This window comes from Schistocerca piceifrons, chromosome 7 (genome assembly GCF_021461385.2).
Source record: "Schistocerca piceifrons isolate TAMUIC-IGC-003096 chromosome 7, iqSchPice1.1, whole genome shotgun sequence".
Classification (NCBI taxonomy): domain Eukaryota; kingdom Metazoa; phylum Arthropoda; class Insecta; order Orthoptera; family Acrididae; genus Schistocerca; species Schistocerca piceifrons.
Genome location: NC_060144.1, coordinates 310,502,127 through 310,574,215, shown reverse-complemented (window position 1 = coordinate 310,574,215; position 72,089 = coordinate 310,502,127). Strand labels below are relative to the sequence as shown.

The 72,089-nt window shown below is 42.9% G+C and overlaps 1 protein-coding gene across 1 annotated transcript; it reads right to left on the bottom strand.

Annotated features, from left to right (window-relative positions):
* Positions 1 to 27,223: 27,223 nt before the first annotated feature.
* LOC124805262 (leucine-rich repeat-containing protein 38-like) lies at positions 27,224 to 67,007 on the bottom strand. The gene is made up of 4 exons (XM_047265773.1): positions 66,963 to 67,007; positions 43,068 to 43,426; positions 37,870 to 39,445; positions 27,224 to 27,307 (listed from the first exon to the last, which is right to left on the bottom strand). The coding sequence occupies exons 1-3, from the start codon at positions 66,999 to 67,001 to the stop codon at positions 38,905 to 38,907; spliced, it is 939 nt and encodes a 312-aa protein (XP_047121729.1). The 5' UTR covers positions 67,002 to 67,007; the 3' UTR covers positions 27,224 to 27,307; positions 37,870 to 38,904.
* Between the last annotated feature and the right edge of the window lie 5,082 nt (positions 67,008 to 72,089).

Below are 72,089 nucleotides of genomic sequence, written 5' to 3'. Positions count from 1 at the left end.
GGTCCAAGATGTTATCTCCACGAGTCGGTTCTCTGTTTAATTGCTCGAGGTAATTTTCGGATAGTGCACTCAGTATAATGTCACTCGATGCTCTGTCCCTACCACCCGTCCTAAACATCTGAGTTTCCCAGTCTATATCTGGTAAATTGAAATCTCTACCTAAGACTATAACATGCTGAGAAAATTTATGTGAGATGTATTCCAAATTTTCTCTCAGTTGTTCTGCCACTAATGCTGCTGAGTCGGGAGGTCGGTAAAAGGAGCCAATTATTAACCTAGCTCGGTTGTTGAGTGTAACCTCCACCCATAATAATTCACAGGAACTATCCACTTCTACTTCACTACAGGATAAACTACTACTAACAGCGACGAAGACTCCACCACCGGTTGCATGCAATCTATCCTTTCTAAACACCGTCTGTACCTTTGTAAAAATTTCGGCAGAATTTATCTCTGGCTTAAGCCAGCTTTCTGTACCTATAACGATTTCAGCTTCGGTGCTTTCTATCAGCGCTTGAAGTTCTGGTACTTTACCAACGCAGCTTCGACAGTTGACAATTACAATACCGATTGCTGCTTGGTCCCCGCATGTCCTGACTTTGCCCCGCACCCGTTGAGGCTGTTGCCCTTTCTGTACTTGCCCAAGGCCATCTAACCTAAAAAACCGCCCAGCCCACGCCACACAACCCCTGCTACCCGTGTAGCCGCTTGTTGCGTGTAGTGGACTCCTGACCTATCCAACGGAACCCGAAACCCCACTACCCTATGGCGCAAGTCGAGGAATCTGCAGCCCACACGGTCGCAGAACCGTCTCAGCCTCTGATTCAGACCCTCCACTCGGCTCTGTACCAAAGGTCCGCAGTCAGTCCTGTCGACGATGCTGCAGATGGTGAGCTCTGCTTTCATTCCGCTAGCGAGACTGGCAGTCTTCACCAAATCAGATAGCCTCCGGAAGCCAGAGAGGATTTCCTCCACTCCATAGCGACACACATCATTGGTGCCGACATGAGCGACCACCTGCAGATGGGTGCACCCTGTACCCTTCATGGCATCCGGAAGGACCCTTTCCACATCTGGAATGACTCCCCCCGGTATGCACACGGAGTGCACATTGGTTTTCTTCCTCTCTCTTGCTGCCAATTCCCTAACTAAGGGGCCCCATTACGCGCCTGACGTTGGAGCTCCCAACTATCAGTGAGCCCACCCTCTGCGACCGCCCAGATCTTGCAGACTGAGGGGCAACCTCTGGAACAGGACAAGCAGCCATGTCAGGCCGAAGATCAGTATCAGCCTGAGACAGAGCCTGAAACCGGTTCGTCAGACAAACTGGAGAGGCCTCCCGTTCAGCCCTCCGGAATGTCTTTCGCCCCCTTCCACACCTTGAGACGACCTCCCACTCTACCACAGGTGAGGGATCAGCCTCAATGCGGGCAGTATCCCGGGCAACCACAATCGTAGTGCAATCGGGGGATGCGTGGGACGAGCTGGCCGTCCCCGACAAACCCCCATCCGGACCCCCACAGTGATGCCCATTGGCAACGGCCTCAAGCTGTGTGACCGAAGCCAACACTGCCTGAAGCTGGGAGCGAAGGGATGCCAACTCAGCCTGCATCCGAACACAGCAGTTGCAGTCCCTATCCATGCTAAAAACTGTTTTGCAAAGAATGTCTGAACTAATCTACAGAGAGCGCAAACAAATCGACAAAATTTAAACGGTTATTAAAATACAAGATTGCCTAGTAAATGCAGTAATGCTGCTACTTGCGCACTGCTGACACTGCTCGGCGGCGGAAGGAGACTACGCGAATTTACACTATTCAGGTACTAAAACGCGATGCTACAACTCTCAAATACTATAATACGCCCGAAATTTATGAATTAAACAATGCAAGTACCAAAAACACGCAAAGAAATTAAGAATTAAATTATGTAACAAATGAGTGAGCTAGGAGTATACGACTTGCTGCTGCAGCTGCTTATCCAACGGCGGCAGGGAAATATTAGGCGCTGGTCGCTACTTTTCAAAAATTCCTTTGCGTGATGCATATCTTCAATTACCACTCGATGAAAAATCTCAAAAAGTATATGTAGTAAATATTCATTTGGGTTTGTTTAAATATTTGCGTTTGCCTTTTGGCAGTGCTTCCACACTCGCCATTTTACAACGGTATTTGGAACAGCTGACTGGACAAGTGCCAGACTGTTCAAACTATTTGGACGATATTGTCGTAGCACCTGAAGAAGATATTGCAAATCTCGTTTCGTGTGTTGTCTGATGCAGGACTTAAGTGTAGACTGGACAAGTGTAATTTTTAATCCTCAGTTGCAGCATCATGGTGTACATCCTCTTCAGTCGCATTTGGCAGCCATACGAGATTTGACAGTTACTCGCAATGACACAGAATTTCACTCAGTCTTAGCGAAAATGAACTACTGTATTCGATTCATACCGAGTGCTGCACAAATCGCGGCTCCATTGCATCGCTTGCGTCGCAAGGATGTCCCCTTTGTTTGGACAGATTAGTGCCAAGTAGATTTTCAAAAACTTAAAGACGCATTGCTCAGTGATCATTGTTTAATTCGCTTTGATCCTGACAAACCAGATGTACTGCAAGCTGGCATTTCCTCTTACGGAATCGGTGCAGTGCTTTCTCACAGAACTGGTGATAAAGACAGGCCTATTGCTTTCGCATCAGAAGTGTTGGCCAAAGCTGAGTGTAACTATTCCCAAATTGAGAAAGAGGCTTTGGCTATTGTGTACGGTGTTACCAAATTCCTCCACTATTTGTATGGCAGAAAATTCTATTTAGTAATGGATCACAAGCATTTGCAGATCTTGTGTCATCCGAAGAAAGCGGTTCCTGTAGGACCTGGCAAAAATTCAAAGATGGGCTTTGTTGTTGTCTCAATACCAGTACGAGATTGTGTAACGTCCGACGGCTCAACATGGTAATACGGACGCACTTTCACGTCTTCCGATTGGCCCTGATACAGACTTTGACGCTTCTGCTGCAACTTGTTGTCACATCGATCCTCAGTATTCTGAATTGATTCAATCTTTTCCACTGAACTATAGGAAAATTGCACAGGCCACGGAAGCTAATTCATATTTGAACATTTTGGTAACGTACATTCGCACATCTTGGCCTCGTTCCTTGCACAGCGCAAAGAACTCTGTAGTGCACCGATACTTTGCACGTCGGCATAGCCTCGCTGTACAGACAAGAGTGACTCTTGTTCTTAATGACAATGGACAGTCACGTGTGTTGATCCCTAAAGCCTTGCAAAAAGACGTGTTGCAGTTACTTCACCAAAGCCACTGGGGATTGTTCGTACGAAACAGTTCGCGCGTCGACACTGTACTTGACAGGGTATGGACACCCAAACAGAACAGATGACGTCACAGTGTCACGCATGTGCGAAAAATCAGTGCGCTCCGCTACAAAAATTCTCTGCTTGGCCTAATTCGAAATCACCATGGCAACGTGTGCACATAGGCTTTGCAGGACCTTTTTGGAACACTCTTTGGTTGATCGTCGTTGACTCCTTTTGCTGTGCCACTGAACTCGACAAAATTCAGGTCTAATACTCCATTTTCTGCCTCGAATGTTTACCTGAAGTCATAGTGTGAGACAACGGCCCTCAGTTCATGTCAAATGAATTTGCAACATTCTGTGAACGCAATGGCATACAGCATCTAACTAGTGCACCGTTGAATCCACAGTCAAACGACAAAGCGGAACGTTTTGTCAGTGCCTTAAAGCAGCAGATGGCCAAACTTCGCTACGCACGCACCAGGGATCAAGCATGCCGGCAGCTGTGGCCGAGCGGTTCTAGGTGCTTTAGTCTGGAACCGCGCTGCTGCTAAGATCGCACGTTCGAATCCTGCCTCAAGCATGGATGTGTGTGATGCCCTTAGGTTAGTTAGGTTTAAGTATTTCTAAGTCTAGGGGACTGATGACCTCAGATGTTAAGTCCCATAGTGCTTAGAGCCATTTTGGGTGAAGCATTGCAACTGTTTCCCGCCTCCTATCGTTCGCACCCACGAGATGGACCATCACCGCCGCCACCGGACACTGCTCCACCTGCTCCACATTCCTCAGCATCCAGCGCTGAAGAAAGGCCCCAAGTATCGCTTTGCGCCGTATGATTTTGTCTTTTACAGAGTTTTTAGCGGCAGTAGGCGGTTGGCGCGAGGCGAGATCGTCCATCGACTTGACGCTTGCATATATCTTCTTTCAGGCCAGACGACTTGCAGCGGCGACATCAAAATCAACTTCGCTTTGTCATGTGCACGACGATCTTTCAATATCTTTTCCGCCAGATTCACGGATCCAGAGGACTGCGCGGCCATAGTAGCCGCCAGAGGGTGTCATCACGACACCGGGGGACGACCCCACGGAGACGGAGCCTTCGTCTCCTCTCGTCCTAACGATGGAGCTGGACCAGCCCACACCGCAGCTGCCGACGCCTTCCACATATGGTTATTGGCCTCCGAAGGTGGATGCCTACCCTTCTGGTCGTTTTCCTGGGGACGTTTCTGCCAAAGCGAAGGCCCGATGGCGGGGTACGACCGGAAGCTTGACTACCCTGCAACCACAGCTTCAGCCGCGGCCACACTAGAAGACGAGCAGTGATGTAAAGGCAGAGATGAAAGAGGATGTAGATAAAGATGAAATGGGAGATACGAAAATGCTTGAAGAGTTTGACAGAGCACTGAAAGAGTCGAATCAAGGCTCCAGGAGTAGACATCATTTCATCAGAACTACTGATAGCCTTGGGAAAGCCAGTCATGACCAAACTCTACCATCTGGTGAGCAAGATGTATGAGACAGGTGAAATACCCTCAGACTTCAAGAAGAATATAATTCCAATCCCAAAGAAAACAGCCGGCCGCGGCGGTCAAGCGGTTCTAGGCGCTTCAGTCCGGAACCGCGCGACTGCTACGGTCGCAGTTTCGAATCCTGCCTCGGGCATGGATGTGTGTGATTTCCTTACGTTAGGTTTAAGTAGTTCTAACTTCTAGGGGACTGATGACCTCAGATGTTAAGTGTCATAGTGCTCAGAGCCATTTGAACCAAAGAAAACAATTGTTGGCAGGTGTGAAAATTACCGAACTATCAGTTTAATAAGTTACGGCTCCAAAATACGAACACGAATTCTTTACAGACGAATGGAAAAACTGGTAGAAGCCGACCTCGGGAAGATTAGTTTGGATTCTGTAGAAATAGCGGAACACGTGAGGCTATACTGACCCTAAGACTTATCTTAGAAGATAGATTAAGGAAAGGAAAATCTACGTATCTTGCATTTGTAGACTTAGTGAAAGGTTCGAATACTATCTTTCAAATTCTCAAGGTGGCAAGGGTCAGATACAGGGAGCGCAAGGATATTTACAATTTGCACAGAAACCAGATAGCAGTTATAGGAGTCGAGGGGCATGAAAGGGAAGCGTGGTCGGGAAGGGAGTGAGACAGTGTTGTAGCCTATTCTCGATGTTATTCAATCTATATTTTGGGCTACAAGTAAAGGAAACAAAAGAAAAATTTGGAGTAGGAATTAAAATCAATGGAGCAGAAGTAAAAACTTTGAGGTTCGCCGATGACATTATAATTGTATCAGAGACACCAAAGGACTTGGGAGAGCAGTTGAACGGAATGGATAGTGTCTTGAAAGGAGGATATAAGATAAAGATCACCAAAAGCAAAACGATAATGATGGAATGTAGTCGAATTAAATCGGGTGATGCTGAGGGAATTAGGTTAGGAAATGAGATACTTAAAGTAGTAGATGAGTTTTGCTATTTGGGGAGCAAAATAAGTGATAATGGTCGACGTAGAGAGCATATGAAATGTAGACTGGCAATGACAAGGAAAGCCTTTCTGAAGAAGAGAAGTTTGTTAACATCGAATATAGAATTAAGTGTCAGGAAGTCTTTTCTGAGAATATTTTTACGGACTGTAGCAATGTATGGATGTGAAACATGGACGGTAAATAGTTTAGACAAGAAAAGAATAGAAGCTTTCGAAATGTGATGCTCCAGAAGAATGCTGAATATTAGATGGGTAGATCACGTTACTAATGAGGAGATACTGAATAGAAGTGGACAGTAGAGGAATTCCTATTACAGTTTGACTAGAAGAAGGGATCGGTTGGTAGGACATGTTCGGAGGCATCAAGGGATCACCAATTTAGCACTGGAGGACAGTGTGGAGGGTAAAAATCGTAGGAGACCGAGAGATGACTACACTACGCAGATTCGAAAGGATGTAGGTTGCAGTACGTGCTTGGAGATGAAGAAGCTTGTACAGGATAGAGTAGCAAGCAGAGCTGCATAAAACTAGTCTCTGGACTGAAGACCACAACCACAACAACAACAGTGACTTATGAACTGTATTATTTGCTTGTATGAAAATCGTATATATCTCAAAGGACATTGATAATTTTCCTGACGCGATTTGCTTGCGACCCATCTTTGTAAATTTGCAAAGTTAAGTATTGTCAATTTAATTTACTGTAATAAATTCAAGTAATAAGATTTTATTGTATTGTTGTCTGGTTATCGGAGAAAGCACTTTCTTAGGCACCCTATCTTGGACGAGTGGGCAGGATACGACAATTTTACTTCAGTTGCGAATTTAATATAAAGACAAGTTGTATTCAGGCTAGTTCTGCTTCCAATCAAATTATGTTCTGTTTAGTTATTGTTTAGCATTTGAGTTTAAGTTGAGTAAGAGTTTATTGGTAATTGCGTATACGTATAGTTTTCGTAATAGTAGACTTTTATAGAGTGTGTGGTAAATTTGGGATAAATTTAATAGAGTAACACTTAATGGGGAACATATGTCGACCTTTTCTGACAGGATAGTTCGTTGGTTATTTTTGAAACAGGTAGTCAGATAGTGTCGCATTTCACGAAAGCAAAAAAATAAGCTGGACTAATTTTACTAGTGTCGTACTTCTTTTTCATGCAATTCGTTTCATATTTTCTGTTCACTTTGTGAAATTTTATGTCATGTGACGACTATCGATTACTTTATCACATAAAGAATTCGCATAAAAGTACAAGTCATGTGTTGATTTCATTTATTGTTGTGTATATGGGTGCATGATAGTGCTGTTTTGTTTGGTCATGGTAGCAATTTTGTTTTTCCAAGAAACAGTATTTCATCGTGTTTCGTACAACAGAAGAAAATATGGAAGATCGTCGTAGCACAAGACTACAGAGGATGTTACAAAATAACGAGTCCGTACAGGATGAGATAAACCACCTCGAGCAATTTGCTACTACCAATAGTTTACGTGAGACCACAGGAAATTGCGCTGATCCACGGTTATTAACCAACTTAGAGAACAATAATGAAAGAGAACAAACGGTGGTAGTGAACATGCAAATTCTGAAGCTGAGTCGGTCGGAGCTTAAGTCACCACGGTCTAGCACATGCTTACAAAAGTCAGTTTTGTGTCAATTTGTTTTGAACACGGGGCGCTCTCGGTGAGTAATAATACGGTATCACACAATGTGAACCTGGTAAGTTATCAGAATGAATTTGTCAGAGGTTTGAAAAATCACAAAATGAAATGGGAACGATCTGAAGAATTTAAGGAAGAAAATTGTAAATTACTTAGGAGAGAAATAAAAAATCCCAGAACGAAAATAGGAAATTACAGAAAGAGAACAGATTACCACATAGAGAAGACATTAAAAACGACATTCAACCGATTCTTTGCAGCTTTGATGATGGATTACGTAACCTGGAAGCTGAATGTGAAAACTTGAAAAAAATCAGCAAAATGATAAGGACGAATTGTTGCCTAAAATTAACAGTGTTATTCCGAGTGCGATAGTGACACACGTAAGCGAACAGTGCAAACAGCTTGACACAAAATTCAGTGAAATCAGCGAACGTATGGAAACCTTAACATTTAATTGTGGAGAACAAAAGGAAAAGTTAAATACCGTTAAGGAAAGGATGGATGCCGTGACCACAAAACTCGCAAATTCACCAACCAATGCAGACAGAGATACAAATGACACAGTCCAGTACAGTTATCACACACAGCATAATATGACACATTAATAAATTTTAAAGTCATCCAGGAGAAAATCAACTGGGAAAATAAGCGTTGCAGGAATACTATAAATGAAAAGGTCGAGAGTATTGAAAGAAAGCTTAACCGCGAGGACGAAATGGACGAATTTGACCGTTTACATTCACATTCAGAGAACTTTGGGTCCATACAAATTTATGGCGTTTAGGTGATTTTCCACGTGAACAGCACCAAACATCCAGATAAGGCAATGGATCGCCGACGTGATGCAATAGAGAACAATCTATTCCACGCAAAAATTTAACAAAGATTTTTTGGAACTACGTAAATTCGAAGTTTTCTGGAATTACAACCACAGAAACATTCACAGACGGAATAACTGACATGGTCCATATGGCAAACAGTTCTCGCAGTTTAGTGACAATTGTAACACAAGTAATTTCCCTATTGTGACAGAAGTAACTTCCGAAGGCCTGACTATAAGTATAATAACAGTCGTCACAGCAATTACACTAATGAGAACTGGTGTAATCACAATTACCATAACAATCAAAATAATCACAGGTAATACTCTAACTCACATTGCAATCATGAAAATTGTCATGGGCACGGTTCAGGTAGATCAAATTCTTAAAACATGTGACACAACAACAATTATGCAAACAGCAACCAAAACAGTCAAAACCAACACAGTCACAGTAATCAACGACATAATTCAACACTGGTAAATTCTGGAAGGGCAAGCCAAGTACGACAGATAGAAATTACTGTAGTCAGCTCACCAAATCCACGAGTTAATCAACAACAAGGAAGCAATACATAACAATGACTCGCACTCCGGCAGCAAACAATGCTGTGGATCACACGAAACACGCCGCTGCCGAAACTGCGACTTTTCTGCGTTTTGTAGACATTACAGACTTTTTACTGGAAGAGACTGATGACAAACAAACATTTCAGTAGGCACTATTCTTTCCGCCTTTCTTGATTCAGGTAGCCCTATTTCTGTGGTCAGTAGTGACACTGTATTCTACAAATGTATGGCAACTACAGATGTACGACAACAATGGATTGTCCGACTTTACCTATACGTAAGATTAAAATAAAAGGAGCGCAATGTGGAAAAAGTGTTGAAGGATATTAGGAGTACATTTTCTAAGCAAATACAAAGCCGTTTTGAATTTCAATGACGAGTAAGTAGGAGTGGAAGTGGAAGGTAAGTCAGTTTCATTAACATTTCAAGACTGGATCACAAACAAGAAAAAGAAATAAATTATTTGTGTTTTTTTTATAAATAATGCATCATAATTTCCATCAGAGTACTTTCGTTATGTCCCAAGCTATGCATATACTATTTATGATGAAATGGATCAGGAAATCAATACACAGAGTCTCATTTAGGAGAAAGTGGATAGAGTAAAGGAATTTACTGTAACTGACAGAAAGTATCTTCTGGACATTTTGCGCACGCATTCGACTGTTTTTACACATCGCGCGGGAACTAATACTATTGCACCACACACGAGGCAGGAAACTTTTGACAAGACTCAGGCGACCTTTGTCGAGCAACAAACTTCATTTATCGCGCAACCAATTGAGTGATTTGCTGTCACGATGCATATGCTAAACAAACTGTCCAAGAACTTCAAAATTTCGTCTAGAATCCGAATAAGAACAAATAATTTCTAATAAAATGAACACTGATAGTATTGTTTTAAATCACTTCTGAGTGAATGGACAGGTTATGAGCAATGTGTTGTTCACTTGAGAAATATTTTTGACTGTACACAGTTATGAGAATCAAAGACTTATAACATTTTCTACCTCTTTTGATGAAATATACAGGTTGTTACAATGAAAACTGTGTAGTCTGGAAAGAGAGTAATAGGTGTTTTCATGAAAAAAGTTATTTAGGATCTATGTGAGAGGTAGTGAAGTTGTGTTTATTGATATTAAATATTTACAATTATAGCTATGAGATGTTGTTTATGTGGAAATAAGTGGAGAATAACAGAGCAGGGAATTGTTACTTGTAGTCTGTATTGAGAAGAAGGCAGTGAATGTAATTAATATTGTAATAAAATAATGATATTTGTGTTTGTTAGGTACATGAGATGATAATTATGAGATTTATGATGCATACTGCTCTAGAATGAGGCAAGTACTATCACGATTAATGTAGAGAAAGAGTGATCGAGGAATGGTTAGAGCATAGGGTCCCTGTTCCTTGTTGCAGTCAGCTTATAGCCATGAGGATGCATTTCGTGTTTATAAACATAAAAGGTCAGTTTTATAAAAGATGTGGCTAGATTAGAATAGTGAATGAAGGTAATGTGGCTTGAGACAACGCAGTTATTTCTTTGATGTGGAGTTTATGATTATCTCTTGCAAATTATTCAGTCTTTTTCTAAATATATAGCGTCAGTTTTTTCAGCAGAACAAGACAACACGTTACAGTTATGAAAATGTTACAGTAATTCGAGAAGTGTACGTTATTGTCCCCATTTGCTCACGAAAATTCTTTTGCAAAGATTTGAGTCAGCTGTGATTGCTACTCTATGCTGTGACACTCTCTTTTAGCATATGGTACCTCATTTAACTTTTTGTGACTTATAGTTGTGCTAGCGTCTATTTTCTTGTTTATACTAATGAACAAAAGTTTTCGTCTAATTTGTATATAGCTGCGTGTACTCAAAATTTAACTTCTATTGAATTCTGTTGAACTAATCTGCCTTTTCTTTGTCTAACAGATAAACTTTACATATGTATGAAATGATTTCATAACAAGATTGTCCATCAGTATAGATGTTTGGGAAATTTTGGAAGTGAAGATGAAATTCATGACCCTTGAGGTGTGACATGAATAAACAATATTCTTAGAATGAGAAAAAATCAATAAGAGAAATGAGATGCAGGAAGTATGTGGGAGACTAATGATGTTTTTTTTGTTCTTTTTTTCAGCTTTATTATTTTTGCCATGGTATAAGATTCTTTTGTATATATTTTTCTGTAGTATGAGTGACATTTCAGTTTAACTGTCTTCTTGTATTTACATGTGATATGACATAATAACAAGCAATGGTTTAGCTTAAGGAATTTTCAGGATGAATTTGCCTCTTACATTTACGTCATTTATTGAGTTTCTTTATAATGCATATTCTCTGTAAAAAATTGTTACTGTAGGATGTGAAGCCATTAGTATAATAATTAAGTGATGTGTGGTACTGTGTGAGCTCTCATAAATCATGAAAGATATGTAAGAAGTTATGAAAGATACTTAAGGCAGAAGCAAAGAGAAAAAGGTAAGAAAGGAAGTTGTACAATATATGCACTAGCAAACAAATGGTTGCAAAGATGAATTTGAGATGAAATGATTAGGTAGGGTAATTATCAGATGAAATATGATTACACAGGGCAAATAGGGGAAATAGTCAGGTAGGGCAAATATTACAAATGGTTATGTAGGGCAATGAAGCTAAATAACGTGAATTTATAAGAATGTATAAAATATCTGACAAAAAGAAGCTGAGAGATAGGGTAAAAAATTGTATTTGTTGCAATTACAGGTAAAATGATTAAGAGGTGCAGAAACTAAGGAATAAAATAAACTAGATAACATGCTAATTACTGACCATATTAAGTACAATAACAAACTGATGTTTGACTAACTGCATAAAGTACTCTTTGATGTGAACCTTTCTTACTCCCTAATCCATGTTTACCTAGGTATATAATTGTGTTCTCTTCGTCTGTGTGTGTGACCACTATCCTCATTTGTTTATTTCTTGTGTGTGAGCACTATCTTTATGTGTCTCTTTCTATTGATTACTTTATTCACCTGTTCTTGAATGTTACAAATATTTTTTACTTATAGTTCTTAAACTCATATCCTTGCAAAACTATTTTTCTCTTTGTATTTTAATATGTTTTATATGTTCCTATATATAATGTTTAGAATTCTGTCCTCATCCAATTACTGTCTGAAATGACCATCGTACAAAATTCTACTCAGGGAAAGTGGACGATATGTAAGGTGGGCATGTCATTTGGATTTTTGTAAATTATCGATGCACACTTCAGGGAGAGCAAGTTGTGTTACTGTTAAACGATCTTTGATCTTGTTATGACATAGTCTTTGCCTCTGTGCAGTCTGTTTCTTTCTTAGTTGAAGTGTGGAGAGGATGGATTTATTCAGTAGTACTGTATTGCCTTTTGATTGTATCCATTGGATGAGAAAAGATTTATTCTAAAGGACAACAAGGAGAAATATGATGTATGTATTGAAAGATGAAAATAATACACATTTTGTATAATTTTAATTGTTTTAAAGAGAAGAAGTCTGAGGTAAGACTGCAACACTGAGCAGCTAGTTTTTTAGAATGATTTTTGTCAGCTACGTAACTTTGTGCACTTGCTCAGAGCTCAGAGAGAGACCACCTCACTTTCCTGAGTCATGAATTAACATATCAACTGATAAAGTTGTTTGGTTTTTATAGAAATTCACTGTTAATATTTTACCCTTTTTAAATCATTGTTCACTTTGTTAAACGTAGTATTGTTTAAATCAACATGAGGTTTTACTTTTTTTTTTTTACACTCTTCACTCTAAAATTCTTGTTTTGGAATATCATTTCATAGGAATACTTACGATCCCCAGGCCACCGTTTAAAGAAGGTTTATCATTATACATTTCTACATTGCACCATGTAGTTTGCAACAGTTTGAATACTGTTTGGAAGTTTTGTTCAGAAATAGAAATCTGGCTTAGCCACTGCCTGCTTGCTGTTTGCTGTTGTGATTATGAGAACTCTGAAACAATGTTGTCAAGATGTGAGGTAAGTGGAAACAGTGCATAGAGACAGATAATTGTTTTACTTCAGTTGCGCAGTTAACATAAAGACAAGTTGTTTTTAGATGAGTTACAGTTCAGTTCAAATTAGGTTCTATTTAGTCAAAGGTTAGTATAGGAGTTTAAGTTGGTTAAGATTTTGTGGGTACATAATTTTGATAATACATAGACTGTTTGTAGAGTGGGAAGTAAATTTGGGCTACATTTCATAGAGAAACACATAGTGGGGAACTTATAGAACTTCTGAAGTATTTTTAAACTATGAAAACTGTTATACAGTAGTAATGAAGAATAGGCTGAAGTTTAAGAGATTAGTCAGGAAGAATCAATATGCAAAGAAATGGGAACGGAAGTATTAATGAATGACAAGATACGCTTGAAGTTCTCTAAGGCAGTAGATTCGTCAATAAGGAATAGCTCAATAGGCAGTACAGTTGAAGAGGAATGGACAGATCTAAAAAGGACAATCACAGAAGTTGGACAGAAAAACATGGTACAAAGAAGATAACTACGAAGAAACCATGGGTAACAGCTGAAATATTCCAGCTGGTCGATGAAAGAAGAAAGTATAAAAATGTTCAGTGAGATTCATGAATACAGAAATACAAGTCGCTGAGGAATGAAATAAATAGGAAGTGCAGGAAAGCTAAGATGAAATTGCTGCATAAAAAATGTGAAGACATCGAAAAAGAAATGATTGGCGGAAGGACTCACTCAGCATGGAAGAAAGTCAAAACAATCTTCGGTGAAATTAATAGCAAGGGCGGTAACATTAAGAGTGCAACATGAATTCCACAGTTAAATGCAGAGGAGAGAGAGCGGATAGATGGAAAGAATACGTTGAAGGCCTCTGTGAGGGGGAAGATTTGTTTGATGTGATAGAAGAAAAAACAAGAGTCCGTTTAAAAGGACAGGGGATCCAGCAATAGAATTAGAATTTAAGTGAGCTTTGGAAGACTTAAGATCAAATAAGTCAGAAGGGATAGATAACATTCCATCAGAATTTCTAAAATCATTGGGGGAAGTGGCAACGAAATGATTATTCACGTTTGTGTGTAGAATTTATGAGTCTAGAGACATACCATCTGACTTTCGGAAAAATTTGCGAGAATTATCGCATAGTCAGCATAACAGCTCATGCATCCAATATACACTCCTGGAAATTGAAATAAGAACACCGTGAATTCATTGTCCCAGGAAGGGGAAACTTTATTGACACATTCCTGGGGTCAGATACATCACATGATCACACTGACAGAACCACAGGCACATAGACACAGGCAACAGAGCATGCACAATGTCGGCGCTAGTACAGTGTATATCCACCTTTCGCAGCAATGCAGGCTGCTATTCTCCCATGGAGACGATCGTAGAGATGCTGGATGTAGTCCTGTGGAACGGCTTGCCATGCCATTTCCACCTGGCGCCTCAGTTGGACCAGCGTTCGTGCTGGACGTGCAGACCGCGTGAGACCACGCTTCATCCAGTCCCAAACATGCTCAATGGGGGACAGATCCGGAGATCTTGCTGGCCAGGGTAGTTGACTTACACCTTGTAGAGCACGTTGGGTGGCACGGGATACATGCGGACGTGCATTGTCCTGTTGGAACAGCAAGTTCCCTTGCCGGTCTAGGAATGGTAGAACGATGGGTTCGATGACGGTTTGGATGTACCGTGCACTATTCAGTGTCCCCTCGACGATCACCAGTGGTGTACGGCCAGTGTAGGAGATCGCTCCCCACACCATGATGCCGGGTGTTGGCCCTGTGTGCCTCGGTCGTATGCAGTCCTGATTGTGGCGCTCACCTGCACGGCGCCAAACACGCATACGACCATCATTGGCACCAAGGCAGAAGCGACTCTCATCGCTGAAGACGACACGTCTCCATTCGTCCCTCCATTCACGCCTGTCGCGACACCACTGGAGGCGGGCTGCACGATGTTGGGGCGTGAGCGGAAGACGGCCTAACGGTGTGCGGGACCGTAGCCCAGCTTCATGGAGACGGTTGCGAATGGTCCTCGCCGATACCCCAGGAGCAACAGTGTCCCTAATTTGCTGGGAAGTGGCGACGCGGTCCCCTACGGCACTGCATAGGATCCTACGGTCTTGGCGTGCATCCGTGCGTCGCTGCGGTCCGGTCCCAGGTCGACGGGCACGTGCACCTTCCGCCGACCACTGACGACAATATCGATGTACTGTGGAGACCTCACGTCCCACATGTTGAGCAATTCGGCGGTACGTCCACCCGGCCTCCCGCATGCCCACTATACGCCCTCGCTCAAAGTCCGTCAACTGCACATACGGTTCACGTCCACGCTGTCGCGGCATGCTACCAGTGTTAAAGACTGCGATGGAGCTCCGTATGCCACGGCAAACTGGCTGACACTGACGGCGGCGGTGCACAAATGCTGCGCAGCTAGCGCCATTCGTCGGCCAACACCGCGGTTCCTGGTGTGTCCGCTGTGCCGTGCGTGTGATCATTGCTTGTACAGCCCTCTCGCAGTGTCCGGAGCAAGTATGGTGGGTCTGACACACCGGTGTCAATGTGTTCTTTTTTCCATTTCCAGGAGTGTATTTGGAGAAGTATAGCAAAGAAAATTGGGAATGTGCTAGATGACGATCAGTTTGGTTTTAGGGAAGATAGAGGCATCAGAGAGGCAATTCTGACGTTGTGGTTGATAATAGAAGCAAGACTAAAGAAAAATCGAGACACGCTCATAAGAATTTGTCGACCTGGAAAAAGCGTTTGAAAATGTCAAACAGTGCAAGACGCTTGAAATTCTGAGGAAAATGGAGGTAAGCTATAGGGAGAGAGGCGTAATACACTGTATGTACAACAGCCAAGAGGGAATAATAAGAGTTCTGGCTCTGAGCACTATGGGACTTAACATCTGTGGTCATCAGTCCAATAATAAGAGTGAACGACCAAGAACGAAGCGCTTGGATTAAAAATGATGTAAGACAAGGCTGTAGTCTTTCGTCCTTATTGTTCAATCTGTACATCGAAGGAGCAATGGTGGAGATAAAAGAAAGATTCAGGAGTGGAATTAAAATTCAAGGTGAAAGAACATCAATGATAAGATTCGCTGATAACAATGCTATCCTGAGTGAAAGTGAAAAATAATTACCTGATCAGCTGGATGGAATAAACAGTATAATGAGTACAGGGTATGGACTGAGAGTAAATCGAAGAAAGCCGGAGGTAATGAGAAGTAGCAGAAATGAGAACAGCGAGAAATTTAACATCAGGACCGATGGCCACGAAGTAGATGAAGTTAAGGAATACTACTACCTAGGCAGAAAAATAACCAATGACGGATGGAGTAAGGGCGACATGTAAAGCAGACTGGCAGTGGCAAAAAGTGCATTCTTGGACAAGAGAAGTCTACTAGTTTGAAACATATAGGCCCTAATTTGAGGAAGAAATTTCTGAGAAAGTACGTTTAGAGCACAGTATTGCATGGTAGTGAAACATGGAAAGCTGGGAAACCGGAAAAGAAGATAACCGAAGCATTTGAGATGTGGTACTACAGACGAATACTGAAAATTGGGGAGGGGGGGGATGATAAGATAAGGAATGAGAAGGTTGTGCAAATAATTGAGGACGTAGGTGCTACTAAAAAAGAAAAAAAACACTTTATATGATAGCAATATAACTCCACTTCAAATCATTGAGTACAAACTGTGCTACACCTACCCAGAAGCGACTGCTGCACGCTGTTATGGCGTTTCAAGCTGCATGGGAAACAAACATTCGCAGGCTACAGACACAGTTCTATTCTGTGGACCAAGAAGATATTCTTGCCACCAAGAGGCATTATAAAATGTATAGTGGCACCAAGGTGCATTAACATTTATCATACCATGTTCCTATTGGCTGTGAACCACTTATTGTAATATACATGAAAGGAATGTTTTCTTTACAAAAATGGTAAAAACGATATTACAGTGATAAACGGTTACACAAAATATGACGTGGCGCTATACATCGTCAAAAGCTACAATGACGAAACCTGTGCGATTTGACAAGTGATATAAAATCAAAACATAAAATAGTAGTAAAGACATATGCCTCAAAGTTAAACGTAGGTAATAAAACAAGGGAAGGGGAATGCAATATTTTCGTTGAAACTCTAACAGAACGTTTGTCAAACCCAAATTCGGTACCAGAAAGTACCCAACATATTCCACCGCGCTTACATCAGTTGTAGAACCATTTATTCTTAATTAATACACCCAGTTCTTTTTTATAAAATATAGGACATATTTTAATATAAACAAAAATCAGTTATGGGAGATACGTCCATATAAAAATACGTAAGAAATATTACTTGCTGCGACGCACCATCAAACGTTAAAATCGTAACGTCTTGTGACTCTTTACAAAGGATATAAATTCAGAGTATGAAATACAGAGTGTAGTCGTACATCTCAAACCATAAAATATAAAACACGGACGGTGGAAACTGTTTGGAGTGAGAGGGTAGGGACGAAAGGGAGAGACAGGGGAGATGTATTATATAAAATTAAGCAGAAACAGAAGTGTTTATCAGAATCACATATGGTACGATACAGAACACAAAGGGGAAAATATCAAAATCAGTATTGATTTCTGTCAAGTGGAGATCTATAGCTATCCATTACCGTTTTTTATAAAATATTTTTGTATTTGATGTTTTGGAGAACTCTGATGGTGGGTAAATTCCGAAACGCGTCATATGAGCAATAAGGTTACTCCTTCTCTGATGCCTGACTTTAACCTCTGCGATCCTCTCAGCTTGAATGTACACTCCTGGAAATGGAAAAAAGAACACATTGACACCGGTGTGTCAGACCCACCATACTTGCTCCGGACACTGCGAGAGGGCTGTACAAGCAATGATCACACGCACGGCACAGCGGACACACCAGGAACCGCGGTGTTGGCCGTCGAATGGCGCTAGCTGCGCAGCATTTGTGCACCGCCGCCGTCAGTGTCAGCCAGTTTGCCGTGGCATACGGAGCTCCATCGCAGTCTTTAACACTGGTAGCATGCCGCGACAGCGTGGACGTGAACCGTATGTGCAGTTGACGGACTTTGAGCGAGGGCGTATAGTGGGCATGCGGGAGGCCGGGTGGACGTACCGCCGAATTGCTCAACACGTGGGGCGTGAGGTCTCCACAGTACATCGATGTTGTCGCCAGTGGTCGGCGGAAGGTGCACGTGCCCGTCGACCTGGGACCGGACCGCAGCGACGCACGGATGCACGCCAAGACCGTAGGGTCCTACGCAGTGCCGTAGGGGACCGCACCGCCACTTCCCAGCAAATTAGGGACACTGTTGCTCCTGGGGTATCGGCGAGGACCATTCGCAACCGTCTCCATGAAGCTGGGCTACGGTCCCGCACACCGTTAGGCCGTCTTCCACTCACGCCCCAACATCGTGCAGCCCGCCTCCAGTGGTGTCGCGACAGGCGTGAATGGAGGGACGAATGGAGACGTGTCGTCTTCAGCGATGAGAGTCGCTTCTGCCGTGGTGCCAATGATGGTCGTATGCGTGTTTGGCGCCGTGCAGGTGAGCGCCACAATCAGGACTGCATACGACCGAGGCACACAGGGCCAACACCCGGCATCATGGTGTGGGGAGCGATCTCCTACACTGGCCGTACACCACTGGTGATCGTCGAGGGGACACTGAATAGTGCACGGTACATCCAAACCGCCATCGAACCCATCGTTCTACCATTCCTAGACCGGCAAGGGAACTTGCTGTTCCAACAGGACAGTGCACGTCCGCATGTATCCCGTGCCACCCAACGTGCTCTACAAGGTGTAAGTCAACTACCCTGGCCAGCAAGATCTCCGGATCTGTCCCCCATTGAGCATGTTTGGGACTGGATGAAGTGTCGTCTCACGCGGTCTGCACGTCCAGCACGAACGCTGGTCCAACTGAGGCGCCAGGTGGAAATGGCATGGCAAGCCGTTCCACAGGACTACATCCAGCATCTCTACGATCGTCTCCATTGGAGAATAGCAGCCTGCATTGCTGCGAAAGGTGGATATACACTGTACTAGTGCCGACATTGTGCATGCTCTGTTGCCTGTGTCTATGTGCCTGTGGTTCTGTCAGTGTGATCATGTGATGTATCTGACCCCAGGAATGTGTCAATAAAGTTTCCCCTTCCTGGGACAATGAATTCACGGTGTTCTTATTTCAATTTCCAGGAGTGTAGAACCACTAACTGATTAACATATTGCTCGTTCTACATCTCTAAAGGCTATCTTTCTTGATGGGATAACAATAAATGTCAGTGAATTACTCAGTACTGTGTTTTTCTCTGGAGAAGAATTCTGTGGAAATTATGATATTCGTAACAGAAGAGCTCTGTTAACATGTGGGAGTAGTAATTCGATGTGAATATCGTGCAAACCTGTCATATTAACCTGAATGAAGTTCTATGAAGAAGTTGAATGTACATAGAGGGACGCATCTGTTGATCCCCAAGTGAGTAGCAGAATACTCTTACATAACATTTCAAAATCGTGTTTATTTGTAGTTTTGTAGACGAGCTGATAACTGAAGCACACTAACGGAAAAACTGCTACACCAAAAGCTAATTAATGTCGAGTAATGAAATTTAGCGAATGCATTTGCCTAGGCAACACTTTCAAGTGATTCACATTGCAAGATAAGCCACAGGAAATGTGAAATTCTGGTACATGAATATCCTATTCAACAGGCAGAATGTTGAATGAAAGCATTCAAATGTGCATGCATTGTATTGTACAGGTTCCGGATCTCAGTTTGTGGGATGGAGTTCCATGCCTGTCGCACTTGGTCTGTGGATACAATGACGGTTAATCCTGATTGTAAATAATGCTGAAACTGTCGTCCGATAATGTTCCACATGTGCTCGATTGGAGACATATCTGGCGATCGAGAGGGCCAAGGCAACATGCCAACACTCTGTAGAGCATGTGGGGTTACAGCAGCGGCAAATCGGCGAGCGTTATCCTGTTGGAAAACATCCTCTGGAATGCAGTTCTTCAATGGCAACACAACAGGCCGAATCACCAGGCTGACGTACAATTTTGCAGTCAGGGTGTGTGGGATAACCAAAAGAGAGCTTCTGCTGTCGTACGAAATCGCATCGTGTACCATAATATCAGGTGTAGGTCCCGTGTGTCTAGCACGCAAATAGGTTAGTTGCAAGCCCTCACCTGGCCTCCTTCTGACAAACACACGGTCGTCACTGGCACCAAGGCAGAACCAGATTTCATCATAAAGATATAACAGACGTCTACCCTGCCCTCCAATAACCTCTCTCTTGACACTACTGAAGTCGCAAACGGCGGTGGTTTTTAGATGAGTGGGATCTACGCTACAGGGCGTCTGGTTCGGAGCTGTCGTTGAAATAACCCATTTGTAACAGTTCGTTGTGTCACTGTGGTGCAAACTGCTGCCCAGATTGATGCTGCAGATGCAGTACGATGCACCACAGCCGTACACCAGACATGATGGTCTTCCCTATCGGGAGTGCCACATGGCCGTCTGCAACCCGGTCTTCCTGCGACCGCACTTTCTAATGACCATCGTTGCCAGCAATCATGTACAGTGGCTACATTCCAGCCAAGTCTTTCTGAAACACTGCAGAAGCAAAATGCAGCTTCTCGTAGCCCTATTACACGACCTCTCTTGACAATTATCTTCATATTAACCTTAAACCACACTCACGCACCATTCATACTGCTAAAACACATTTATAACATTTTACATACACAAAAAGACATAATAACATTTTATGAAAATACTAGAACAGTTTATGAAAAACATTCTATTACTTTAGTGCACTCTAGTGGGCGCAATCGAAACTAAATCACAGTCCCCTACCCAATACTGTCCTCTATTGGCTGATACATAAACTACGTGCGCGTCCAGTCTCGCATCACCATCTGTCACTATCCAGCTGTGAGACACATCTCCCACTTAACCGCTTTCAAGGCAGGATGGGTATACGGCGCTACGCCTCACACAACGCCCAAGCTGAATAGCACATGATGGTTACTGAGAATCACCAGGTAGTTCCACGTAACTGCTAAGGGATATCCGAGCTATGTTCATAGGTGTTGCTTGAAGGTCCGTGTTCAGTGCGTCTTTGTCGCCTTACGGCATTCTTGACTAAATCAACTCAGCACGTCCAGTCTCAAAGGTAACTAACGCTCGTGACCGTTACTCCGTTTATTTAAAGCAAACCTGTATTCCGTGCTCATATTGACGCTACGACTACCATTTTTATACGACTGGTGCGAAGTACAAACAGACATCATCTTTCAGATGTAAAAACATGCCTATGACCTTTCGTTTATGTCACACAGCTGCTTTTTGTTGCTACTATTTTTTTCCGTCGTTGTATTTATTGGTAATACTAAGGAACTGTAGAAGTTGGAGTGAACTTTTAAAACCTGTAATACATTTGTGGGAAGCGTTGTTGAAAAGTGAAGTGCATCTGTAAAGGAAAGCGCGACCAGTTCAATAGTACAGTTCCAGCTTTTGGAATGCTTATTAAATGGTTCAAATGGCTCTGAGCACTATGGGACTTAACTGCTGTGGTCATCAGTCCCCTTTAACTTAGAACTACTTAAACCTAACTAACCTAAGGACATCACATACATCCACGCCCGAGGCAGGATTCAAACCTGCGACTGTAGCAGCAGCGCGGTTCCGGACCGAAGCGCCTAGAACAGCTCGGCCACAACGGTCGGCAATACTTATTAAGTAGGCGTCACTGCAGACATGGGAAGATTTAAGGGACACTATCAGCATCGTAATATTAAGCTATAGGCCACACAAAAATGTAGTAGAAGGGCTCAGGGAACTTAAATTAGTAACCCTTGGTAGAAAGACGACGGTAGTTCTCTCATGTTGGATAAATTTAGAGAAGCGGTATTCAAAGAATACTATGCGACCATTATGCTGTAAACATCACATATCTCTTGTAGGGAGCATTAGAATAATAGCTGAGAAATAGGACACTTACAGAGGTATGTAGATATTTATTTTTTTCCCCCGCTCATATTGCACATGCACATTAAACAGGGTAGATAATCATTATACAGGGTGTAAATTTTAAGTTGCCAAACCAGAATAACTCGAAAAATAAGCTTCACACGAAAAAATATGTAGAATCCAAAGTTGATTATTTTCGAGGGGAACATCTGCTGGTGCTAAAATTAGCCCGCCACCCCAGCCCCTTGGGGTTGAGATGTGCGTCAGCTTTAAAATGTCGAATGGGAACCCCCATTTTTTTATTGCAGAATCAAATTCTACATAAAAAACTACGTGCATTTTGTCTTAAACATTTTTTTTATTCTTGGTAGTTGGTGCTGTAATTCAAGAAAATCCATGTTCTCCTTTTAGCGTGAAAAACGGTTACAGATAAATGAAAAATACTTACTTACTTCGTAAATTTTGATTCGCTAAAACTAAAACTCTCCCTCTCTCCCCATGGAGTGGGATTTGAGAGAGAGGAATTATAGTTTTTCAAATGTTGACCAAAATATTAATTTTTTCCGCAGATTCGGATAAGTTTTGTTTGTTTAGTGGTCATGAGGCCACACAACTTTTAATTATCAAACAAATCAGCTGACAATCTAACTAACCAACCAAACATCCTACTTAATAACGAGTGAACTCATTAACTAAAAGACTAACTGACCCACGAACCTAATTTCTTATTAGATTCGGAGTAATCGCTCTTGTTTGTCGAGAAGTCTCACAACTGGGGTGCTTGCTTGGTTTGAGTCTTTTAGTTTCGGGTGGAAAAACGTAGAAAACGACATTCATAAATTTATTGACTTAAATCCATGGTCGCAGGATCGGCGGGGCAGGTCCTGTGAATTGGCCAGCCAGATCGCCTGACCTTACCTCGCCAGATTTTTTCTTATGGGCTTATCTAAAAGATATCGTTTATCAGGAAACGCCTACCACTCGCGAAAACATGATGCAAAGAATAACAAAAGGTTGCGCTTCAGTTACACCAGATACGTTATCAAGATGTGTGCAGGAAATGACAGTACGAGTCAATAAATGCATGGAAGCTGGAGGCATCACTTTGAACATTTGATTTCATAAAACGGGGAGATGCAAGGGATTTACGGTCAACAAGCAGGCCGAAAGTGAGAGATGAGGGGACTCACTGGAAATAAGCACCCTGAAATTCATTCACTTGTATTTGAAAATGATCAACAATGAAACGAATCAAATCGTTCCTTTTCAGGATCACCAAATTTTAAACGGGAATTGGTTCGTCTTTTCCTCAGTTAGTCTTTTAATTTGTTTACGCTGTGAGTTAATGAGTTATCTCGTTAGTAAGTAGGATGTTTAGTTAGTTAGTTAACTAGTCAAATGATTTGTTTGATAATTATAAGTTGTGTGGCCTCATGACCACGAAACAAACAAAGCTTATCTGAATCTGCTGAAAAAATTAATATTTGGGTCAACATTTGTAAAACTCTAGTTCCTCTCTCTAAAACCCCACCCTATGGGGAGAGGGGCAGAGTTTTAGTTTTAGCGAATCAAAATTTACGAAGTAAATAAGTATTTTTTATTTATCTGTAATCGTTTTCCACGCAAAAATGACAACATGGATTTTCTTGAATTACAGCGCCAACTACCAAGAATTAAAAAAAAAAAAATGTTAAAGACAAAATGTACGTAGTTTTTTATGTAGAATTTGATTCTGCAATAAAAAAAATGGGGGTTCCCATTTGAAATTTTAAAGTTGACTCCCACGCCAGCCCGAAGCGGCTGGGGTGGCAAGCTAATTTTAGCACCAGCAGATGTCCCCCTCGAAAATAATCGACTTTGATTCTACACATTTTTTCGTGTGAAGCTTATTTTTCGAATTATTCTGGTTTGTTAATTTAAAATTTACACCCTGTATATTACCCTCTATCTTTCACTGTACAGTTATTCATTTTTGAGTTCTTACTATGACAGAGTTGAAGAAACGATGCTTGTCCAGTCATTGAAAGTATGTTTCTGGTCTTTATTGGGAATTTTTTTAATTTTTTATTCACACGTCTAGATCCGTAGGACCAAATTGAGGAGCATATCTCCAAGGTCATGGAACGTGTCAGAATATGAAATTACAACATAAAAGTAATAACAGATAAAACAAAATGTTAATGATTGCGAAAAAGTCAATTAAATTTACGTCACTTTAACTCATTTGAGTAGAAACGTGCTCATAACAACAAGAGCGTTGCATTGTTATCTGATCACTGAATCCCATAGCGAACAGATCATGGTTAAGAACTCCAAAGAGCGTATTATTTTGAGTTGTGTAGTTTTTTAGCATTGAAGTCACAGACTGCAATGCGATATTTCTGTTTGTGTCTCTTTTGTTGAAGAAGGTAAGTTTATAACGGTGAGGTATTTTGGACTGTGGCAGTTCTGAAGAATCATTTCAGGGAATTTCGAGTTATGCCAGTTTTAATGAATAAACCGATGTGTTCGATTTCTGTGCTTTGGCCATTAGGAATTCGTTATTTTCTAATTTAATTGTTGTTATTCTTCCTCAGTAAACAAGATACTTTTGATTAAAATATGAACTGTATTATTTGCGATGCTGTAGTGTTGAAATTTTGGCTTCCTTTTCTATAGATCTTTTTTTTTTTTCTCTAACGTATTCATTTACCTCGGTTTTGAAGAAGATATTTTGAGTTGTCCCTTTTCAGGAATATACCCATACATGATATTTTTTGCCCCATTTCCATGTAAAATAATGATATTATCAGCGCATTCGCGTGTCATACTGCATGACAATATAGACGAAGGACATTTTGATACTCTGGAATGTATTAAAGGAAAATAACCCCACGAACCAAATTCAGGTGATGAAGTAGCAAAGGAGGAAAGTAATAAAAACTTAATGAGCTACATTGTCATAGAATTGCGTCATCCATAATTAAATCCCTTAATGAAATAGGGTCAGTTGTCACTGCTACCAGTTCTGAAGGAGACAGAAGTGACACTTGCGCCGTTGCACGTAGGTGAGAAAGTAGACAGGTTAAAGCTTATTCTACTCACTTTCTTTTGCCTGAAGGATTTTCAACATCTCATCGATATAAACATCATGCCAAAGAACTATTATGGTTCTTATTACAAAGTCGTTCTCAGTATTTGCCGAATATTTGAACTGTTCATTATGATTCACTCATTTTAGCTTTAAATAACTATTAAACTTTTGCAATGCAAAACGATACTGTCGTTTGAGTTACTCTTCTAAGTTTGTGAAATGTTTTGTTAAATATATGTTATTTCCAGAAACGTAAGAGTCTGTAGAGATGGACATCAAAAACCTATCAATCAAGACCTATCCTGCACAGTACGTGACTTAATTAGAAATCGGGCTTTATTAATAAGCATGTGTAGACGTTTTATACTAGGCCAATGACAGAACTCTAAAGAACCAACAGGTGTGTGTCTCATCATAATGATAAAAGTGGCCTAACTATAAAAAAGATAGCCCTTGCAGTTAATGTTAGCAGAAACAAGAACACCATTTGAGTCTGGTGTTATATCCATTCTCGTTAGTGCCGATAAATTTGTCTGTCTTAATAATGTTTCATTGTTGTTTCATTGTTGTTGTTAATAATGTTTCATTGTTGTTTCTTGATTTATGGAAAACATTACATTTGACGTCGTGTCAATTTTGTAGCAAGATTCCGATGACGTAGATGTAAGGAATTAATTACACGGTGGAACCAAGACCAACAGGAATATGCTGCAAACTGGGAGAAATGAATTCTTCTCCATAATTTTGAACTGGAAGGTAGCTCGTAGCTACTCTAACATCTGTAAAACTTGTAAGACTAAAAAAGAATGGACATTTTTAAGTCATCATCCTTTCGATTGATGCTGGCAACCATCTGTTCCTAACACGTGGAGATCTTGCCATCTCTCAATTTTAACTTTAGGTCTTTTTCAAATTATTACAGCAAACTGAGGGGGGAAAGGAATTGGGAATACTGGAATGGGAATTACGTTTCGACACTTTCCTTATAATCAATGGCATATATATACACTATATGGCTATATATACAGGGTGTTACAAAAAGGTATAGTCAAACTTTCAGGAAACATTCCTCACACACAAAGAAAGAAAATATGTTATGTGGACATGCGTCCGGAAACGCTTACGTTCCATGTTAGAGCTCATTTTATTACTTCTCTTCAAATCACATTAGTCATGGAATGGAAACATACAGCAACAGAACGTACCAGCGTGACTTCAAACACTTTGTTACAGGGAATGTTCAAAATGCATCCAGCCTCTGTCGCATGGAATCCCTGATGCGCTGATGCAGCCCTGGAGAATGGCGTATTGTATCACAGCCGTCCACAATACGAACACGAAGAGTCTCTACATTTGATACCGGGGTTGCGTAGACAAGAGCTTTTAAATGCCCCCATAAATGAAAGTCAAGAGGGTTGAGGTCAGGAGAGCGTGGAGGCCATGGAATTGGTCCGCCTCTACCAATCCATCGGTCACCGAATCTGTTCTGTTGTTGAGAAGCGTAAGAACACTTCGACTGAAATTTTCAGGAGCTCCATCGTGCATGAACCACATGTCGTGTCGTACTTTTAAAGGCACATGTTCTAGCAGCACAGGTAGAGTATCCCGTATGAAATCATGATAACGTGCTCCATTGAGCGTAGGTGGACGAAACTAAAATGAGCTCTAACATGGAAATTAAGCGTTTCCGGACACATGTCCACATAACGTCTTTTCTCTTTTCTTTATTTGTGTGTGAGGAATGTTTCCTGAAAGTTTGGCCGTACCTTTTTGTAACACCCTATATATATATATATATATATATATATATATCTGTGTGTGTGTGTGTGTGTGTGTGTGTGTGTGTGTGTGTGCTCTAGCAAGATGAACTTTACTATTATATGGGATCTTATTTTATTTACTGTTTTTCATCAGTCTTCTCTCAGGTTTGTTGTGACCCGCCACGATGTCCGCTTCTGTCTCTTCATCTCAGAACTGCAGCTACATTCAGCGTCCTCAGTGGTCATATAGTTGATAAGTATTTTAGAATAAAACATTCCTTCCTACAGCTGCAATCACTGGACAAGATTTACCGTTCTCTGCCTGCGGATCACATTCATTTGCGGGTCACTGTGAAATAGCGAGGTTTTTGCACATTCTCGTCTGTTCTGTTGATTTCAAGCACGTGTTAAGAAATACAAGACGCATGGAGGTCAATGGAGAGGGAAATAACAGATAATTAGAAATGGAAGGGAAAATTAAGTAAAAAAGTAAAGGCTAGAATTTTTTTGAATTTTTTGTTTATTTGCAGTAACGCACGCGCTGCGAAGACCGCGGCCGGAGAGAGACCATGGATCGACAGTCCACCTGAAACACAAAATACGAAAGAATATGTCTGTAGTTCGGAGAACTATACTGTTCTCTTACATTGCACGTAACACCTGTGAGTCGGTTCTATAACCAAGTGCGACTTAATTCCTCTCCAGTACAAGACAATGTTGCATACAAAATGCAGTAAATGCAACTAGAAGAGAATACGTTCGGATGAGAAAATACTGAATGCTATTTAGTGACCTCTGAAAGAGACAGAGAATGGAGAATGCTGAAATATGTCGATATTTTGTCAGATGTTTGACATTCTTACTGTCAACTGAAACTGAAACTCTAATGGGAATCAACAAGTGTGCCAGTCTGAAAATATGAAGAATATCGAATTTTGCGGCAAAGTAGAACCACTGTTTGTATTTGTCATACAGTGATTTTTGTAGACCATTTCCCTTATGGTCACAAGTCTTACATCTAGGTGTGGTATTAAAAACAACCAGTCTCTTAACAACTGGTTTGTGTTAAGGGAATAAAGTTACCAGTTTTGTTACTATTTTAAATGTGTAAGTTGGTTTTCAGAACTTTTCCTAGTTACATATTTTGGATACTGTTTTACGGAACATGTCTTGTGATAGCACTTTACCTTATTCTATAATCCTATTCTTGTTATATCATCTCGTTTCTTGTGGCAGCTAGCGTTTTTTCCCTGGAATGGATTCGTTTCTGAGATATCAACAAGTGCTAAGTGTGGCTCTGTATGGTGTGGTGCTGCCTAACCAACATATAGCTCCCCCCCCCCCCCCCCCCCCATTCTGACTCTGTACCCTCCACATCTTAATTCAGGGCAACATCAGCAGACTCCCTCTCCCAAATTTTGGAATCCATCGTGAAATACATTATTCCCACTCGACTTGAATCAGTCCTCTTGACCAGATGATTTTTATTACACAATAATAAACATTTTTTCTCTTCACCTCTTCGCTGTTTATTAATATTATATTCCATGTACAGCACCTGCATGCTATTTCTACGAAACATCGCACTTTCTAAATAGATTCAGTGCATACAAATCCCCCCACCCAAAACGTTGTCGTATATTGTATCCAATCACACAAGCAGACCTCCAATAAAGCGTCATTTAACATAATCTTTCCTAATATTCGCTTGCGAAATTTTACTCATTCATTTACAGACCAGAGTTTCCGACCTGAAAACTCATTTGCCCTTCTCCATCAATTTATTTTTCAGAATGGTTGTGTCACCAACACGTAATGACCAGGCACGTAAAATTTCTCTATAGAGTCCTCTGGTGCCATTTCTCTGTTGTATCTAGAGATACATCCAATTTTTATTTACGATGTATGGCTGGAATCGACCTAATGAAGGAACGTCTTACACGATGTTCAGTGTGAAAGGGAAACGTATAACTATTTCAAACAAAATGTTGTCTAAAATGTATTTTTATGTGCCCACTAAATCGAGAAGCCTCAAATTCGTCTGGTAGGACACTCCGTCCAATGATATTTACTCACGGTGACAGGAAAACACAAAAAAAGTCCACTGTAGCGTCACAAATCGGCTTCAATGTGGAACCGCGTTGTTATCACGGCTCCATCATAAAGGCCTATAGCATGTCATGCCCCAAGAGCAGTTCTTATTTGATACGGACGCATATTTACAAAATATAAAATACTTGTGCTACGTAACGGTTAGTTATTTCTGCTGTGAAACACACCTACGTTGTCGAAGCCACTATCAAGAAAGGATGAGTTCAGTTTGATACCATAGTACACTCTGCTATCCATTAAACCTAGCCGGCGGCGGTGGCCGTGCGGTTCTGGCGCTGCAGTCCGAAACCGCGAGGCTGCTACGGTCGCAGGTTCGAATCCTGCCTCGGGCATGGGTGTGTGTGATGTCCTTAGGTTAGTTAGGTTTAAGTAGTTCTAAGTTCTAGGGGACTTATAACCTAAGATGTTGAGTCCCATAGTGCTCAGAGCCATTTGAACCATTAAACCTATTTTTTGTGTGTATTGACTATCAAGCAGCGTAATTAATGTCTTTTCTAACCAAATTTAAGAGAGAGAATAGTGGAAATCATACTTTTTTTCGGATGTTTGAGCGAAGCGAAAACAAGATTCCGTTCGAATTTTACCAGCCAAATGAAGAGTGGGAAATGGACAAACGGAGTATCAAATTAACCAGTGCGAGGTCTTGACTTGAAAACATTTTTAATTGCTTGAAAGTAATCAGTGTAACTAAGAAAAAGCTAACTTGTAATACGTCGGAAAATTGAAATACTTGACGAACAGCTACGTAAATGGCTCTAAGCACTATGGGACTTAACGTCTGAGGTCATCAGCCCCTAGAGTTAGAACTACTTAAACCTAACTAACCTAAGAACATCACACACATCCATGCCCGAGGGACGATTCGAACCTGCGACCGTAGCAGCAGCGCGGTTGCGGACTGAAGCGCCTAGAACCGCTCGGTCACACCGCCCGGCGCTACGTAAATGAGGAGATAAAAAGTTCATATCTTCAAGGTGTAGTATTTTGTGTAACAAAAGTTGCATCAGTGTATCAGTGTGATATTTGATTTCTAAAACGGTTTCCTTCGAATCAGGTACTAAATTTGGGACATTTCGAGAACAGCAGATACTAGGAAGACAAATGAGATGTCAAACAGTTTATCTTTTCAAGGCCTGTCTATTTTGGGCATAGAAAGTTATATTGGTGTGTTACTTAACTGCCAAAATTTGCTTCCTGATAATCAAGTACTAAATCCAGGCCGTTTAGATAACAAAAGACGCTAGGAAAGCAAATAAGGTGTCAATAAGAAAACGCTTTGCAAACAAATCTTGGAAAAAAGGAATGCTTGGAAAAGCGGTCAAATTTTCTGTGACATGGTTTGCCTAGAAGTAATAAATAAAACGTTCGAAGTGCTTTTGAATAATGACCGAAATCCTGTACAGCAAACGAGGTGTGTCAAATGTTTCTCTATTCTATTTTCTTTCTTACTTTTAGACTAATCATTTCACAAACATTTGACCGATTTTTTAATTTCTTAATTTTCTAATATTCTACTTGTGCTTGTTAGTTACTTGCAAGATTCATATATCTCTGAACGATGTTAATCAGTTCACAGGATACGCATACATTATTAGTTTCAGTAGCTGGCTACATACTAGCAGTTTTCAAGTTTCTAAATGGCATACTGCACTAATTCAACGTTAATAAACATATTTTAGACATACTAATGTATCTACAATAAAACTGGTTTTCTTAGAGCCAATCAGTTTTTAAATAAAAATTCGTCCACGGAATAGAAGGAGTTGTCCAGAAGAAATAATTTTATGATTAAATTTGCGTCACTACATATCAGAAACTTGATATATATGGCAAGTAACTTCTGCTGTTGTAGTTGGGAATATCGCAATTCTTCTCAAATTGAGATGGATTACTCACGTCGAATTTCATCAAGTGAAAGTGCAGTTAAATGCCAAATTCCCTGAATGGCAAATTTCCTTAAAATAAACTGTTTTTATAAAGGAATGTATTGTTAGTATTAACTTTTGTTTGAGAATAGATCTACTGCGAGGCTATTGCGAGCATTTACTATTGCCTGAATAAATATTTACGAGGGCTGTCCAGAAAATAAGTTACGATCGGTCGCGAAATGGAAACGACTATGAAAATCCGATAAAGCTTTGCAAAGATGTGTTGGGCAGTGTCTCAGTGTGACTCTAGGTAGAATTATGTCGCTCTTTTCATTCCTGAGCTCTTAGTGAGCGCGGAAAGATGTTATAGAAAATGGTGTCTCCCGCCAAGTACGAGGGCCTGGTGAGAATTTTCCCCTTAAGCTATGCAACCAACATTACATAACTGTCGTGCGGTTTCTTCTTCTAGACAATTCTCAGCCTCATTCTGCAGGGGCAATGAAGATGTTCCTGCACCGTTTCAATTGGAAATGTTTGTTTACCCACAATACAGCCCGTAATTGTCTCCCACTGAGTTTCATCTCTGCTCAAACGAACCGCTGGCGATGAAGACAACATTTTGACACAGACAACGAGCTTTAGGCCAGCGTAGAGAATTGGCGGAAAGCACTGGCGGCTGCCTTCTATGATGAGGGTATTGGAAAGTTGGTACAACGCTACGACGAATGTCTGAGTCAGAACGGCGACTACGTAGAGAAGTAGCTGAAAGGTGTAGCTAACTGTTAAAAATGAAACATTTCTGATTTTCACTGTGATTTTCATTTCGCGATCAATCGTAACTAACTTTCTGGACAGCCCTCGTATAATGCATGTCCCATTGTTATAATTACTTCTTTCTTTACTGCATATACTGCCTGTGTAACAGAAAATTTACCGAAAGTATTATCGCACATAAGACCAGTGAGAGAAAATGAGCAAAGGCACTTAACTTAATTAGCTCCATATTCTCAAAGTTAACAACTATTCTTAGAGCAAAAAAGCTTAGAACAAAGTTTCTTACCTTTTTAAGTCTAATCAATATTTATCGCCAAAAATTCAATTATTTGCCTTGTTTATTACTTTCTGCTCCTGTACCACCTGTATTCATTGTAATGTACAACATGCTTAGAAATTATTGAACGTTTTAATATGGCTCTACATCTTCATCTACGTTGAACAAAACTACGCGAGCTTGGCATCATGTTATCTTCTTCCAAACAGTTTCGCAGTCGGGTTCTGTGCTAACCTCGTCAAATACTACCGTGTTGTTAAAAATACAGTTACAAATACACCCACATCTTCGGCGTCCACCTTACGCTTCCGATATAACTGCAATTGTAATTTAAAATTTCATTGCTATTAACAGCTGCTGATAGGAGGTTTCCATTACTAGCGTTTATAAGGACCTTACCAAGGAGGCTCTTCAGTTAACTAATACTCTATTAACATTCTTTTTCTTCTATCTGCCAATACGAATACTATTCTTTGTAATGAATAGAGTTCATATTTTTCCTCTCGGAAATCGGAGCATATTATCAGGTCTCTGGAGGGTTTTCTCTATCTTAAAAGGCCCGTTCTTTCCAAAACACTTACTCTGTTACCCTAGTAGCTGCTTCCTACACGTATTGTACGCATGACCTATTAAAAGGGGTAATACGTTTCTCTACCACATAGCAGAGGTCGAGAACTCCTCACCGCAGATCGCCACTGAGTTGCCTGAATCTGTTATTTGAGCGCCTGATTCGGCTCCAAAACAGAGGACTGCAGTTGGATCTGGGAACGATGCTGAGATATGCTAGCTCTACTTCCATCGCAGGTGCAAGGCTAGCTAAGTTGACCAATGCAGTTCGCCATCTACAGGTACAGAGGATAGCCTCTAAACTCAAGCGGTAGGCATCATCCCTACCAACATTTGCTACTACCTGCAGCCAGCTGCACCAGTTACGCTCAATAGCTGTTGACAGTATCCTTGGACGAGATCCCCTGGAAGGCAAACAGAATGGACACTGACCTTCCTCCCGAACTGCCACCTATTTCCCAATGAGGCTCCTTTTCCCGCATAACGTTGGAGTTCTCAGTGACCATGACACCCAACCTCTTCTCTTGTCCAGGCCTTCACAACGATCAGCCCCAGTCACAACAGACGAGGCATCCAGAGGGTGAGATGTAGTTTCAGCAGTGGACAAGACCTCAGACCTATTTTTAAGGTGTAAGGGACAGCCGTGTGGCCACTGTCCACTTTCGTCTTCTGGCCAGAGATTCATGACCCCACCACTGTCCGCCATCCACACTCAGGTGAACGCATATTGGCCATGTCGACCATATCGGAAGGCACTGCGTTATCAGCAGACGATATAAGCACGAGAAGTACCAAAAGTTTCGTCTCGGGTGTCTCGAAGCCACCCCAGATCATCACAGCTGTCTCAAGCCCGTCAAACATGTCCAGCACAGTTTCCAACAGTTCCTGGACAATCGCCAGTTTCAGTTGCATCCGTCCACAAGACTCACAGACCCCCTCCATCTTTAATCTACGTTCTTATTTACAGAGAGTACGTAATGTATTTCCTCTCGAGCTTAAAAAAGAAACTCGTAGAATCGCAAATACTCTGCATCGTTGATTATGGTGATCCTATCCAACCAAGGACTTTCATATGAGATCTCACTTCGGCAAGGACTTGTGTATGATACATTTGTGATGCACGCTATTTCAACTAATTACCTCTGCCTATCAACGGTCATCATGGCTATGTACTGATAAGCGTAGAAATTATCGTACCCAGCGTTTGCTTCATTGAATTCTCAATCATTGCACTACTTTCTATTTATCTTCAACCTTTACAGTACTAGCTGAACAACACAGCCGAAATATTTGTTCCCAACAAAGTAAAATCCCCTCTGTACCACTACACACATTGCCGTGTTATCTAAATCATTTTCTGTATAAGGAACCCGACTTTGGAACAATCTTCCTCAAAATATTAGAGACATTAAAATTGATTCAGACTTCAAAATTCAGTTAATGACCCACCTTCTACTACAGTAGCTATCTCTTCTTGCAGCTCACTCTCGTCAAACCTCCGTCCCCCACCACTTTTCTCTCCACTCGTCTACAGAGTTCTCTATTGAAATTCTCCCCTTTTCTATCAACAACTGTCACGTTCACTTCAGTGTTCTCCTCTTCCACCATCTCTTACACTTCTAGTAACAAACAAGGCTCCAAAAGTGCTAAACTAATTATATAATTCTTAATGCCTCCATCATTTCATCGTTATTATTATTTCTATTAACAAGGCAAATTATTATTACTGTGATTGTTCTGTAGTATTTTTTGTATGTGTTGTTCCTGGTCAGATGCAAGACAGTGTCTTGAGGACCTAATTTGTTCAGGCTAAATAAACAATAAATAAATAAATATAATCCTAAACCAAGCAGGCGCCTGATGCAGTCTGATATCACTATGCTACAACGTCAGCGCACTCAATACAGAAAAGTTACTAAACACTAGTCATCACAGTTAAACACAAATGCACTCTTCACTACTTCGCAGAAGCATGTGACAACGAAGGATAAACTAAATGCTGTATAAAAACAGATACTTCTGAGGTAACTGAGGGCTGCACTCGATTCGACACCTCGATCTCTACTCGTGCAAATGTGAATGAACTGTGTGTTTCCAAAATTTGAAGCAAGGCTAAGGTAAATTTGGAAAAGGTATAATGCTTCAAGGAGAAGAATTGAAAACTTTGACGTTTAATGTGGTGTCACCGCCAGACATCACACTTGCTAGGTAGTAGTTTTAAATCGACCGCGGTCCATTAGTACATGTCGGACCCGCGTGTCGCCACTGTGTGATCGCAGACCGAGCGCCACCACAAGGCAGGTCTCGAGATACGGGATAGCACTCGCCCCAGTTGTACGGACGACGTAGCTAGCGACTACACTGACGAAGCCTCGCTCCTTTGCCGAGCAGATAGTTAGAATAGCCTTCAGCTAAGTCCATGGCTACGGCCTAGCAAGGTGCCATTAGTAACATTGCATGTATCTAAAGAGTCTCACTTGTATCGCCACAATCTCCAGATGTACCAAAAGGATGGATTAAAGTTAAGTATTCCAGCAGCTACGTAATTTTCTTTATAGCATTCATTACGTATCCTGTTTCAGACCTCACGCCCATCTGCGTGAGCGTAGCGCGTGCCTTTCGGCTTCCTCTCATTGTGTCTAGGCTGTCTTGTCTAGACACAACATTTAATATATGGTATCGTAATTATCTGAGGCAGAAAGGACTTGGAAGATGTTGAGTGGAATGGATAGTGTACTGAAAAGAGATTATAAGATAAGCATCATCAGAAGTACAATAACACTAATGGAATGTAGACAAATTAAATGAAGCAATGCTGAGGGAATTAGATTAGGAGGTGAGACACTAAAAGTGGTGATGGCTGAAATAACGAGGATATAGCATGCAGATTGACTGCACCACAAAAGACATTTCTGGAAAACAAGAATTTCTTAACATTGGACATACAACGAGGTGACAAAAATCATGGGACAGCGGCATGCACTTGTACAGATGGCGGTAGTATCTCGCACAAGAGGTATGAAAGGGCAGTGCTGGAGCTATCATTTGTACTCAGGTGAGTCTTGTGGAAAGGTTTCCGAAATGATTATTGCCACACGACGGCAATTAGCAGACTTTGGAACGCGGAATGGTAGTTGCAGCTAGACGCACGGGAAATCCATTTTCGGAAATCGTCAGGGAGTTCAATGTTTCGTGGTTGACAGTGTCAAGTGTGTCTGGTAGAATACCAAATTTTAGCCAGTGCCTCTCACCAGGGACAACGCAGTGGACGACAGTCTTCCCTTTGTGACCGAGAGCAGCGGTGTTTGCGTAGAGTTGTTAGTCCTAACAGACAGCGTGAAATAACCGCAGAAATCATAGTGGGACGCATGACGAACTCATCCGTTAGGACAATACGGCCAAATTTGGCGTTAATTTGCTATGGCAACAGGCGACCGACGCGATTGCCTTTTCTAACGGCACGACATCGACTGCAGCGCCTCTCGTGGGCTTGAGACCATATCGGCGGGACCCTAGAGGACTGGAAAACCGTGGCCTGGTTATAACAGTCCCGATTTACGTTGGTAAGAGCTGATAGTATGGTTGGAGTGTGCACAAACCCCACGAAGCCATGGATCCAAGCTGACAACAATGGACTGAGTTCTCTGTCAGACTGAACCGATCATTGACTGGAAATTGTTATGTTCGGCTACATGGAGAATATCCGCGTTCATTCATGGACTTCCTGTTCCCATACAGCGATAGAACTTTTGTGGATGGCAATCCGTAATGTCACAGGGCCGCAGTAGGTTACGGTACACTTGTTCGCCCACTGCTTGAATACTGCTCACCGGTGTGGGATCCGTACCAGATAGGGTTGATAGAGAAGATCCAACGGAGAGCAGCGCGCTTCGTTACAGGATCATTTAGTAATCGCGAAAACGTAACGGAGATGATAGATAAACTCCAGTGGAAGACTCTGCAAGAGAGACGCTCAGTAGCTCGGTAGGGGCTTTTGTTGAAGTTTCGAAACATACCTTCACCGAGGAGTCAAGCAGCATACTGCTCCCTCCTGCGTATATCTCGCGAAGAGACTATGAGGATAAAAAGCAGAGAGATTAGAGCCCACACTGAGGCATACCGACAATCTTTCTTTCCAAGAACAATACGAGACTGGAATAGAAGGGAGAACCGATAGAGGTACTCAAGGTACCCTCCGCCACACACCGTCAGGTGGCTTGCGGAGTATGGATGTAGATGTAGATTGGTTTGAAGAGTAATCTGGACAATTCAAGAGAATTATTTGGTCATCCTGATCGACTGACATGAACCCCATCGAAAATTTCTGGGACATAATCGAGAGGTCAGTTCGTGGGCAAAATCCTGCTCCTGCAACACTTTCGCAATTATAGACTGCTATAGCTGAAGCATGGTTCAATATTTCTGCAGGGAACTTCCATCGAGCCGGCCGTTGTGGCGGTTCTAGGGGCTTCAGTCCGGAACCGCGCTGCTGCTACGGTCGCAGGTTCGAATCCTGCCTTGGGCATGGATGTGTGTGACGTCCTTAGGTTACTTAGGTTTAAGTAATTCTAAGTCTGGGGGACTGATGACCTCAGATGTTAGGTGCCATAGTGCTCAGAGCCATTTTTGAACTTCCATCGACTTGTTGAGTCCATGCCATGTCGAATTGTTGGACTACACAAAGTAAAGGAGGTCCAACAAGAAATAAAAAGTATCCCATGACTTTTTCACCTCAATGTAAATTTGAATGTTGAGAAGCCTTTTCTGGAGGTACTTGTCTGGACTGCAGCCATGTGCAGAATTAAAATGTGTATAATATCGTTATAGACAAGATGAAAATAGAAGCTGTATGAATGTAACGCTGCAGAATGATGTTAAAGATTAGATGAATAGGTCGAATAATTAATGAAGAGGAATAGTTAGAATATGGTGAAAAGGAATATATTGCCTGACTTGACTAAAAGAAGGTTCAAATGGTTCAAATGGCTCTGAGCACTATGAGACTTAACTTCTGAGGTCATCAGTCCCCTAGAACCTAGAACTACTTAAACCTAACTAACCTAAGGACATCACACACATCCGTGCCCGAGGGAGGATTCGAACCTGCGACCGTAGCGGTCGCGCGGTTCCAGACTGTAGTGCCTAGAACCGCTCGGCCACCCCGGCCGGCGACTAAAAGAAGGGATCAGTTGATTGGACACATCCTGATGTGTCTAGGAACAGTCAGTAGGGTATCTGAGGGAAATATGGGTGGCAGCTGGAGGTGGAGGGTTAAGGGTGGGCGAGGGGGGGGTTGAAGTAAAAATTATAGATAGAACCAAGGCTGTACTGCTGTAAGCAGGATTTAAGCTGCGACAATTATCCAGATATCAAGAGAGTTATGTACGATAGACAAGTGTGGGGGCCGCACAAAATCAGTCTTGGGACTGAAGGTAATCACTGCAAGAAGAAAAAAAACCAAGTCAACTGTTGCAGAACGTGTCAGTGGTTTTTCTGTAGGACAGAGCAGTGGATAGTTGCGTCAGTGGAGACATCTTCGATATAACTTACTGGTGAACTGTTGCTGAAGACCCGGTCTTGAGAAGTGTAGCCAGCTGTAGGCGAGACAGTCGTGGTTGTGTTGACACGGATTTGCGCTTCCACCACGGTGCAAGGTTCTGCGTGCACCACGACACGCTAGTCTACACACTGGATACTCTTATTCGCCTTAGTTGTTGGAGCCGCAGCGGCAAGCGGTCTTCGGATTAGTCAGGAATCCCTCGATGCACATTTCAGTTGATGGCAGATGGTCGGCCGGTTAGCCCCTCAGCTACGATTTGGATACTTGTGCACCACCACAGCACTGCAGGCCAGGGAATGGTTCAGGACTGTATAGGACATAACTAGCGGTTTCTGAAAGTGTACCCTGTCAAGGGGTGCCAGCTGAAGGCGAGACAGTCGCGGCTGGTGTTGACACGACATTTCTCTTCCACCACGGTGCAAGGATCGGCATGCACTACACGCATACCGCGACGCGTCATGTCTACAGACTGAGCACCGAGTGCGATGCAGGTCTGCCTGTCCCCTCACCCACCCTTGACAATATTTCCACTATGACCGAGATCTCGTTGGCCATATAACTGAGCAGACCTTCGCACCGGGACATACGAGATCTCAACCGAGCTGATGTGGTCAGACCGACCGAGACTTCAGGGCCTTGAAAAGGAGTAGGAGTTGGAGGAGGAGTTTTTGGAGCATGTTGGAACGGATACCGCGTGGTCCGCACTTCGTTTGCTCGGTGTTCGGAGCGACATGTGGGAGAGGACGTCCGTGGACTGGGTGAAGTGCGTTCTGATGTACTTGCTGGTGAGTAAAACCACGGAAAACCCCACCCGGCGGTACCCGGGAGCCGGACTGAGAGCACAGGAAACTGCACTGGCTCTCCCTTCCAGCACAGTGTACTCTCCTGTAGCGCGTGCGCCACTGCGTTCGAGGTGACACTGGATGATCGAGTGCGAGGAGAGGACAACTCGTCTCTATGGCCGATCAGGACCACAAAGGCATTCTTAGGGGAGGTAGCTCGAATGTCGAACAGGTCGACAGCTTTCAACATGGTTCTTCGAGCAGCTTTCCGTCTCCAGACTCGACGCCTGGCCGAAAGTCATGGCCAGACCTCTTACATAAACTGAAGAGGACAGCTGCTAATACAACCGCCAGTATTACAACGAGAGGTACTATTGGAATGGGGGCAACTAACTGGATCTTTTGAACGATATCATCTTGTGAGTGTGGTGGAAGGCCTGCATTGCTAGCAGTGGTGGTAGTGGTGGTGGCGCCGGTGCTGGTATTTTTTGTGGCACTTGTTTGAACGTCGCAGTATACTCTGAGACGCGGCCAGTATTTGTGGAGGTCCTGGGTAACTTGACCACAAGGCAGAGCGTCATTGCCGCGTAGATCCAACCCACGCAGCTTCCGAAGACGCCTCAGCAGTTGTGGGTCGAAACTGGTGAGCCCACAGTTCCGCAGGGAGAGGTGTTCCAGCGACTGGCTGCGGAGGGCAACCAGCTGGATTTGTGGATTATCGTCCAGGACCAGCTTATTCAGTTGGTCGTTGCAAGCGATGCTATCTTCATCAAAAGATTCCAGGCTGCAAAAGGAAAGAAAGAGTTTTTTTAGCTGACAATGAAAGAGAGCAGTCTAGGATATTGCGGCAGTAGTCAAAAGCGTGAGATTTCGTACGAATGCTATTTATAAATTAACCTCCGATTGCGTGTTAAATATACTCATAGCTTCATCATATTAGCGTAGATGGAAAAGGTGACTTTGAAGATTCAAGTTGCTTCATTCAGTTCGCTGTGGCATTCGCCAGTGTGTAAGCTGCCAATGATTGAAGTGGACGGTTTTAACACTTGTCCCGACAGTTGCGAGGTATGTTCCGTCATTCGCTTCCCGCTGCAGAAAGAGTCAATACTACCGAGATTCGTCGTCAGTTTTGTAGTGTGTAGGGAGCCGGCGTTTGATGGTTCCATGAGAGAGCACTGCAAGAAATTCAAAGCTCATCGCACAGATCTGCTTGATGAAAGTAGTCGAGAAAGGCATTCACGGGTGACTAATGAACATACTGACGAAATTGTGCATGCGAGGCTAAGATTAACTTTCCGAAGTTTATCAAGATGTGCCTTAGATTTCGAGGAAAATCCTTTTCAACAGTATCACAGAGAGATTAGGTTAACACAAGTTTTCGGCACGGTGGGTACCAAAAAGACTAAGCGATGTCCGCTAAACTAAAAGAATGGGTTCGGCTTTGATATTCTTTTAACTCTACGAGGAAGGGCAGCAGGAATTTCATAGCAGACTCGGGACTAGCGATGAGTCGTGGATGCAGTATGTGAACTCTTTCTCCCGATAAGCCCAAAAAATTCAAGGAGACGCTGTCAAACCGAAAACAGGGTTACAGTTTTTTTTATCGTAAAGTAACTTTGGCAACAGATTTCGTGCAAGTAACGCGTGAGAATACTGTGACGTCATAGGTTTGTTGCGACATACTTGCGAAACTCCTTAGGTCAAACCAAAACAAGCGGCGTGCGATGATTGCCGAAGGAATTAAGCTGCTTCACGACAATGTGCGATCCTTACTGCGAACCAAATTAAAGGAAATCTCAAACTTCTTGGCTGGGATACTTTCTAACATCTGTTCTGTTGCCCTGACATAGCGCAAAGGGACTTTCATCCCCACCCCAAGACGAAGACGCGGCATGCTACTCAGTACTTCACGATCGACTGTGAGGTCAAGGATGCTGTAAAGAACTGGCTGAAGCACCGGACGGCACCATCCTTTGATGCAGGTATAATGAAGCTGGTGCCACGGTACGACAAATGTTTGAACTTGGATGGCAACTGTGTGGAGAGGTAATGTGAACATGTAAGTGCAGATTGCTTACAAAAAAGTTAACTGTTTTAAAAAAAGAGTCGATCGTAGGTTAATCTACGAAAAGTACTCATATAATGCGGAGGTAAACAGTACATGCGGTACCAAAGTTGCTCGTAACGTTTGACAATGTTAGCTTCATTCGCCCTTTAACTATCGAAATGTAGGCTCCTGATACAACTTTTGGAACGGTATCGTGCGCTTAAATGGCGAAACAGTCACGGTCCTGCGCTTTGCCGGGAAATGGGCTGGCCTGCCCAGTTTTCCTCTGGCACCTACTGAGTCTCTCTGTGTGTCTGTATAAGGCAGTTTTTCAATTTTATAAGTTTGGTAGATTCGACTGGTGGATTCCGTAGAAATGTTGGAACACGTGAGGCAATACTGACCATACGACTTACCTTAGAAGAAAGATTAAGGAAATGCAAACCTACGTTTCTAGCATTTGTAGCCTTAGAGAAAGCTTTTGACAATGTTGACTGTAATACTCTCTTTCAAATTCTGAAGGTGGCAGGGGTAAAATACAGGGAGCGAAAGGCTATTTACAATTTGTACAGAAACCAGATGGCAGTTATAAGAGTCGAGGGGTATGAAATGGGAAGCAGTGGATGGGAAGGGAGTGAGACAGGGTTGTAGCCAATCCCCGATGTTATTCAATATGTATATTGAGCAAGCAGTAAAGGAAACAAATTGAGGTCACATACTTCCAGGACAGCAAATGAAAAAAAAGAAACATACAAATGGATTTGAACACAGGTACTACATTGAGACCTTGTGCCCTTTTACACTGCGCCAGCGCTTCACTTGATTTTACACCGATCGGGCGGGTTGACGATGTCGCGTCGAAACTTTGACCGTCATTTTAATGTAAGCTACTGAGAGTTGGCACCTAGGCCAAAATAAAGTTCTCTTTATGGTTCAAATGGCTCTGAGCACTATGGGACTTAACATCTGTGGTCATCAGTCCCCTAGAACTTAGAACTAGTTAAACCTAACTAACCTAGGGACATCACACACATCCATGCCAGAGGCAGGATTCGAACCTGCGACCGTAGCGGTCACGCGGTTCCAGACTGAAGTGCCTAGAACCGCACGGCCACACCGGCCGGCAGTTCTCTTTATTTTCGCCGTACTTTCACCTCGAGAAGTTTAGACTGTATCAGAGAGCGACCTATGGTTGGTTCCCCTTGAGAGACTTTCTTTCTGCTAGTATCATATCAACTTGCACCACTTGTTACGGAGCACCCTGTATATCCAGTATAGTTCAAACTTCGCCGTGGATTCTGGCATCTGGCACAGGTAACATGTTGATATTTCTAAGGGGTGTGGTTTGAGGATATGGAGATGAAGAGAAAGTGGAATTTGCTTGTGTGAGTACGTTGCTGAGGACCAGAGGAAAGGTGGATTGTTGACTGATTAGTTTGCTGGATGCGTACTGGGAAGGCGGCGTTGGGGTGGGTAGACTGCTGTGGCCTGTTGTGGGGTTGTAAACCACTGAGAGCTATGGCGGGACGAAATCTCTCCGTCGTTTTTAGGTTCCCCGTTTAATACACAATACACAGTGGGTATTTGAACGTCGTGGGATACACTGCTTCTTCACCCCCCACAGTGGTTCTTAACACACAGTAAGTGATGTTTGTACCAAGTTTGATTGAAATCGGTGCAGTGGTTTAGGAGGAGATTTGGAACATACATATATAAATATACACACATATATACTTCTTTTTTGTAATTTGTATGGATGCAACACTGTTTATTCATTTGCCTTTCCGTTTAATTGTACGTATTCTCAATAAAAGTTTTGTGTATGGATTAATGTAATAGATGAAAATGGGACAAAATATTACATTATGTTGTTATGGTTCATTCCAAACCTGACATTAATGAGAGTAAAAGGTATGTAAGTGACATCGTTAAAGGCAGAAAGGTGTAAGTGGCAAGCAGATTAGTCGTATAAACAGTACTGACTACATCATTCTCAATTTAATTCACTGACATTGCATAATTAATAACCACTGTATTTTGTGGCTATTGCAGGCAATGTAAAAAAATGAACATAGAAATTTAAATCTGATACAGACTTTGGAGACCATTGTCGCAGATCATGATTTTGCCACCTACACCTTTTTTCTTCTAACCGCCTCTTCGAAGATGGGCCCCAGAAGAATTTGCACCTTTTTCAACTAATTCCACAGACAGAAGGTGGAACGCAACGAGAAAACTGAGCGCGACAGCTAAGAATATTATCCGTATTCTTCCTAAAAAAAACAAAAAAAAAAACAACGAGGGGCATGACAGGTATCTACTCTGGTGAGCTTAAGTAAGATGAATCAGTGGTACTCACTTGTTGGCTGATAGATCCAGCACCATCACACTCTTCAGGGGACAGAGGTCCGAAGTGTAGAGAGACGTGATCCTGTTGTTGTTCAGGTAGATGGACTTGAGGTCGGCCAGTCTGGACGAGACGAAGTGGATGTTAGAGACGCGGTTTCCGGCCATTCTGAGGCGGGACACGCCCGTCGGTAAGTTCAGTGGCAGGCGTGAGCAGCCAACGCAGCGGTACGTGTGGGCTTTTTCGTTCCAGCACTTGCACTGCATCGGACTGGACGCCGACACACTGGCCAACAGCCAGACTGCCAACAGCAGCCGCCAACACTGCGACCGGGCCACCACAGATGGGACATCAAAGAGCAGATCCATTGTCTGCAAAAAACAGAGAAGGAGGTTCGAGGAGCTGTGGCTACTGTCACGACCGGCTTCAAGACGCGAGAGCCCGTATCACTGATGACCTACCGAGTCCCGTAATCAGCAATATACATGGTGTTACAAAAAGGTACGGCCAAACTTTCAGGAAACATTCCTCACACACAAAGAAAGAAAATACGTTATGTGGACATGTGTCCGGAAACGCTTACTTTTCATGTTGGAGCTCATTTTATTACTTCTCTTCAAATCACATTAATCATGGAATGGAAACACACAGCAACAGAACGTACCAGCGTGACTTCAAACACTTTGTTACAGGAAATGTTCAAAATGTCCTCCGTTAGCGAGGATACATGCATCCACCCTCCGTCGCATGGAATCCCTGATGCGCTGACGCAACCCTGGAGAATGGCGTATTGTATCACAGTTGTCCACAATACGAGCCTGAAGAGTCTCTACATTTGGTGTCGGGGTTGCGTAGACAAGAGCTTTCAAATGCCCCCATAATTGAAAGTCAAGAGGGTTGAGGTCAGGAGAGCGTGGAGGCCATGGAATTGGTCCGCCTCTACCAATCCATTGGTCACCGAATCTGTTGTTGAGAAGCGTACGAACACTTCGACTGAAATGTGCAGGAGCTCAATCGTGCATGAACCACATGTTGTGTCGTACTTGTAAGGGCACATGTTCTAGCAGCACAGGTGGGGTATCCCGTATGAAATCACGATAATGTACTCCATTGAGCGTAGGTGGAAGAACATGGGGCCCAATCAAGACATCACCAACAATGCCTGCCCAAACGTTCACAGAAAATCTCTGTTGATGACGTGATTGCATAATTGCGTGCGGATTCTCGTCAGCCCACACATGTTGATTGTGAAAATTTACAATTTGATCACGTTGGAATGAAGCCTCATCCGTAAAGAGAACATTTGCACTGAAATGAGGATTGACAGACACATTGTTGGATGAGCCATTCGCAGAAGTGTACCCGTGGAGGCCAATCAGCTGCTCATAGTGCCTGCACACGCTGTACATGGTACAGAAATAACTGGTTCTCCCGTAGCACTCTCCATACAGTGACGTGGTCAACGTTTCCTTGTACAGCAGCAACTTCTCTGACGCTGACATTAGGGTTATCGTCAACTGCACGAAGAATTGCCTCGTCCATTGCAGGTGTTCTCGTCGTTCTAGGTCTTCCCCAGTCACGAGTCATAGGCTAGAATGTTCCGTGCTCCCGAAGACGCCGATCAATTGCTTCGAACGTCTTCCTGTCGAGACACCTTCGTTTTGGAAATCTGTCTCGATACAAACGCACCGCGCCACGGCTATTGCCCCGTGCTAATCCATACATCAAATGGGCATCTGCCAACTCCGCATTTGTAAACATTGCACTGACTGCAAAACCACGTTCGTGATGAACACTAACCTGTTGATGCTACGTACAGATGTGCTTGATGCTAGTACTGTAGAGCAATGAGTCGCATGTCAACACAAGCACCGAAGTCAACGTTACCTTCCTTCAATTGGGCCAACTGGCGGTGAATCGAGGAAGTACAGTACACACTGACGAAACAAAAATGAGGTCTAACATGGAAATTAAGCGTTTCCGGACACATGTCCACATAACACCTTTTCTTTATTTGTGTGTGAGGAATGTTTCCTGAAAGTTTGGCCGTACCTTTTTGTAACACCCTGTATACCCTTTATTTTTAAACTTACAATGTTGGTGCATAAGTTCATACCGTTTTATACACGTTTAATAAACATAACAGATACATGTAACAGAGACTTTACTCATCAATAATAGGGGAACTCGGAGCGGAACGGGATACTTAATTTTTAACAATTTCTATATAATAAGGGAACACAAGGAAACACTTCTTAAAGTGATAAGAAAACACCTTGTAGTGTAACCTAATGCACCTTGTTTTAAAATCACTTAAAACAATACATTTTGCATTTTTTTACAATTTTTCAAAGAAAGTCTTGCATATTTCCCGTTCCGCCCAACCCACGGGGCAGAATGGGATAAGAGTATTTCTTGTTACATTATTGCATAAAAGTTGAATTTGAATTATTAATATCGTATTAAACTATGACAAAATGTTGTATAACAGGCAATTCAGACTAAGGAATGTGTAATTTAAACAATTAAAAAGTAATTCTTCAAAATAAGAAAATATTTTAATGTCATTCTGAAAAATGTTCAATGCTTAATAACCACCAAACAACTAACTACTAGCCCTCTCGACAATAGTCACAAATCAGTATTTCCTCTTCATCTTCACTGTCTATGCCAGCACATGAATTGTGTGCCCACTCTGGCATGCGACCCAGCCCTCATTAGAAACGGAGTAGAAGTCCCCACAGTAGAGACACCCAGCATCCTTTCTCTCTGATTCTCTCTTCTCCATCATCTTCTTCCTTTTATTTTTCTTAAGGTCTTTGATGTCCTCTGATTTGGTTTTCTTGGGTGTAAAGTTTGATATTTTTGCCTTAAGTTGCATTGCACCTGACGTCTCTGTCCTGACATTGTTCATATTTGTGCACCTTCCTCCTTTCTGTAGGCCTACTTTACGTGCGACAGCATTCTGCAGTTCCTTCTTACAAGGAGAATCTGTTAATACGACGGTTTTTCCTTTTCATCTTGTAGTCCGTCGAGCATTTTGACAGATAAGTGGGATTGGAATGACAGCCTCGGGCGATATCTGGAAAGCTGAGTTGTCCGGTGAACATAGCTGGTTGGGAGAGTCTGGCATCCATGAACATCCAGGCTGGGTTTGCTTTCTACTTGCATCAAAATATGACGGTGCAGAACGGGACACTATCCCATTCTGCCCCGTCCCGTTCCGCCCCAAGAGCACTTTTGATGTTAACAACTTTTATGGAGTGTAATAACTGACATATTTAAACGCATTAAATAACTTAAATCTAACAAATGCCATGCACTTTAAAGGAATGTGTCATTTTAGGGTATACAATTAACAATTAACAGCTTACCTGGCGTTGAAATTCACCAAACGTCAGAACAACGCAAGCGGTAACGTGACGGACAACAATTCACTTAGATCTCGCACTTCAAACTAAATCAGAATGGCTGCCCTCACTTCCCTTCCATTCGGAGAAATAGTTACATGCCCATACAACAGGTTGCAACACTGTCCAGTCTAGAAAAGAGCAATTTCCCATTGTGCCCTGCTATCCCGTTCTGCCCCGAGTACCCCTGTATTACCTTTCACTATTTACAACTGTCTCCCAACGCAGGGGTAACTTTTCGATTCCGCGACTGTAGAGGTCACGTGGTTTTGAGGCGAAGAACTCGTCGAGCCATGTTCGGGGCGCATTTTCATCCAGAAAGGTAATTCCTTGAGAGTTGCTTGATAGAGAGTTGATAAGGTGGGTGCGGAATGACTTGCCAACTCCTGCATATTGTTTTTCGTCAGTCTAGCAGAGTACGGTCGGGCGTGATCGTTGAGCAGCGTCGCTTCACGCAGTCTTCCTGGTCGTTGTTCTTGGACTGCGTCTGCAAGACGTCTCAGCTGTTGACAATAAATGTCAACAGAGGTGGTTACAACTCGGGGAAGCAATGCGTAGTGCAACACACCGTCACCGTTCTACCAGAGACATAACATTATTTTTTTGTGGATGCGCGGAGGTCTTTGTGTAGGAAGTTGATGCTTTGTCTCGGCTCGGCCATTACTTCCTTTTCTTTGTGTTAGCATAAAGGCACTATTCCTCGTCAGCAGTAACGATACGGTTTGGGAATGATCGGTGTTGCTCACGAGCCAATTGATGACGAACAAGCATAGGTGCACATATGACCACCCGCCGATTTGAGTGATTTTGGGTTATAGTATTCAGCACCCATACACCTGATTTTTGAACCGTACCCGTTACATGTAAATGCCGCGTGGGATTAGCCGAGCGGTCTTGGGCGCTGCAGTCATACTCTGTGCGGCTGGTCCCGGCGGAGGTTTGAGTCCTCTCTCGGGAATGGGTGTGTGTGTTTGTCCTTAGGATAATTTAGGTTAAGTAGTGCGTAAGCTTAGGGACTGATGACCTTAGCAGTTTTTCTTTTTTTTTAATCTTATGGGATTCAACAGCTAAGGTCATCAGTCTCTAAGCTTACACACTACTTAACCTAAATTATCCTAAGGACAAACACACACACCCATGCCCGAGGGAGGACTCGAACCTCCACCGGGACCAGCGGCACAGTCCCTGACTGCAGCGCCTTAGATCGCTCGGCTAATCCCGCACGGCCCTTAGCTGTTAAGTCCCATAAGATATCACACACGTCTGAACTTGAACTTACATGAAAATGTCACACGACGGAGGAATAATCACAGTTCATCACATTTGGCCGTTCTCGAGTACACTGACGCGGATCATTGTGTATTAATGCGTTTAGAGGATCTTCATAGAACCCCACAGGTCTTCCTGAAGTCACTAATGTCAAAACGACCCTCCTGATAACGAGAAAACCATTTTTCTAACGTGTTCCATCGAAAGGCATTATCCCCAGACGCCGCTAAAATGTTTCTGGGTGCTTCTACTCCTGTCACACCTGTATTGAACTCAAAGAGAAGAATTTTTTTGTATTGGAAATGTTCTAATTTCTACACTTGACACTCGATTTTCTAGTGTCCACAGCTCCTCTCACTGTCTCCAGACGAAAAAATGGCAATACGTAAACTTAGCTAGCTACAGTGAAGCACAAATGAAAAATGACAATCGATAAAGAAACCCAGAGCAGTTGAAATACCAACGTGTAAAACAAAAGCTCTAGGAACTTATGCAGCAAGGTAATATTATTTTACTTAGACAAGAAACGTAAAGGAAACGTCTAATACAATTTTGTTTCACTGATTTTGCATTTTACAAATACGAGTCTTTAATATTTTATAATTTTTTAGGTCCGGTTGGTTGTGAAATCGAAACTATAGTGAAAATCAAAAATGTTTTATTTGCAGCACTTAGCTACATGTTCCAAACACTTCTCCACGTAGTCGCCAGTCTGTTTTACGCATTTATAGTACACCCTCGTCAAAGAAGACCACCTGTGCTAACTTCCAATTCTCCGTGTTGGTCTGCTGCTCGTTGACTGTGCGAAAATGCTGCCATTGCTTCATGTGAGCGAAGAGATGAAAATCAGATGGAATCCAGTCGCGGCTGTAGAGGAGACGATCAAATACTTGCATGCACCATGAACGTCTGTATGTCCTGCTTCAAAGTTCATGCATCACTACTGCACTTTGTTGTCACACATGACAGGTACGTTATGTGGCCTGCATGTAATCAGGCGGAACTCCTCAACATGAAGAAATCGAATAACAGCATTCACTTCATACTGGGCAGGAGCCACTATTGTTTTATTAATGTGAAAGAGAGCGTGGGGAAAGAAGGGGAAGGATGAGTGGGAAACTAGTGACTTTCATCCGCACAGCCGGCGCGGGTGGCCGTGCGGTTCTAACCGCTACAGTCTGGAACCACGTGACCGCTACGGTCGCAGGTTCGAATCCTGCCTCGGGCATGGATGTGTGAGATGTTCTTAGGTTAGTTAGGTTTAAGTACTTTTAACTACTAGCGGACTGATGACCTTAGACGTTAAGTCCCATAGTGCTCAGAGCCATTTGAACCATTTGCACCATCCGCACAGGGCATTACGGTAATGCAATGGTGAAAGTTGAAAATCTATGCCGGAAAGGGACTCGAGCCCGGATTTACCGCTTCATATCAGCGGTTGTCATAACCGCTCTGGCACCAGCCGCGTCATCACGATTTGGGTCTGTTCCGTCGGACAAATATATACCTTACTGGCCATTAAAATTGCTACATCATGAAGAAATGCAGTTGATTAAACGCGTATTCATTGGACAAATATATTATACTAGAACTGACACGTGATTACATTTTCACGCAATTTGGGTACATAGATCCTGAGGAATCAGTACGCAGAACAACCACCTCTGGCCGTAATAACTGCCTTGATACGGCTGTGCATTGAGTCAAACAGAGCTTGGATGGCGTGTACAGGTACAGCTGCCCATGCAGCTTCAACACGATACCACAGTTCATCAAGAGTAGTGAATAGCGTATTGTGACGAGCCAGTTGCTCGGTCACCATTGACCACACGTTTTCAGTTGGTGAGAGATCTGGAGAATGTGCTGGCCAGGGCAGCAGTCGAACATTTTCTGTATCCAGAAACGCCGGTATAGGACCTGCAACATGCGGTCGTGCATTATCCTGCTGAAATGTAGGGTTTCCAGAGGATCGAATGAATGGTAGAGCCACGGGTCGTAACACATCTGAAATGTAACGTCCACTGTTCAAAGTGCCGTCAATGCGAACAAAAGGTGGTCGAGGTGTGTAACCAATGGCACCCCATACCATCACGCCGGGTGATACTCCAGTATGGCGATGACGAATGCACGCTTCCAATGTATGATCACCGCGATGTCGCCAAACACGGATGCGACCATCATGATGCTGTAGACAGAGCCTGGATTCATCCCAAAAATTACGTTTTGCCATTCGTGCACCCAGGTTAGTCGTTGAGTACACCTTCGCAAAAAAATGGCTCTGAGCACTATGGGACTTAACTGCTGTGGTCATCAGTCCTCTAGAACTTAGAACTACGTAAACCTAACTAACCTAAGGACATCACACACATCCATGCCCGAGGCAGGATTCGAACCTGCGACCGCAGCGGTCACGCGGTTCCAGACTGTAGCGCCTAGAACCGCGCGGCCACTCCGGCCGGCACACCTTCGCAGGCGCTCTTGTCTGTGATGCAGCGTCAAGGGTAACCGCAGCCATGGTCTCCCAGCTGATAGTCCATGCTACTGCAAAAGTCGTCGAACTGTCCGTGCAGATGATTGTTGTCTTGCAAACGTCCCCATCTGTCGACTCAGGGATCGAGACGTGGCTGCACGATCCGTTATAGCCATTGAGATAAGATGCCTGTCATTTCGACTGCTAGTGATACGAGGCCGTTGGGATCCAGCACGGCGTTCCGTATTACCCTGCTGAACCCACCGATTCCATATTCTGCTCACAGTCACTGGATCTCGACCAACGCGAGCAGCAATGTCGCGATACGATAAACCGCAATCACGATAGGCTACAATCCGACCTTTATCAAAGTCGGAAACTTGATGGTAAGCATTTCTCCTTCTCACAGGAGGCATCACAACAACGTTTCACCAGGCAACGCCGGTCAACTATAATATTTGTGTATGAGAAATCGGTTGGAAACTTTCCTCATGTCAGCACGTTGTAGGTGTCGCCACCGGCGCCAACCTTGTGTGAATGCTCTGAAAAGCTGATCATTTGCATATCACAGCATCTTCTTCCCGTCGGTTAAATTTCGCGTCCGTAGCACGTCACCTTCGTGGTGCAGAAATTTCAATGGCCAGTAGTGCACATTTCTGTAAGAGTGTGACGACTCTTTGAAGTTTGTTTCAGTGCGGATACCCTAATATCGTGAAAACTCGTACTGGAATCAATAATTCGCAAGTATTGGGTTGATGGACGAGGGACGCTGCATTGCAGCGTTCGATAATTTGGAAATTTGAGTCGCTCATGGACCGCGTCCGGATAGCCGAAGCGGTTAAGGCAAGCACTCATGAAAGGCGGTAAATCTGGTTCGAGTCGCAGTACAGCACAGATTTTCAGCTTTCTCCATTGCATTACTACAGTGCCCTGTGTGGCTGAATGTCATGAGTTTCCTACCCATCCTTTCCCCCATTCTTTCCCCTTCCTATATTTCACAAAAAAAATATTCACCAGCTGCGTCATGACGTGTGGCGTCTGTTCTGCCTGATAGGCCCCACAGAACAGCCACCACTCACATATATACTATTGTTCTGGGCATATCTGGGTGCTCACTGTGTGCTCAGAACTAAAAAGTGCGACGTAACGCGATCGACGGACATACTAGAGACACTGCGCAATACACCTGCGCAAAGTTTCGGCGGATTTTCACAGTAGGTTTAATTTTGTGACCGACAGACCCTAGAAAAAAAACGCTCGTAAATAATAATTACATGACATAATTGTTGGTAGTCAAAAGTGTGTAAACAGAATTATTTCCTGTTTCAGAACAAGTATTATAGTCAGTCTGATGGCCTACATACGAGTTCACCCCCTAGTTCTATACTATCTGGAATTCTCATGGACGTTCCGAACAAATTTCCTAACAGAAAGAACCACTGAAGACCAAAGTTAAGCACTGGTTCAGGAAAGTGGATGATGCGCTGCATTTATGGACCAGTACCACCAGGAAAGTTGCAGCATTACAAAATTGTAGCGAAATACAAAAAGATCTGCAGCGGATAGGCACTTGGTGCAGGGAGTGCAACTGACCCTTAACATAGACAAATGTAATGTATTGCGAATACATAGAAAGAAGGATCCATTATTGTATGATTATATGACAGCGGAACAAACACTGGTAGCAGTTACTTCTGTAAAATATCTGGGAGTATGCGTGCGGAACGATTTGAAGTGGAACGATCATATAAAATTGATTGTTGGTAAGGCGGGTACCAGGTTGAGATACATTGGGAGAGTCCTTAAAGATGTAGTCCATCAACAAAGGAGGTGGCTTACAAAACACTCGTTCGACCTATACTTGAGTATTGCTCATCAGTGTGGGATCCGTACCAGATCGGGTTGACGGAGGAGATAGAGATGATCCAAAGAAGAGCGGCGCGTTTCGTCACAGGGTTATTTGGTAAGCGTGATAGCGTTACGGAGATGTTTAGCAAACTCAAGTGGCAGACTCTGCAAGAGAGGCGCTCTGCATCGTGGTGTAGCTTGCTGTCCAGGTTCCGAGAGGGTGCGTTTCTGGATGAGGTATCGAACATATTGCTTCCCCCTACTTATACCTCCCGAGGATATCACGAATGTAAAATCAGAGAGATTCGAGCGCGCTCGGAGGCTTTCCGGCAGTCGTTCTTCCCGCGAACCGTACACGACTGGAACAGGAAAGGGAGGTAATGACGGTGGCACGTAAAGTGCCTTCCGCCACACACCGATGGATGGCTTGCGGAGTATAAATGTAGATGTAGATGTAGAAAGTAGGTAAGTTACTAAAATATTTCAACTCTCAACATAAGAAAATTCAGTTTAATATGGAGCTGGAGACTCTCCTATAAACTTCTTGGTCTTTGATATAGACATTAGCACAAGGAGACACTTAATTAGACATTACAGAAAAAAACGTAGGTACAGATACGGTAATCTAGACAGCCACAAACATGCAGCTTTCCATTCCATGGTGGGTCACTCACATCCGTTCCATTATCTGAATCAGCCTTTCAGATAGAACTACAGACCATGAAACATATCGCTTCCGGCATTGCCTTTCACTCTTTTTTAATTGATAACATACTACGAAAAAAGAAAATACGTAACATTATACCAATTTCATACGCTGTCCAACGGCAGTCAGTCAATAGTTACAAAAACTGGTGCAAACTCCCCAATATTCGCAGCATTTCTGATAATCTTGCAGAAAATCTAATGTCTCTCAATTACAGATCTGAATTTTATAATACCAACCGCATATCAAAATTTTTATTTAATTGCAAAGACAAACTGCCAGCCTTGACACAGTGTGGTGTGTATAAAATAACATGCAGGCAATGTGAGAAAGTATATATTGGTCACTCAGGCAGAACTGTAGTAATTAGGTTATCTGAACATTAAAGATACTGGAGATTAAGGAAGAAAGTTTCAATCTTTGCCGATCATATTTTAACAGTAAACGATTCATTTGATGTAGAATGTCAAGTTTTACATTCCGTTCAGGAAAGCAGAAAGATGACCTTTCACTCTCTTGGAAATACTGGAAATCAAGAAACATTTGTCACAATACGCCAGCTTAGTTTTAAACGATAAGACTCAATTTCCTTTTTCACCTACGTTAAACTAAGTTTTTGTTACAAATGCTACATACAAATTGTAGATTCAACTTATTTCTCAGCAGTTATTAAATATATCTATACATAAAAAACCTAATTATTTCTGTGTAACAAAAAATGATATTTCCCTCGCCATTTTACCCTTCTGTACAAATAATGTATGTGTAAGTCGCACATAACTTTATCTGTGTCTACGACATTCTGTTGTCACCCGAAGATGGCCTAAAAAGCCGGAAACCTTTCCGCGACTACAAAAAAATCTAATTTTGCCACTAAAACTCCAATGAGGCCATTTGTAAACTCATAAGGCACTTAACATACCCTTTAAATGTCACGTAAAAAGCATAATAAGAAATCTATATGATAACATTTTTTCCTGTTAGTAGAGACAACTCTCATCGCCAAGAAACTTTAAACGATTGGCTGAGTACGGTTTGTCCTTGTATGATTAGATCCATTAACATTCGTGATAATTTGCAGTGCCGGGAATCGATTGCAAGCGTGGTTCTTCTTAATCTCATAAGGAAAATCCGTTTCAGACTTATCATTTAATGGTTCGTGATATGATAAAATGTTTGTCTACAACAACACGATATCACATAACAAACAGATACTCTAGAATTTATTGGGAGTGACTCATTTGCAATTTCAGCTGCACTGGAAGCTGCTCCTTCTGCACAATATCCTTAGCGTTTTGAAACTAAGCAAATGTCTCTTGAAGATTGCAAGAGGGCTACTGGAAGTTCAGTGAGATGGTACAAAATATTTTCACTGCAGGATGTCAATGAAAACTTATTCATCTCCTCCACTTTGGCAAAATATCTTCGTCTGCAAATAAAAGAACATCGCATGAGGCTGGTTTTACTTGTTGTATTGGGGCGTCGAGTAGCCGTCATAAGCTCTGCCGTAAGAGAAAACTCGTGTAACTTAATGAACAGTTGTCTAGTGACCAGAGAACTGATGACATGGTAATAGTACTTAAGTTGCAAGTGGAGCATACGTCTCAAATTCACAGTGGCAGGCAAACAACTATTCGGGTTGGTTTGTAGGGTCTATGAATCTGCAGATTTACCGTCCTACTTTCGGAAAAATGTCATCCACACAATCCTGAAGATACCAAGGGCAGATAGGTACGAGAACTATCGCGCAATCAGCTTAACAATTCATTCATCCTAATTGGCGACAGGAATGATACACAGAAGACTGGGAATGAAAACTGAGGCTCCATTAGATGACGATCAGTTTGCTTTTAGGAAAAGGAAAGGCAACAGAAGTGCGGTTCTGACGTTGAAGTTGATTATGGAAGCAAGACTGAAAAGAAATCAAGACACGTTCATAGGATTTGTTGACCTGGAAAAAACTTTCGACGATGTCGCGAAGGGACAATGACGATAAAAACAGAGATATTAGAGCCCACACAGAGGCATACCGACAATCTTTCTTTCCACTAACAATAAGAGATTGGAATAGAAGGGAGAACCGATAGAGGTACTCAAAGTGCCCTCCGCCACACACCGTCAGGTGGCTTGCGGAGTATGGATGTAGATATAGATGTAGATGACCTCAGCAGTTTGGTCTCATAGGAAAAGCACCGGATATAGGACATACGGGAAAACATCTATGTGCAACAGCAACGTCCATGGCACTAGAGGAAACTGTAGAGGAAGAAAACTGTAAGGGAAGGCAGAGATTGGAATATATTGTGCAAGTAACTGAAGACTAGGTTGCAAGTGCTAATCTGAGATGTAAGGTTTGGCACAGGCGAGGAACGCGTGGCGGGTCGCATCAAGCCAGTCAGAAGACTGATCAGAGAAAAAAAGTTGTCGATATTTACACCTTATATTACATATTGCCGTATACTAACTTATATTTTCCTTCATCGTTTCCAAACACAAATTTGGAAATTACTTCCTGGGGCGCTTTTGATTTATAGACAGATCTGCGACTGGATTCAAGACTTCCTTGCACAGAGAACTCAACACGTCTTTCTTAAAGGAACAAAATCGACAGGTGTAAAAGTAATTTTACGAGTGGCCCGGTGAGCCGGCCAGTCTGTGGATGGTTTTTAGACGGTTTTCCATCTGCCACGGCGAATGTGGGCTGGTTCCCCTTATTCCGCCTCAGCTCCACTATGTCGGCGATTGCTGCGCAAACAAGTTCTCCACGTACGCGTACACCACCATTGCTCTACCACGCAAACATAGGGGTTACACTCATCTGCTGTGAGACGTTCCCTGGGGGGAAAGGGGGGGAAGGGGGTCCATAGTCCACCGAAGGCCGAACCGCACAATAACCCTGGGTTCGGTGTGGGGCGGCTGAGGGGTGAAGTGGACTGCGGTAGTCGTCGACCACTGCGGCTGCGGCGGGGACGGAGCCTCTCCGTCGTTTCTAGGTTCCCGGTTAACATACAACAATTTTAGGAGTATACCAAGGAAATGCGAAAGAATTGTTACCGTTCACAATGTACAATGTACAAATAACCTTATAGGTCGCGCAACCATAGCTAAAAAAAACGTGTACATAATGTAAAGGGCAATCAAGCAGTTTAATTCGGAGATGGTAAAATACGACGCTGCGGTCGGCGACGTCTATATAACACAACAAGTGTCTGGTGCAGTTGTTAGATCGGTTACTGCTGCTATAGTGGCTGGTCATCATGATTTAAGTGAGCTTTAACGTGGTGTTATAGTCGGCGCACGAGCGATGAAGTGGGGATTTTCCCGTTCGACCATTACACGAGTGTACCGTGAATATCAGGAATCCGGCAAACATCAAATCCCCGACATCGCTGTGGCCGGAAAAAGATCCTGCAAGAAAAAAATCATGATGCAAGAACGTGACCAACGACGACTGAATCTAATCGTTGAACGTGACAGAAGTGCAACCCTTCCGCAAATTGCTGCAGATTTCAATGCTGGGCCACCAACAAGTGTCAGTGTGCGAACCATTCAACGAAACACAATCGATATGGGCTTTCGGAGCCGCAGGCTCATTCGTGTACCCTTGATGACTGCACGACACAAAGCTTTATTCTTTGCCTGGGCCCATCAACTCCGACATTGGACTGTCGATGACTGGAAACATGTTGCCTGGTCGGGCTAGTCTCGTTTCAACTTGTATCGAGCGGATAGACGTGTATGGTTATGGAGAAAGCCTGATGAATCCATGGACCCTGAATGTTAGCAGGGGACTGTTCAAGCTCGTGGAAACATGTTGTCTGGTCGGACAAGTCTCGTTTCAACTTGTATCGAGCGGATGGACGTGTACGATTATGGAGACAATCTTATTAATCCATGGATCCTGCATGTTAGCAAGGGACTGTTCAAGCTCCTTGGGGCTTGTGCAGTTGGAGTGATATGGGTCCCCTGATACGTCTAGATACGATTCTGAAAGATGACATGTACGTAAGCATCCTGTCTAATCACCTGCATCCATTCATCTCCATTGAGCAGTCCAACGGACATGGCAATACCAGCAGGAGAATGCGACACCACACACGTCCCGAGTAGCTACAAAGTTGGTCCAGGAACGCTCTTCTGAGTTTAAACGCTTCCGCAGGCCACCCAACTTCCAAAACTTGAACATTATTGACCATATCTGGGCTGCCTTGCAACCTACTGTTCAGAAGAGATTTCCATGCATTCGTAGTCTTACGGATTTATGGACAGCCCTGTAGGATTCGTGGTGTCAGTTCCCTCCAGCAGTATTTCAGACGTTAGTCGAGTTCATGCCACGTCGTGCTGCGGCACTTCTGCGTGGTCGCGGGGGCCCTACACGGTATTAGGCAGGTGTACGTTTCTTTGGCTCTTCACTGTATACTGGCAGTCGTCAAATAGAAGTGCAGGTTACAGCGCTAGCTACACACTGAATACTGTGAAGTCAAGCACGCGCTACCCCATCGCGGGTTGAAGATTGCGACATCTAGCAGTAGAAACCAAATTAAAAGGACACGCAGACTGGACCCTGGAAATCGCAGTAACAAAATGTATCTCAGTGTTAAATAACAATCCAGTACAAGAGGCAGAAAATATTACCCGTTTCACGTATGAGAAGTAAGATACACTTAAAATTACTTACAGCTGAGGAAGCTGATCTACCTGGTTAGAGCCATAACCAGATAACACAGCCCGACTGAAGTTCTAGTCCTTGATGCCCAAGTGTATTAAACTAATAAAAATGTGAAATATATAGTGTGTTTTGCTGTGACTTGAGACAACCAAACATCTGGAAAACGACGCACCGTACAAAAAATATGTTCTAAGTGAAAAGTTAATATAAGTAAAGTGGGCGTTGTTTGTGCTACAATCTGCCACCTCGTACCCACCATAATACCCCATTTTTACTGCATGTTCGGGCTCTGCGCCAAAAAATACATACAGTTTACTCACACTATTGTTTTCCGTTCGTGGTAGATGGCGCTGTAACCGACAAATATGAAATGTATCTGTTTTTTGCAATTAATAAACGGCTCTACTTTTCATTTACGATGTAAATGTGAACCCGTGCCAGAACAGGCTCCAGAGATGAGTGGTGCCGAGGCAATGGGGTGTTCCGCGTGCGTGGAGAGTGAGCGATGGGGCGAGCGAGAGAGTGTTTTACACGCTAGGTGTGTATCCATGGTAGGTGCGTCCGTCAATATCAATTCATAGACATATTACTACTCGACCACGATATTACCACATTTGGCCTCCCTTGGCAGTCACCGGAAATATGCGGGGACGTTACAGTAAACGAGTACGGTGGTGACTAAGGAAAACGCATTGCGCTCTGAATACTTTCAGGACACTTGTGCACCAACTATCAAGAGGTTTAGCACATGTCCTCGTAAGATATCACGATAGCAGCTCGCGATTGGCTGACCGAAGCGTCCTCAGCCCCAGACGCAATAATATAGTGATCGACTAATACCTTATTACAATGGTTGTGGTTTGTATCTCACAGGCAGCCGCGTAGAAACCAGCGCGAGAGTTATGGCGGTTGGCTGGAAACAAACACCGAAATCAGTCACCCCGGTGGCAGGATTCGGGGGCGGCCACCGAAATCAAGTATTCCAATGGTTTGAAGACGCACCAAGATCAACACCGCAGGAAACAGAAAGCTACGTTACCATCCAAGAAGCTTATTTTCCAGCAATGTCTAGCCATATTATTTGTACTATATAATCACATTTGCAACATTCAAGAAACGTTTCAACATTAGTAGCAACCGTCATACTACAAAGGCTAACATTTACATCCTCAATGAAATGTAGGATCAAATACGTCGGTTCTTAAAAAATGGCTCTGAGCACTATGGGACTTAACTTCTGAGGTCATCAGTCCCCTAGATTTTAGAACTACTTAAACCTAACTAACCTAAGGACATCACACACATCCATGCCCGAGGCAGGATTCGAACCTGCGACCGTAGCGGTCGCGCGGTTCCGGACTGAAGCGCCTAGGACCGCTCGGTCACCCCGGCCGGCGTCGGTTCTTAATTGCAAAAAAAGGCACACTTGATATTTGTCGACTACATCGCCATCTACCACGAACGAAAAACAATAGTTTGAGCAAACCGTACGAATTTTTGGCGTAGAATGCGAATATGCAATAAGAATGGGTAGGGGGGAGGGAGGGGGCGGGGAGAGTCGATTTGAAAATAGGAAACTAACCTCCCAGGCGGGAGGGGTGGTTGGGAGTTGGCCAGTTGCAGCACAAACGATGCCCACTTTACTTGTGTTAACGTGTGACTTGAACATCGTTTTCGCACGATGCTTCATTTTCGAGATATCTAGTTGTCTCGAGTTGAAATAAACACCCTGTGCATATAAATGATCTAGTAGAAAGTGTCGGAAACTCCATAACGCAGTTCGCAAATTTTGCGGTTGTCTGCGAGAAGGCAGCTCACCAGAAGGCTGTAGCGATATGCAAAAGGACCTGAAGAGGGCTGATTAGCTCTGGCAGTTGTCCCTTAACGCAGATAAACGTAATATAATGCACATGTATAAGAGAAGGAGTCCTCTATTGTACAATTACACCATTGATCTCAAATTTCTGGAGACAGTATCTCCCGTAAAATATCTAGGAGTAACCATACGGAGCGACCTCAACTGGGATGACTAAAACAAACATCAGGAAAGGTATATGCTAGAGTGAGACCCACGGAAAGAATGTTAAGGAAATGTAACTCATCCACGAAGAAAGTGGCTTATAAGATGCTTATCCGACCTATCCTTGAGTATTTCTCATCTCTCTGGGACCCTCACCAGGTAGGACTAACAGTAGAGATAGAGAAGCCCCAACCAAGAGCAGTGTGTTTCGTCACAGGGTCCTTTACCTGCGTGAAAGCGTTACAAGGCGCTCGGCAAACTCCACACGTGGGCGCTACAAGAGGGGCAATGTGCGCCATGGATTGGTTTAGGCCTACTATTGAAATTCCGAGAAAAGTATGTCCCGGGAGGAGTCGGCCAACGTATTACTTTCCCCCACATGCGTCTCGCAAAATGACCTCGACGAGAATATTCGAGAAATTAGGTCTAATACTGAGGTTTACCGACAATGATTCTCCTCAAGCGCTATTCGCGAATGGAACAAGAAAGGGGGGGGGGGGGAGGCGCCATACACCGTCAGGTGGCTTGCAGAATACTGATGTAGCTGTAGATATAGGCAACAAAACAAAACAATTGTCGTACACTAGAACAGACGCGCAGAGATTCCTTCAGATTATTAACTACCATGAAATGTCAGAAACCTGAACAGTCTCATGAAATTCTGATATGTCGGTTATTTACCATGATCACGTAAAATCTATGGGCAATGCCTTCGGAAAAAATAGTCTGGAGACTGTTACATTTTAAACGTGCAACTATCGTACGACAGGGTTTTTATTTCATTTTATGTTATTTTCTGTAATACTCGAACTTCACTGCAAGTACTTGCTGGAACGTATATTGTACTTTGACCGCAGTTGACTTTATAAGATAAAAATGTTTTATCACTGCTCGACATTCGTTTTTATCAGTTTTTTTATAGAGCGCGTGACACACATCACTTAAGATAAAGACCAACAAAGAAATTGGCGTCGGATCAGTTTCAAGAAAACTTGGCAAGATAATTAGGCTTCCCAACGCTCATCAACGCAATTTCGTAGAAATTTCATTTCCGGTGATTTATTTGTTGCTGCACTTCTTCAAGTAATTCAATCCACAGCACGGACTTAAACCACCGGTACCATGTATAAATTAATGCAAACTAAATTTATCAATCTGTCTTCATACGTTTTGCGTGTGGTATTCAGAGAAGATTTTTCTTTAGTTGTGGTTAATGTCCCACCAGCTTTATGTCACAAGGAGCGAATCATTTATTCCGGAATTCTCCCAGCAAGCATTGGCACAGAGTGGTTTATCGAAGCCACAGAAAAGTGTGCCAGCGACACCAAAGCAAAACGACGAGTATCTGTGTACCGACCTTTACAGACCAAACGATTATTTCAGTTAATAAATATAACGTTAATTAGTTATAGGGAGAAAGTTCCTGGAGAACGATATTTCTGTATAGTACGACGCGGTTTCCTTAAATATGCTGCTAAATTTTTCTCTAATAGGCGGCGCCGTAGCAGTCCTATAGCATGTACCCTTATTATAAAGTAGTTACAGTGACGGGAATGAGAAGTGTTACTCCAGGAACACCTTGACCGAACGCCAGCAAACTCATGATTCAGTATCTCCATGCCTAAACTAAACTTTCATTCTTATGCGAGGCTATTTTCAGTATAGATTAAAAGCCCTTCCTATAGCCGAAGATCTAGGTGAGTACGTGGTACGTGTTCGTGGAAACAGAAAAAAAAATGGTTTTATTTTAGGCAAAATTCGGTGTTACTTTTTGCCAGATTCGGTGTTATTTTTTGCCAAATTCGCTGTTACCTTTTTGGCCAATTCAATGTTGTTTGTCAAATCTGATGTTGTTTTTCGTCAGATTCTGTGTTTTCTGCTAAATTCCGTGTTGTTTTTGCTACTTCCGATGCTATTTTCGGTGCCACATAAAAGTTCGTTACGCGGGAAATGAACATCAGTTTGAGATTATACACGAACCTCAGCCTTAAGAAAATTAGAAGCGGAAATGCAGTTTAATACTCAGAAACTATAAGTTACGAATATTAGTAAACTCTTTTATATGACAAAATTACAAATTTCACGAAATCCCGTAAAAATCACCGATTTTGCGTTATTTCGCTTAAAACCGCTACTTTCGTGTTACCGTTTTTGAGAAATTTTCCTTTCTCTAGCTACAAGGGTGAGTCTAACCTATTAGATCTTCTCAGGTGGAGATCGCAATACAGCATTTCCAGACCACGTGCAAGTGCAGCTTATTGCCATCTTTTGGACTTCGGGAAATGTCGAACTATTGTTATGCGGCACATGAGAGCTTCAGGTCGACATATCACACAGACAGTTGGAGTGTGTATAACTGTGTGGCCAAAAGAGTACTCATGGGAAAGAACACAGCAGGAAAATCTTAAGGTCGTTTGGCTGGCGCTGACGAATTGACAGATGGCAATGGCTGAAATCTGGGCGAAGGTTACAGGCGGAATGTCACCACGCACCACTGGTGGCAGATTACTGGCAGCTGATTTGAGATTTCTAGTTGGCAGGCGTGTTTTACCATCGGGACCATAGCATAGACAAAAGAAACTTGGGTGGTGTAGAGCCAGAATCAACTGTGACATTGAGTGGTGTCTTATCGGTAGACGTCATGGGCAAAGGTCACTTGAAACAATGATTCTCGATACCGGTACTTCCCCAACTCCTGGAATCATGGAGTGAGAAGCTACTGAAAACAACAGCAGTATTGGTATAGAAACTGCTGAAGCGTGGTTGAGTGATCTCCAGTGTGTAGCAAGAAAGGTGGACCCTTTTGTCGCACCCTCCGTGAATAGGGTACAAAATGGCAAATTTTAGCAGGACAATGCAAGACCCGACATTGCAGTTCACACCACGTACGCCTTAAGAAATGTATGGATCTTTCACTTTCCCTTATTTATGACCTACAGAACATGTCTGGGACGCGATGGGTAGACGTATACTTCCTTAGCCTCTAATCAAACATGACAAAAAATTCCTCAAACTGACATTCTGAGTCCATTTCCTTCTACGCCACAACGAATACATCAGTGTATTGGTGGTCTCGGGGGCCACACCCCCCTAACTGACACATTTTGCAAACGATTCTAGCATTATAATAAACCCCACTAGAGAGAAAGTCACAGAAGACATTGTTAATTATGTTTTTCAAAATATTATTAATTGGTTCTCTGAAAATGAACACCGCCTTAATTTTGAAAAAGAAAACGCACTATATACAGTTCTGTACAACAAAAAATTATACCAACAGTATTGATGTAGCCCATGAACAGGAGTCAGTAAATGCAGTAGAATGGTCCAAATTATTGGGTGTACTTATTGGTGAAATTTGAACTAAGAGAAGTCTTGGAATCTGTGGTACGCTCCTATGGAACCAAACTGCTGAGGTCATCGGTCCCTAGGCTTACACACTACTTAATCTAACTTAAACTAACTTACTCCAAGGACAACACACGCACCCATGCCCGAGGGAGGATTCGAACTGGGCGAGCCACGCGAACCGTGACAAGGTGTCCCAGACCGCGGCTACTCCACTTGGCGCTGGTCTTGGAAACAGACGAATTAACGTTATGGCATATTTTGCATATTTCCGCCCAATTATGTATTACTGAATAATTTTCTGGGATAAGTCACCACTTAGAAAGAAGGTACAAATTGCACAAAAGCGAGCAGTGAGAATAATATGAAGTGTTCAAATAGCTCTGAGCACTATGGGACTTAACTACTGAGGTCATCAGTGCCTAGAACTTAGAACTATTTAAACCTAACTGACCTAAGGACATCACACACATCCTTGCCCGAGGCAGGATTCGAACCTACGACCGTAGCGGTGGCGCGGTTCCAGACTGTAGCGCCTAGAACCGCTCGGCAAGCCCGGCTGGCAATATGTAGTGTTCACCCGAGGCATTAATGCAGATACCTCTTCCTAGAGTTATATATTTTAAGTGCATCGTCGCAATAAATATTTTCGCTAATGAAATTCGTCATAAGTAACCCAGCACAACACTAGAGGAAAAAAATAACCTCTATTCACCATTACTAAAGCTCCATTGGCCCAGAAAGAAGTTCAATATACAGCAACAAAACTTTTTTATCATTTCCCCAGGAACACAAAGTGTCTGACAGGTAGCAAAGCTAGTTATAAATGTAACCTACAAATCCTTTTTCCTGGTCTACGCCTTCTATTCTACGAACGAATTTATACATACTAGTTTTAAATGTAACCCACAAATCCTTTTTCCTGGTCTAAGCCTTCTATTCTACGAACGAATTTCTATATAAAAATTGATAGCCTATAAATAGATTCCTTTCTGTATGTGGGACTGTAAAATAATGTGTTAATTAATGTTAACGTTATCCATGTATACATACCTTGTAAACTGACTCGTTCCACGACATTTCGAAAGAAGAATCGTCCAAATGAACTATGGAACATGTAACTAATTACGTATGGAGTTTGACATCAGTTCAGAATAGAATAAAAGTTGAATCATTTCATACTTGCTGTGTGATGAACATTTCCACAAAATAAGATAAATATAGAACTATTGCTGTATGGTGTAAAATTTTCTCTCGATGTGTTTTGAAAAGGTTGAGCAATGACACTTTGGTGCTACGTGACTTTCCGTCGTAGTGCACAGCGATATTAATCTTTCTGCAGTGAACACTTCTAGCTGGAGGTAGACGCTGAGCTTAAGTTCAATATGTGTACCTAATGAAACAAAGCGAGTTCGATGAAATTGTTCTTATAAGAACTTCAAACGTGTACCTCCAGTTTAGCGCAGGTGTAATTCAATACGGGTCATTAGAAATGTAGATGGACTCATGTCTCGTCCCTCGTTGGTAGCTGCTATGAATAGCTTTGACAGTACACACAAAATGCCAGAGGCCCAAAAATCTGTCGTAATTGAGCATGAGTTCGCAGCTCGTGGTCGTGCGGTAGCGATCTCGCTTCCCCCACCCGGGTTCCCGGGTTCGATTCCCGGCGGGGTCAGGGATTTTCTCTGCCTCGTGATGACTGGGTGTTGTGTGATGTCCTTAGGTTAGTTAGGTTTAAGTAGTTCTAAGTTCTAGGGGACTGATGACCATAGATGTAAAGTCCCATAGTGCTCAGAGCCATTTGAATTGAGCACGAGGTAGAACAGGATAACAACGCGCAAGCTTCTGCACATGACAAATGTGATGCAATTGTATTTTCCAGACGGCAAACGACTTCTTAGTAAACATTTATGCTGGGTGCAGTGCCCATCACATCTCCCTTTCCGTACAGAATGTGCTGCGATCGACAGTCAGTCACTTTTTCCCGCGTGAATCGCGTGAATAGCTCATGGTCACGTGGCACCGGGAAGAAACAGGGGTAGATAGAGATGCCGTCCACCACCAGTGGCCTTGATGAAAGAAGGTATTTGCTTACGTGTGTGAGGAACACCAGCTCCACTCCTCTGTATATAGTACCGGGTCCGAAGGCTGTTCCCGTTAGCTGCTTGTCTCCACAGAGAAGAGATATGTATCTTTCGGTACTTTATGCGGAAACTACACCCAGCTACTTGCAGAAAGTTCGGAAATTTTGATTTTTTTCGTTGCTTCTACGGCTTTCCCAGATCTATGACGTTCTTGGAGAACGAAAATCTCCTCTATAAAAATCAACATGGATTCCGCAAACAGAGATGTTGGAAAACGCAGTTCGCTCTTATCCTCCGTGAGATCCAAAGCGCTGAAGACAATGGCGCTCAGGTTGATACCGTGTTCCTTCATTTCAGGAAGGCATTTGACACCGTCCCGTACTGCCGGTTAGTGAAAAAAATACGAACTTATGGAGTATCACGCCATATTAACGACTGGTTGCAGGGCTCTCCTGCGGACGGAACTTAACAATTCGCACTTAACAGAAAAAAATCGACAGATGCAAAGGTAATTTTCGGATTACCCCAAGTAAGTGTGGTAGGACCATTGGTGTTTACAATGCATATAAATGATCTAGTACAAAGCGTCGTAAGCTCCTTAAGATTGTTCGCAGATAATGCAGTAGTCTATAGGAAAGTAGCAACGGCAGAAGACGGTATCGATTTGTAGAATCACCTGCAGAGAATTGATGAATGGTGCAGTCTAGTAGTTGACCCTGAACGTGAATAAATACATGTCTCACATGCATAGGAAAAGAAAGCCACTACTGTACAGCTACAGTATTGATGACGAACTATCGGAAACAGTGTCTACCGTAAAATATCTGGGAGTAACTATCTAGAGCGACCTTAAATGGGATGAACACATAAAACAAATAATAGGAAAAGCAAACACCAGACTAAGATTCGTAGAAAGGACCTTAAGAAAATGTAAATCGTCCACGAAGGAAGCGGCTTACAGCGTGTTGTTCCATAGATTCTTGAGTACTCTTCATCCGTATGGGACCATTGCCAGGTAGGACTGACAGAAGACAGAGAGGGAATACCCAAGGAAGAGTGGCTCGTTTGGTCACGGGATCGTCTAGTCAGGGAGACAGCGTTAAAGAGATGCTTAATTAGCTCAAGTTTCGGATATTACAAGACAGGATTTGTGCGTTACGGAGATGTTTGCTATTGAAATTTCGAGAGAACCCTTTCCGGGAAGAATCGGGTGACACATTATTTCCTCCCACAGACGCCTTGCGAAGTGATCAGGACGAGAAAATTCGAGAAATTAGAGCTAATTACCGACAATTATTCTTCCCACGCACTATTTACAAGTATAACAGTAAGGGGTGTTAGTTAGTGGTACCAGAAGTAACCTCCGCCGTTATGTGGCTTGCAAAGTACGATATAGATGTGGAAAATACCGGATTTCACGTTTCACAATAATTGATGGATGGAATACCCAATAACAAAAAAAAAGTGTAGAATGCTGAAGGAGCTAGAAATATGAACACCCCAGTCAAGATCTGTCGAGCAGTTTCAACGTATAACGGTTGCTCCACATTGGCTAAGCATCAGGTGCTACATTTTCAGTTCATCTGCCGAAGACACCTGTAACTACTGACTTTAGCGGACTGCCAGAAGACCGGGCATCTTTTAAAGTTAATCCTGGAATACGACTGACGTCAGCTATCTGATCTGCTCTTTAATTAACCAAATCCTCAACTAAGCTATCAAAAATGGCTCTAAGCACTATGGGACTTAACATCTGAGGTCATCATTCCCCTAGACTTAGAATTAACCTAAGGACATTACGCACATACATGACCGAGGCAGGATTCGAACCTGCGACCGTAGCAGTAGCGCGGTTCCAGACTGAAGAACTCAACTATAGTCGAGATGTTAGAGATCGAGAGAAAGTATGACCGACAGAAGGCCTCTAAGCACAGAAGTCGAGATATTTCTTCTTCTTCTTCAGTGGTTGCAATTTATTGAGCACCACGTTTATTGTTTTATAAAAGCTCATACGACAGTTAGATAACGTCCACATATGACTGGCTAGTCTATAAGGGTAAAAAACAATCTTGTAGGAACTTACCATTTCCGTAGCTGAGGGGCTACCAAAATACATGTGCATACGAGAGGTTCCCGTACTAATCACGTAGCCTTGGAAAATGCCTTCACTTATAGGGTGCCTTATCGAGTAACAAGATAACACGAAAGTTATCTCAGCAATAGCGTTGATAATGTCTGCTTCTCCAACACTAAGGTGCTTCAAAGAAACGAGCAGGAAAAACCTATTTCAACCGTCGAAAAAACATTTTACGGGGAATATACTGTACATTGAGATTATTGCAAAATAATTATAAAGTCGTCCCAAGTAATAGTAAACGGACAGCCTTAATTTTCTGATATATTTACGTATTTAGGAAGAGATGCATAACGCGCAAAATACGATTCGTATTGTATCTCAGTTTAAGTGCTCTTTCTAGCACCGAATCTTACCACGGCAACTTGGAAAGAAGTTCGTTGCTGAAAGAAATTTCTTTTCAAAAAGTAACTTGCTAGACTACTACTTACAAACGTGGCGAGATTCCAGTATTTGTATCGACGTTTCAGAATAATTTTGTGTAACGAAATGATTTGACGATTTGTACTGGAAATGTACAAACATCTGTGGACCTGAGTCCGTGGGGGTGCCGTGCAATTGCAGATTAGAGATAGTTTTCTCTTAGAAGTAACCTCTAACACGTGCTCAGTAGACCCTGGAATGATTTCGGGGAAATACAGTCAGCGTATATCGGAGATAGTGCGATGTTACTTCTGGCTTCTGAAGATCTGGTTTTGCTGTTTATAACGGTGTTCGGAACAATAATATTCAAAAGTACAGAGACCGCATAAGGTCTCAGAGTTTGAAACGTGATACAACTCTGTTTTGTTTCTTTTAGTTGCAGAATCGTTTATCGCCATAATAGGGAAGCAGCCGATCTGTTAATCCACATTTACATCTACATACACACTATGTGATCAAAAGTATCCGGACGCCTGGCTGAAAATGACTTACAAGTTCGTGGCGCCCTCCAACGGTGATGCTGGAATTCAATAAGGTGTTGGCCCACCTTTAGCCATGATCGCAGCTTCCTCTGTCACAGGCTTGCTTTCAATCAGCTGCTGGAAGGTTTCTTGTGGAATAGCAACCCTTTCTTCACGGAGTGCTGCACTGAGGAGAGGTATCGATGTCGGTCAGTGAAGCCTGGCACAAATTCGGCGCTGTAAAACATCCCAAAGGTGTTTTATAACATTCAGGTCAGGACTCTTGCAGGCCAGTCCATTACAGGGATGTTACTGTCGTGTAACAGGCCGCCCCCGGTAGCTGAGTGGTCAGCGCGACGGAATGTCAATCCAAAGGCCCCGGGTTCGAATCCCGGCTGGGTCGGAGATTTTCTCCGCTCAGGGACTGCGTGTTGTGTTGTCCTAATCATCATCATTTCATCCCCATCGACGCGCAAGTCGCCGAAGTGGCGTCAAATCGAAAGACTTTCACCAGGCGAACGGTCTACCCGACGGGAGGCCCTCGTCACACGACATCATCAATATTACTGTCGTGTAACCACTCCGAAACTGACCGTGCATTTTGAATAGGTGCTCGATCATGTTGAAAGATGCAATCACCATCCCCGAATTGCTCTTCAACAGTGGGAAGCAAGAAGGTGCCTAAAACATCAATGTAAACCTGTGCTGTGGTAGTGCCACACAAAACAACAAGGGGTGTAAGCCCTCCCCGTGAAACACACGACTGCACCATAACACCACCACCTCCGAATTGTACTGTTGGCACTACACACGCTGGCAGATGACGTTCACCGGGCATTCGCCATGCCCACACCAAATGGTTCAAATGGCTCTGAGCACTATGGGACTTAACATCTTAGGTCATCAGTCTCCTAGAACTTAGAACTACCTAAACCTAACTTACCTAAGGACATCACACACATCCATGCCCGAGGCAGGATTGCGGTCGCGCGGTTCCAGATTGAAGCGCCTAGAACCGCTCGGCCACTCCAGCTGGCATACCCACACCCTGCCATCGGATCGCCACATTGTGTGCCTTGATTAGTCACTCCACACAACGTTTTTACACTGTTCAATCGTCCAATGTTTCCGCTCCTTGCACCAAGCGAGGCGTCGTTTGGCATTTACCGGCGTGATGTGTGGCTTAGAGCAGCCGCTCGACCATGAAATCCAAGTTTTCTCATCTACCGCCTGTCATAGTACTTGCAGTGGATCGTGATGCAGTTTGGAATTCCTGTGTGATGGTCTGGATAGATGTCTGCCTATTACACATTACGACCCTCCTCAACTGTCGGCAGTCTCTGTCAGTCAACAGACGAGGTCGGCCTGTACGCTTTTGTGCTCTACGTGTCCCTTCACGTTTCCACTTCACTATCACATCGGAAACAGTGGAGCTAGGGATGTTTAGGAGTGTGGAAATCTCGCGTACAGATGTATGACACAAGTGACAGCTAATCACCTGATCACGCTCGAATTCCGTGTGTGCCGCGGAGCGCCCCATTCAGCTCTCTTATGATGTTTAATGACTACTGCGGTCGCTGATATGGAGTAATGGAGTACCTGGCAGTAGATGGCAGCACAATACACCTAATATGAAAAACGTATACGTCTTTGAGGGTTTCTGGATACTTTTGATTTTATATATATATATATATATATATATATAATAACGGTGTGTGGCGGAGTGTACTTCGTGTACCGGTGTCACAGTCCCCTTTTTCTGTTCCAGTCGCATACGGTTCGCAAGAAGAACGTTTGCTGATAAGCCTTCGTGTGAGCCCGAAACTCTCTAATTTTATCTTCATGGTCTTCTCGCAAGAATACGTAGGAGAAATCAGTATGGTGGTTGACCCTTCTAAGAATGTACACACTCTGAACGTTACCAGTAGACTGTAACGTGATGTGGAGTGCCTCTCGTACAGCGACTGCGACTGAAGTTGGCTGAGCATCTCCGTGTCGCCTTCGCGTTTACCAGATGAACCTGTGACAAAAAGTGCTGCTCTTCTTTCGACCTTCTCTGTGTCCTCTATCAGTCGTATCTGGTACGGTTTCCATGCCGACGAGCATTTTCCAAATGTCCGTCGAACGAGTGCTTTGTAAGCTACCTCCTTCGTTGATGGAATGCATTTCCTGAGGATTCTTCCAGTGAGTCTCAGTCTGGCATCTTCTTTACTCGCAGTTAATTTTGTAAGATGATTCCACTTCAAATCGCTCCGTAGCCATAGTCATAATTTTATGGAAGTAGATGCTTCTGCAGTTATGTAGTCATACGATAAAGGGGCTTACTTTCTATTTGTCAGTAATACTTTACGTTTGTGTACGGTGAGGGTCATTTTCCGCACCCTGCACCAAGTGACGATCCTCTGCATTTCGCTGCAATTTTCTAACACTGCGAATTCTCTATACAGAACAGCAGTATCCGCGAAAGGCTTCGCGAAGCTTCCGACATCATCTGCTAGGTCATTTATAAAGAATGTGAAAATTAATGGTCTTATAACATTCACCTGGGGTACAACCGCAGTCACTTTTATGTATGAAGACTTCTCACCGTTCAGTATGACATGCTGTGTTCTGTTTGCTATAAACTCTTCAGTCGGTTTGATATTCAATGCGCTCGTGTTTTTTTCTGCAGCTGGCCGTCCGGAACCGTATTGAATGCCTTGCGGAAGTCGAGGAACCGGCATCTTTCGGGGCGCCGGTATTTACCGCCTTCTGGGTCTCGTGGACGAACAAAGTGAGCTGATCCTCACACGATCGTTGTTTTCGAAACCCATTTCGATTCCAACGGAGGAAATTTTCGGTCACCAGAAATGCCATAATGCCCTTTCCATGTCATTATTATCCGTCGTGCAAAATGATCCATGTAACAGGTAACTTACTAGCTTACTTACTACCAATTACTAACTAGGTAGCATAAAACACGTTCTAAAATTCTACAACTCACCGACGTCAGAGATACAGGCCCTTCTTGAAAACGGGAATGACCTATGTCTTTTTCCAATCATTGGGAACGCTTCGGTCCTGAAGAGACATAAAATAGACTGCTGCTAGAAGAGGGGCAAGTTATTTCGTATACCCTGTTTGGAATCGATCTGGTATCCCATCAGGTCCAATGGCTCTTCCTCTGCTAGGCCATTTGAGTTGCTTTTCTTTTATTTCGATTACTGCCATTTCGTCATCCGTACAATGATTTAAAGGTGGAACTACAGTGTGATGTTCGTCTGTTTTGGAAAAAGGCGTTCAATATTCCTTTCTGTGTCACTCTCTGTGGCAGTGCCATTGTGGTGACAGAGTGTCTGGATAGATAGTTTCGATCCGTTTCTTGATTTAACATAAGACTAGAAATTCTTAGGAGTTCCTGTCAAGTTGACAGAGTTTTATTTTCGTATTCGCTGAACACTTCATCTGTAGCCCTCCTTATGCAAATTTTGGCTTCGTCTAGTTTTTATTTGTCTGTGAGGCTGTGGCTACGTTTAAATTCGCAGTGAAGCTCTCTTTGCTTTGGTAGCAGCTTCCTGACACGTTTGTCGAACCACGGTGTGTCTTTTCCACCCCTCACAGTTTTGCTAGGGACATACCTGTCTAAAGGGTATTTAACAATGTTCTTGAACTTTGTTCATTGATGTTCAACGCCAGTGCTGGAAATGAAATTTTCATGGTGACCTATCAGCTAATCTGAAACCTGTCTATTCTTTCTTTTGCTATACAGAAAGATCTTCCTGCCTTTTTTCGTGTTACTATTTACAGTCGTATTCAGTTACGCTGTAACGGTCTTACGAACATTGGTTCCCTGTTCTACGCTGAGTCGAAAAGTTCGGAGCTGTTCGCCACCAACATGTCTAAGATATTACCTTCACGAATATTAACTTCGCAAGGTTATTTTAGGACAAGGAGCTTAGAACAATTTCACGTAATTCTCTGTGCCTTCCACCCGTCTTAATAACTTGAGTCTCCCAGTCTATAGCTGATAAGTTAAAGTCTCCATCTACAACTAAAGCATTACCTGGAAATTTACGCGAAATATTCTCCAAGTTTCTTCTCAACTGCCCCGCAGCAACTATTGCTGACGCAGGGGGTCAATAAAAGCGTTCTATGACCACGTTTGATCCACCCTTAATACTTACCTTCACCCAAATTATTTCACATTCTCAGT

Bases quoted from the DNA above. Each gene is read 5' to 3' on its own strand.
- LOC124805262 (XM_047265773.1), bottom strand. From the start codon at position 67,001: ATGCACATGTATTTTGGTAGCCCCTCAGCTACGGAAATG. The intron at 43,427-66,962 runs GTAAGTTCCTAC...TGTTTTTTGCAG, and splicing joins GCCCCTCAGCTACGGAAATG to ACAATGGATCTGCTCTTTGA. The intron at 39,446-43,067 runs GTGAGTACCACT...TTCCTTTTGCAG, and splicing joins CTGGATCTATCAGCCAACAA to CCTGGAATCTTTTGATGAAG.